The following is a 61,172-nucleotide window of genomic DNA, read 5'->3' on the forward strand; positions in this document are numbered from 1 at the left end:
AGATGGTGGCTGGAGGAGACGCTGGGCAGGAGCAGGCCCTGCAGCGGGCTGGGGGACTGGTGAGGTGCAGGCAGGCCTGCGAGGTAACTAGGGAGCAGGGATGTTATGGGGCTTTGAGGGGAGGCGATGGAGTTAGCTGGGCTTTGGGGGGGGGGTTGTCCGTATCATGAAAAACTTAAACAAATGGCCTTCTCAATAGTTGTGCCTGTGGAACACCCTCCCATCTGATATCAATGAAGTAAACAACTATCTGACTTTTATAGGGCATCTGAAGGCAGCCTTGTACAGAGAATGTTTGATGTTTTAATTTGCTGGAAGCTGCCCATAGAGGCTGGGGCAACCTAGCCAGATGGGTGATGTTATGTATTGGTTTAATATGCATACATGAGTTTCACTGCTAGTTGTGTAACTACCTTTCCCGCTCCAGGGTGATTCAAACGGGTGCGGTGACAGTTGCTATTGGTTAACTTGCTGGCACAATTTGGATCCTTACTCTGATTGGGTCCCGCCAACATCTAAATGTATCCTTTCACCAGCTCCTGTTCCTGAGAGTATAAAAGGAGCTCGCCCTTTCCCTCCTACTGCAAGTCAAGTTCCTACTGCAATAAAGGAGATTGTTCTTGTTAGACTTGACTCCTAGCATATTTTTGCTAGCATGCTGAATCACTACCCAGACCTGATTACATGAAGAGCTGAAATCATATAGACACTGCACCCACGATTTAACTGGTGGCATACAAATTAATGATAATTATGATAATGGCAAGTTGGCAAGAGTATGTCTTTACTTCTTAGTAACATATCATAAAGGTAAAGGGGCCCCTGACCATCAGGTCCAGTCGTGTCCGACTCTGGGGTTGCGGCGCTCATCTCGCTCTATAGGCTGAGGGAGCCAGCGTTTGTCTGCAGACAGCTTCCGGGTCATGTGGCCAGCATGACAAAGCCGCTTCTGGCGAACCAGAGCAGCGCACAGAAACGCCGTTTACCTTCCCGCTGGAGCGGTACCTATTTATCTACTTGCACTTTGACGTGCTTTTGAACTGCTAGGTGGGCAGGAGCTGGGACCGAGCAACGGGAGCTCACCCCATGGCAGGGATTCGAACCACCGACCTTCTGATCGGCAAGCCCTAGACTTTAACCCACAGCGCCACCTGGGTCCCCCGTAACATATCATAATAGGACACTAATTGTCTATTGCCTTTCTGCACTTCTGTACTACAATAAATAATAAAACAATATTGGGGGTCCGGGGGAAAAAAGAACTTGAAAATTTGTTCTGTGAAGAAGCAGAAATAAATGAACAATAACTTAATAGCTCTCTCCCTGCAGGACTGAGTTGGTGCACATACTCCATGAACCCTCCACGCCCGGTGTGTGTGTGTGTGTGCCTGGTGGTGTTGGCCAGGGCTGGCCTGGCACATTGGTTCTGTTGACCCTCCATGCCCCGCCGTTGCCTGACGCGACCCAGACGCCCAAAAAAAGGACGCAGCGTCACCATGGTGTTTCTTCTCTCAGCCCTCCTTCCAGTTGATGTTGCCAGCCTTCATGTCATGTTTGCAGACATCTTTGTAGCACAGAGTTGGTCTGCCAACGCTCTTGGTGCCTGAAGCCATCTCCCCGTGTAGCACATCCTGCCAACTTCTGTGGACACGGCGACCAAGTCAGTGTAGATGTCACCGAGACAGAAGCAGGGGTGAAGTGTGTGGGGTACAGGGGGGCCATGGTGCCGGGCACACAATTTTTGTGGGGGTGTGACCCCACGCAGGCAACCTCAGTGCAGTCCAGCCTGGTACTTATCTCTTGTCGGCCAGCCAGGCTCCCCCTGCTTTGTTCCGGTAGGGGTGGGGTCACTCTGGTGGCAAGGAATGGGCTGGCGCACCAGCGCATGTGCACCCTCCCCACCCACCCGGGGTGCCGAAAACCGACTCTGCGCCGCTGGACAGAAATGCGAGCAATGAAAATCAAATCAACAACCACCGCTTTGACCCATGATAACTGGATCCCGGTATAATTCCTCTCCAGGCCGTGCAGTGATACCGAGTTGGGCAAAACAGCATTACGTAATGGCACCGTCAGGGCCTCAGCAGGCCGCTGCTGGTGGCGCCTCCGCCTGTGCATTGCTTGAACTCTCCCCCGCCGTCCAAAATACAAACCTCTGAGGCTGTTCTTTGCCGTCTCCCCACCACCCAACCCCTAAAAAAAAACTTTAAAAAAATAAAAATTATTTTGGTTAGCAACTGGCGCTCAGGGCCAGGCCGCTGGCTGGCATGTGGTCATGAATGACCCCTGCTGTGGCAGCCTGGCTTGCTGGAGCAGAGCAAACTAGCAGATCTGATAGCTGCCCCGAGCACTTGGCGCAAGCTGGGGAACTGCGCTAAATATAGGCTTCTTGGGAACAGGCTGCTATGTTTGTGTGTGTGTGTGTGTGTGTGAGAGAGAGAGAGAGAGTAAAAAAAAAATGCTGTTTCAGTTTGTGTCATCATTATTACGAGCGATGATGACGGTTTTATTTCATTAAATGGAGCTTCCGCTGCCTCTTCGTTGCTCGCCTTGGAAAACGACCTTTCTGAGCAGGTTTTGAGGAGGTTTTGTGGCATAAAGAAAGGTGCTTAAAAGGAGATGGGCAGTTTAAATAAAGGCGGGGGGGGGGGAATTTGAGAGCATCAACTCCTCATCTGGATAGGTCATTTGCCGATTCACACCGAGGCCACATCCGAACTATTTGTTTGAAGCACTAATTATACCATTCTAACAGTCATGGAATCCTGGGAACTATAGTTTGGTGAGGGTGCAGAGAGTTGTTCGGAGACCCCTATTCCCCTCACGGGGCTATAGTTCCATAGAATCATAGATTTGGAAGAGAACACAAGGGCCATCCAGTCCAACCCCCTGCCAAGCAGGAAACACCATCAAAGCATTCCTGACAGATGGCTGTCAAGCCTCTGCTTAAAGACCTCCAAAGAAGGAGACTCCACCACACTCCTTGGTAGCAAATTCCACTGCCGAACAGCTCTTACTGTCAGGAAGTTCTTCCTAATGTTTAGGTGGAATCTTCTTTCTTGTAGTTTGAATCCATTGCTCCGTGTCCGCTTCTCTGGAGCAGCAGAAAACAACCTTTCAATAGCAGTTTAGGTAACTCTGTTGTAGTCTCAGGTAACTCTGGAAATTGTAGGTCTGTGAGGGGAATAGGGGTTCTCCCTAGCACTCTTAAACTACATTTCCAGGATTTTTGGGGTGTGGGGGTGGGGTTAGAATTGTCTGTTGAAATTTGTATGATACTGCCTCAAAAATGTATAGTGAAGATGTGGCCTGATAAGCTATTTTTAATTGTTGTCAGGGATGGAAATGAGAGCTGCTCATAGAAACCAACGGAGAAATCCAAGATTTTAATGTATCTGGTATTGGACCCCAGAATGTCCACACACCTCCAATGGCCACACCCTCCTCCCACCACAGGCAGAAAACTGTTTCTGGCCCCTGGTTCTTCTCGGGAAGAATAACCTAGTGATTCATTCATAAGGCAATGTTATATACCACCCCCCATTTACTTTTCAGCATGCAAATCTGTCAGCATCCATACCTCCATTATAAACCTCCCATGTGTACCCGTTGTATTATTTAATATATATATTTATAAAATAAATGTACTTTTTCATAAAGTTAAGAGATGCCACAAGTGCCCACCAATATAACTTTTAAAAGGCAAGCATCTTGGCTTCCTTATTACAAAACAAAGCTGTAGAATAGACATTGCATTCTACACATTTATTCTCAAAATGAAAATGTTTCAAAACAGGGTTTATTTTTTTTTTTCTTTTCTTCCCCAGGGCTAAATTTAATGGAAATTGGTGGTGTAAATATGTTTTTCTCCTTTGGGGTCAATTGGTCAAGGTATATATATATATATATATATATATATATATATATATATATATATACCGGTATATATAGTGCTGCATATGACCACTGAAATAATGAAATTGCTGCAGTTGTGTTTCATAACCTTATAAATAATTTGGACTTCCTAAAGTTCTGCTTCGTGTTCATTACAAATACTCCTGTCAATGCTGTTTGTTTTATTTATTTATTAGGAAGTCTTTTAATTTGTAACTTTAACTTTTATTTCTAATTTACTTCTATTATTTGTAATTCTTCGTAATTGGATGTGAGTTGTGTGTGTAACTTACCTTTGCTTTTTGCTTTTTGCTTTTTTTGTAACTCTTTAATTTCAAATGTAATATTGTAACAACGTTTGTATGACTATTGGATTATACTTTTAAGGATATTTCAATAAAATTGTTTTTATAGAGAAAAAAATAATAATTTGGGGCATAAATGCGGGTTTTGTTTTTCAGGAACATAATCTTGTTTAAGTTTTTCACACGATCAGCAGCAACCCGTGACTTGCAGAAGCAGATAATGGTGTAAACCAAGCCGTGCTTTGTGATCCAAGGGTCGCAACTTTCAACCCAAAATCTATGCAGTTGCAGCCTTAAAAGGATCCAGAAGGGAATGGACCTCTCAGACTGTTGTGATCTTACTTGGAAGACCCCGGGGGGGGGGAACTGCCATTGGTTAGGTTGCTTGTACAATCTGGCAAATCATAATTCTTCACCTTGTAGGACTTTTTAAAGATTCTGACCATCCTTGCTGTTTGGTTTTGACCTTTAACTGATAAGACAAGGATAGCTAACCCACAGCCCAGGAGTTTGATCCACGCAGTTAAGTGTGCAAAGGCTGGGATAGGGCGCTGAGCTAGGATTTGCTGAGGAGAGTGTTTTCAGAGCTTGAACAGAGTAACATGTGATCGGTTTGGGCTTTGAGTGCTTCATTAACAAAACGACATTGACAAACTGGAGGGAAGAGTGCAGGACGGCGCGACTGATCTCGGAGCCGCAGGGATTGATGTTATGAGAAAAGATTAAAAGAGCTAAAAATGTCCAGTGTGGCAAACTGGTGAATAGCAGGAAGGAACTTCACGTGGCTATAGGGATATGGATATAGGGCGGGGGGGAATAATTATTTGTTGAAAGATTTGACTTCACGGCTGAATTTGAGTCCTACCTTAGCCCAGGAGACAGTTTTGAAAGCTGTCTGTTGATGTCAGTCGCCTGGCAAAGGGGACAGGGAGCAGAGAAAGGCTATGCCCTATGGTGGCCCAGGGCCGATGGGAATTATACTTCATTCAAAACATCTGGAGGGCACCAGGCTGGCAAAGGCTGCTATGAAGAGAGTCTTATTGAATGCAAAGGATGTTTTCCTCCTGCCTCTCACATGCCCCAGTACTACTGGATTTGGAGAAAGGGGTTTGGCAGCAGAGCGTGTGATTCCCAAGCCAGTGTGGACCCCAACACTAACCCATGTTACAAAATAATCACAGTTCAGAGATGTGTGGGAAAAGAGGACAAAATTAAGATGTGATGAAGCATCCAAAAAGAGGGGGCAAAAGGAACAAGGGATTTAAACAGGACACGGGTTTCTGATAAGCTACGGTTTTTCTAAATGCTATGGAATAGAATTCTGCTGTTTTAAATGCCAGCCACCTGGGATCATCGGTTGCAAATCCAAATCGGAGGACGCGAGTGTGCAAAATTCCCCTATGCTGAAATCTACTGGTGGAGTATCTGAGCATGCAAATTGCATGCCCTGGGGCCTGGGTATGGTTATGCAAAATATAATGGGCTTTTTGCAGAGAAATGCTGGCATTTTAACTATGTAATATGCATTGAGCATAAAGCAGGCATAGGCAACTCCCATGATCCCTAGCTAACAGGACCAGTGGTCAGGGATGATGGGAATTGTAGTCCCAAAACACCTGGAGGGCCGAGTTTGCCTATGCCTGGCATAAAGGCTGTACAATCGGCATTCAGGGTATGCAAAATTCCACACATTGCACAGTTGCTTTTTAGGATGCAAAACAGAGTTGTACACCTTAGTGTGCAAATTCCAGGCAATTGGCATTCTGCCTGCACATAATGAGGATTAGACACTTACTGAGTAGTTATTTCTATTTTTGAGGTTGAAGCTCCAGATGAGACACGGTGCTTGCATTTTGGGTTTGTAGAGTGCGCAGTGGCTGTAAACCAGCAACAACAAAAGTGTGCTTTGAATTTCGTGCTTGTAACTGTATACTGGACTGAATGTTTAAATTTCTGTGTATGGGACAGCTGTGCTTCCTCAGAAAGCACCAGGCATGCACAAGCAGTAGGTGAAAATTTCATGTTTGTTTTGCGTTGGCATTCTAGATGCATTTTGCTAGTCTTGTCCTGCTGCTGCAGATGTTGTTCAGCAACACTTTCCTCCTCCAAAAGTATGTAGCAGATCCAGTGTGAGCGAGCGATGCATTATAGTGCTTGTCTTTGGCTGTGGTGGGGTATCAGTGGTGCAGGACATACTGATTGCATTGCGTCTCTATTTGCGTTGTCTGGTCGGAAGCCATTCAAATAAACTCGTTTTGCAGTTCCAATAATATGGGGCGGGGGCTCAGCACAGGAGGTGGAGCTTCCAGTTTGCAACTTTCACCGCGCGTCTCTTTTTTGCCATCCAAAACCTACCTAACAATGATATCAATAATCGTTTGCAATTCTAAAAGGCGTCCTTTTTCTTCTTCTTCTGTAATTGCACGAGCAAATAAGTCGGCCGTGATGATGGGACAATGTTTGCACCTGTGCGTCTTTGCGTGCTGGCCAAACCCTTACAGAACACAGCTGCTGCAAATAAGGGTAGACCAATTGACTTTTCAAGTTTGCAAAACTAAAAGAAGCGTCGATAGTTGTAGTAGCTTGCAATTCGCACCGCGCGTGCTAGGCAATTGCACGGCGTTTTGCAAAAACCACGCTGGTCGCGAGTCGCGCCGCTCTGTGCGCGCGCGAGGGAGGGGAAAGGAGAAGAAGAAGAAGAGCGAAGCCAACCATTTATTCGGGTTTTGCAAATGTTTAACGTTTCATTCTTTTGCAAAGAGGCTCCATAAATGACGCTGTTGCAAGGGGGGCGGAGGGAGGGAGGGAGGGGGGACGGGATGCTTTTGCTACCCTCCCCCTTTGCTCCTTCTCCTGGGAGGTGGAGGGAGAGGGAGAGGGAGAAGGGGAGGGGGAAATCCCGACGGTCGTATCCGGCTCGCCGTCTCCTGAACAGCCACGAGAGGCTGCCAAGAGCGGGGCTGGGGTTCGCCCCCTCAGGACCCAGAGCGGTCCCGTCATCCTCCTCACGAGGGGAAATGGCCTGAAGAAGGCGGGTGAGTCCAGCGGGGCGGCGAGTTATGGGGCAGCGTGCGCAAATAGGTAAGAAGCGAGAGGAGAGATTTTTTGGGGGGCGGCGGGGGGTTTCCATTTGTGGGGAGTCCCGGGGTGGCAGCGGGGGTTGAAATTTGGACGTGGGGGGCTGAATCTTCTCCTCATGGAGGTGAGCTCTCGGGGGGGGGGGGCTTCGTGGTGAGCATTTTTTTTGTAAGCGCCCAAACGAGGCGGCGAGGCGGGAAGGGACCGTCGGGCGCACGGGAGAAACGCTGAGGGGGGACACTTCGGGAATGGCCGCTTGGGCAGGCCTCGTCGGCGCTTGGCTTCTTTCCTTGAGGGGGGAGGCAGGGGCAGTGGGGGTGGTCGAGGGCAAAGGTCCCGGAGTGACGGAAGGGCAGAGAAAGAGGGGCTGTGGTGGCGGCTGTAGGTCGCCCACCTTTTGGCCTGCGCGCTCACAGCACGCTCCTCAAACTACCCGTACCATCGGCTGCTGCGAGAAAATCAGACGGAAAACAGAATATGGCTTAAAAGATATTATTATTATTATTATTATTATTATTATTATTATTATTATTATTATTATTATTATTATTATTACTATTATTATTATTATTTTAATTAATTGAACGAGGGCTTCAGTTGGTAGGAGGGCGGGCGGGCGAAGAGGTTGGGTCCACAGGTGAGTGAGGACGCAGCACAGGTGATGTGATTACAGTAGCTGGCCCCCCAAGCTGTGCCTAGTGGATGGCAGTGGTTCTCAGACTTTCTCCTCTGGGCCACACTTTCAGAGATAATGCTCGCGCCAAACTGATTATTAACATTGTTAAGAAATGCATTGAAAAACAAAAAGAAGCGACTCTTAGCAGGGCTTTATATATATGTATGTATGTATGTATGTATGTATAAAGAGAGAGAATACAGGCATGGCCAAACTTGGCCCGCCAGTTGTTTTGGGACTACAATTCCCACAATCCCTGACCACTGGTCGTGTTAGCTAGGGATGATGGGAGTTGTAGTCCCAAAACAGCTGGAAGCCCAAGTTTGGCCATGCCTGGCATAGAGCATAACAACTTTATAATAGGACCATGGGACATATAGTAGTAGTAGTAGTAGTAGTAGTAATAATAATAATAACAATAATTTATTATTTATACCCCGCCCATCTGGCTGGGTTTCCCCAGCCACTCTGGGCGGCTTCCAACAGAATGTTAAAATACAATAATATAGAAAGCGTAAAACAAGGTAGCGACATTCCAATTGGGTGCTCTCCCCAGAGCATCTTGCCTGGCACCATCACAAGTCTTTAGGCCCAGGCAGGAACTAGGCTGTTGGTCGTTATGTTTTTATCATTGATGTTCTGCATTGTTTTTATTGTTGCACATCACCCTGGGATCTTCTGATAAAGGGCAATCTATAAATTGAATGAAGAATAATAATGCATAAGAACATGAATCATTCCCAAAGTATGATTATAAACAACCCTTTTTCATATGTACCTTAAGTACATATACAAACTCAATGAGAGGTATCAGCTTGTTTTTGCCAGGTAATCTCATTTATATTAGTTCTAATTTGAGACAAACCAACTCTAATCTCCTCATCAACACAAAGAAGCCTTTCTTTTCTGATCTTCCATATTTGTTGGGAAAGATACCAATCCATACTGTGCATATATGCTTTACTGTAGTGAACTGAAATGTTTAAATGTTTCTTTGATTGTCCTTGAATATTCCCACCACACTTGCCATACTCTCCTGCCATACCAATTTAGCACACCACACCCTTCGAGAACCACTAGTGTATGGGGACATAATAGGAAGAGTTGGATGGACAGCCTTGCTGAGAGAGAGAGAGAGCGGGTTTCCAAATTGGGGCCCACCTGGATGCCTCTGGGAAGGAAGGCCACAAGCAGAGCAGGAAAGCGACAGGCCTCTCTTCCACAGTTGACCCCACCCAACTGGGCACCACCATTGAAGACGGATCTTGACAAACTGGAACAAGTGCAGAGGAGGGTGACTGAGATGATTGAGGGTCTGGAAACCAAGCCTTATGAGGAATGGTTGAAGGAATTGGGTGTGTTTAACCTGCTAAAGAAGAGACTGAGAGGTGATAGGATAGCTGTCTTCAAATATATAAAGGGCATGGAGGATGAAGCAAGCTTGTTTTCTCCTGTTCTGGAGGCTAGGGCCTGATCCTATAGCTTCAAGTTACCAAAAAAAAAGAGATTACAGCTAAACATCGGGAAGAACTTTCTGATAGTAAAAGCTGTTTGACAGTGGAACAGACTCCTTGGGAGGTTGTGTTAGGGTTGCCATGCGTCCAGAATTTTCCGGATATTGTGGGGTTTGGCTGCTGGAAACATTTTTCGGGTGGAAATCACTGAAATGTCCGGGAAAATCTGGATGTATGGCAGCCCATGTCGGAAGTGGTGGATTTCCTTAAAAATAGCTCAAAAACTTCATTTTTGTTTGAGATCTTGCAAAACTTTGGGCAAAACTTTTAAAAGCCCCCCCTCAAAAGTTTTTGCCCCCCCCAAAACAAACAAACAAACAAAACTCAACAACTTTTGTGTCCGGATTTTCACTTTTTTTTTAAAAAAAAAATGGCAACCCTAGGTTATGAGCTTTCATTGGAGGTTTTTAAGCAAAGGTTGGATGACAATCTGTCATGGATGATCTAGTTAAGATTCTGCCTTGCGGGTGGTTGAACTAGATGACCCTTGGTGTCCCTTCCATCTCTATAGTTCGACCATTTAGAGATCACGGTAAATAGCAGCTAACAATCGTACCTTCTGATCTTCCCTTGAAGCTTTCTAAACTGGCAACCATCAGTTACCCTTATCTCATGGCAACTAATCCCACAAGCTGAACAGTTTGAAGATGTGTAATGCCCTGCCCCCATTAATTCCAGTTTTAGTGCATAAAAGGAAACCAAAATGCATGGACTCAGTCTCTCACTGCGCTTGCTTGTGCTTTGTTTGTGTGCAGGTCTGAAAGTTTGAGTCTAGTGCAAAGATACCCTCAATGGAGGAGGGAACTGTGCTTGCTCAACCCTGCTGCCACGGGTGAGCAGAGCTGGAGGTGGAGACATTCTGAACAGTGGACTAAATTAATGAATGGGAAAACGTGTGTTTTCAGGGGTCTTTCCCCAAGTAAAACCTGAGGCAGAAACTCAAGTGGGAGTGACCAGTCCCAGACCGAACTGAAAACTGAACAGCTAGGTCTACACTTGATGGAAAGTGTGGATTTCATGAAGGGTAGATTGTGCACTAGTCATAAGGGTTATTTCCAGTCAGTTATCCTCTTCTCTAATAACTTTGGGAGTCTTAAGTTCGACACTCACAAAGTCAGTCTGGCATCCATGTGCCACTCTTGAGTTGGCTTTCAGGTAAAGTTCGTATATTGTCTGTGCAACTGTTGAATTTGAAGGCTCTATGCCAGCACAATCTGGCTTGGCAACCAAGGTCATCTATACAGTGGTACCTCTGGTTACAAACTTAATTCGTTCTGGAAGTCCGTTCTTAACCCGAGGCGTGCGTTCCCTACATAGGCCTCCCACGGAAGTGGATTGCATTCATATCCTGCAACCCGGGACACCTACTTCCGGGTTTGTGGAGTTTGTAACCCAAAGTGTTCGTAAGCAGGACTGTCCGTAACCCGAGGTACCACTGTGGTGCCGCCCTTATTGTGTGTTCATATAAACCATAGGATCAGTAACTTTTCCCTTTCATGTGCAGAGCCATTAAGAATAACACTTTTTGGTCAATACTAAATAGTTTATTTTTTATTCTTCTTAGTGCAGCATTCTGTAAACCGCCCTGAGACCCTGGGTATAGGGTGGTATATAAATCCAATTAATAATAATAATAATAATAATATTATAATAATAATAATAATTAATAACTAGTACCACAAAAAAGGGAAACAGCCAGGATTTATTTTCTATAAACAGATGTTGTGTACCCCAAAATAAATCAGGCATTATATGGCTCCTTGTGCTTAGTATGATGGTCAACGTGTATTTTAGGAAGTGAATCTCTCCCGAGTTTAGTGAGACTTAACTTCCTAGTAAAATAAGCTTAGGATTGCAGCCTTTGTCTCGCCGGAATTTCTGTCTTAATGTTTTCTGTTGTGGTTCTTGGCTGTGATAGCTGTGTGTGGACTGAGCAAATGAGGGGTGTTTCCTTTAATTGCAGGGGAGGGGGAAAGATGAAGGAGATGTTTTACTACCCCAAACTCTTTTCGTGACACAATCATCTCACCCGGTAGGGTGGGGGAAGATTGCAAGGCTATGAATGCAAAGGGTTGGTACGAGAGACACGTTTCAGGTTGTTGTTACTCTATAATCTGCCTCCGTGAAAGACAGCCGCGCGTCACCCCCCGCCGAGTGGTCGAGATGCAAATAATGTTCATGCCCTGTAATAGGGGGGAGGAGAAAAGGGCTGTGCCGGGTTGCCTCAAACAATAGCAAGCCTGGAACGTCTTTCTTCTGCTGTCAAAACTTGTTTTCTCATGAGCACGGAAAGCTTTCGGCTTCTGTGGGAATGCCTGTTGTCCTGATGATGTTTTTGCCACATATAGACGCGTTCCGATGTTTGTCTTGCTTCATTGTCCTTTTACGTCCCATATCTCTCGATGCCTCCGTGGGTTGAGTTGGTTTCCCCCCCTCCTGGAAACGGCTGGAGACGGTAAGTATTTGCACCAGATGCATGCAGACACAGACAACAAAAGAAGCATCCATTCATGGGGGGGAAACTTTAAATCTTTCGAGTGAGCTTGGCTTTCAAGAACAGATACTGGAGTTTTTAAAAAAGGAAAAAAAAATTATGCAGTTCAAGTTCTAGGTGTGAAGAGGATATTGATTTGTAGGGTTTTTTTCCTAGGGGGTTTCGACAGAGGGAAGATTGCAGCTGTGAACTTTGTCGGTTTGAACCCACTGATATAAAATCTTTAATTGAATTAAAGTGTTTTGGGAGGCATATGGAGAGTAGAAGGGATGGAGATTAACAGCATTGCAACTGGCATTGCATTATTCCTTCCTGATTTATGATGAATCTTCACCTTTTGAAACTGTTGTTGCTATTTTTTCAGCTTAGCATAGGCAAGAGGGTTTCACTTTTTAAAAAAGATTAAACTATAAATACCCATTAAATTGTCAAGTACACGTGTATTTGGTTAGCCTGATAGTTTTTTTTGGCGGGGGGGGGGGGAGAGCCAAACAAATAATAGAAGGTCAACCGAGTAAAAGCTGCAGAACTGCATTTCGCTCGCCAATTTTCCTGTACTTCTAAGGATTTGAAATAGCAAACGACTGGCTACATATTCCATATGACTTTATGGTGCCATGAAATTGTTTAATGTTTGGTATGCAGCCTAGCCCTTTGGCTTATGTATTGTGTAGTCTATATCTTGGGTTGTGTTTTTTTTTGATGCATGCATTGTATGTTGTAGCCATGCCAAGTATTCTTGTATTTTGCATTCCTGCTACCTTTGGCACACAGCTGAACTTCCGCTGTTGCTCAGGAGTACTCGCCACTTCCTAAGGCTGCTCTGCACATCTGGACAAGTATTTCCTGTCCACAAAGGTTAATGGTTCAGTAAATCAGTGGCTCTTTTCCAGTCCTACCATACTTGCCCTTTTGCTGCTACTTTTCTAAGATTTTAAAATGTGGAATATTTCACATTTGGACTTTGTTGAATTTCTTTTTTTCCATTACCGTCCCAGCTCTCCCATTTTTCAACATCATCCGGTTACTTTGGGGTTTCGATGGGTCACCTCTAAGCATGACTGTGTCTGGAACCAAATCTTAGCCTCTAAAATGTTTTCAGCCCCACCCACCCCAGTCCATGAGGTGCTGCGTTCATTTTTGTCCCCTCTTGGATGTTAATTGTGCTGCATATTATTAAATAATGTTTTGGGCAAACTTTTTGTTCTGAGTGAGCTCGGCGTAAGATTTGGTAGTGCCACCGCAGTTCCTTTTCAGTGGGGCTTAGTTAAGATTGCTGAACAAAACTTACTGTGACATACACACTTTGTTATACCTAAGGCACGAGTTTGGCGCACAGACCTAGAGAATAGATGCCTAGCTAGCTATGAAGCAGATTTGATGTGTACACCTTGGGAGACGCAGTAACTTGAGTGTTTTGCCCAATAAGGAATGAAGCTGCCACCTGTTGTTCTCCTTGGACTACGTGGGTTCAGGACCATCAGTGCGGGGGGGGGGGGTCCAAACTTGGGATCTTGGTTAGGGGAACTGTGTGGCATCCAGGTTGTGGGAGATCCTTCCTCTTTCTCCATATGATGAACAGCATTTGCAATTGGGATTTGGGGTGGGTGGGATGGAGTGAGTTCAGACTGTGTTTTGTGGATGCACCTACTGGGAGCAGCCACTTGAATGAACCATTCCAAAGTCGGAGCTTTCACAGGTACTAATGTTTTTAGAAGCATAGAGTCGGACAGAGCATGTTGGACTGTCTCGTAGTCCAGTCCCCTGCTCGGAACAAGGGTGCCTCCAACAGATTTCTTTCCAACCTCTGTTTGAAGATCTCCAGCAAACAAGCGCGCCCACCCACTCCCCCAGCTGAGTTCTTTTCTTGAACTGCTCTTAAACATTAAAATGTTTATTCTAGTGTCCATTGAAGTCCATTAGATCTAGTCTTGCTCTCAGGGGCGGTAAGAGAATTTTAAGTCTTTCACCTATTCATAATTTTTTTGGGGTAAACTTTATGGTTGTTACTTCATTTAAAAACGTATATAAAATAGAGATAACCAATTGCGACAACATACAAAAACCAAAAACAAAGCTATAAAATAGGCATATACAGGTGAAACTCGAAAAATTAGAATATAGTGGAAAAGTCCATTTATGTAAGCAATTGTTTTCATTAGCTACTGGAGTTTAATATATGAGATAGACTCATGACATGCAAAGTGAGATATGTCAAGCCTTTATTTGTTATAATCGTGATGGTTATGGCGTACACCTGATGAAAACCCCAAAGTTGAAATTGTTAATTTGGGGTTCTCATCAGCTGTACGCCATAATCATCACAATTATAACAAATAAAGGCTGGACATATCTCGCTTTGCATGTCACGAGTCTATCTCATATATTAGTTTCACCTTTTAAGTTGAATTACTGAAAGAAACGAACCTTTCCACGATATTCTAATTTTTCGAGTTTCACCTATAGTACCAGAGAGTTGGAAGGGACCCTGAGCTGTCCTATACGGGGATTGAACCTGCAACCTTGGCATTATCAGCATCGCACTCCAAACAACTGAGCTATCCAGGCTGACAGACATAGAATTAAGTAGTTGCACATGGGTTAAAAACAAAACAAAAGCCAAAGTATCATCAAGCATAGTTCCAGATTTGCCAGGCTTGAGGTGAGGACTGTCTCGAAAATCATGGTTCCGCTGTATACGTTGTAATGGAATGCCAACGCCTGTTGGTTCTAGTCCTTGTTGAAATCTCAAACCGAGCATAGTTTTTACAGCTATATTGCAGTGCGAGCGGTACCAAGCGTCCAGTTTCATTCATTCCTTCATTCATTCATTCATTTAAAATGCTCCTACCCCACTTTTCAAAAAAGTTCAAAGCAGTTAACAAATAAAATACTGTCGGGTATTTTAAAGCTATAAAAATTGAAATCAGGGTTGAATAAAGCAGTAAAACAAAAACCAGAACACCAGTCAAAACCGGTGGATCAAAGTTCGCTAGAATCACACCAGGCTATATTGGTAATCTATAGCTAAACTATTACCAGGAACTCTTGCTTCTTTCCATAGTGCTTGTGTGTGTCACAAGGGCTCAATGGTCTCTTGTCAGAGGATGAGTGGCTGGATTCAGTGCTGACCACTTGAGTAGGACGGCCGTTGCATCATCTTTGCATGAAGCCACTCTGTCCGTTGCCCTTTCCTTATGAATGGCTCATTATCTCAGGCTGCCCCCTTCCTCTCTCTTTGACCTTCCTCTTCTTCCCACAGTCTTCCTCATCAAAAAGAACGACATTTCGAACTCCCGTCATGATGATTCCGCTGTATGGAATGCTGGTTTGTGATGTTATGTGAAGTTTTTTTTAAACCAAGGGGTGACTAAAGTACTGCTAAGCAGTGCTTTCTTCAAGTGACTGGAAATGTTGTTTTCTGTAGAAATTATAATAATAATTTTATTGTTTATATTATTATTTTATTATTTATACCACACCCATCTGTCTGGGTTGCCCCAGACACCTTTGCGCGGCTTCCAACAAATATAAATGCACAATAAAACATCAAACATTAAAAAAAAAAAACTTTCCCTATACAGGGCTGCCTTTAATTGGCTAGATTTTGAAAATCCAGGTGCTGAATTTCAAAGTAATGCATTTGAAGAACTGATTAAATAATAGGACCGGATTCCTAAGAGAGGATTCCTAAACACTCTTGGCAATAGTAATTGCTTGAGGCTCATTTGTCCCTCACAGAGGGCTTAAATGCACCTTTGGAAAGAGTGGCTACTGCTGACCTGAAACCATTCCCACATGTCCCTCCTTAGAGCATGTGGTTGGAGGAAATGTCTGGTGTGTTGCTATTGAAATCCAGCATTTCCATCAGCAAAGATAAGTGGTTTTCCCTTGCCGTGCACACGGTATTAGATTATTTGCGAGAACATTCAATGCTGGGGTTGACTGTTCACCTGTTTACAACAATTTCTGGAGAGATACATCCTTGTTGTATTCCTCAGTGTATACTCCATAGGGTAGGAAATGGCACCAGGATCTCCCGAATTCTGCTCCACGAAAAGCTTAATTCTGTGACTTGTATAAAGGACATGTAGTTAGCAAATTTGCCAGATCTACTTAGTCGGGTGTTAGAGCTGTGCTGAAGACCCACCCTGCCCCACCATCCACCCCCAGGACTACTTTTGGGATATTACCTGGCATTGCTCACATACATTGGTTTGAAATCGTGCCTTCAGAGCGTTTTGGGCTAGCGGCTGAGTTCCTTAAACCAAGGCAGAGAAAAGGAAACTGGTTAGTCTTGGGGTGCTGAATGCTGCGCCCAGTTCCGATTTGCGAAATCAGAAATGCTCACATCCCTGCCTGCTAGACTGTTAACTTTACTGTGCAGTTAATTAAGTGTGTGCGGACCCTGTGAGTCTGTGAGATTAATTGGGGCTTCCTTCCCAAGCTATAAATAAATAGGAAGAGGGGGGGTGTAGCGCTTATGTATGTATGTAAGTTGAAATGCAATGGAAAATTTGAATCGGATGAGTTGATGCAAGAGGCATTTCCCTATGGAGTCACTGGGCTGCAAAATGTTTTATTTGCTTAAACTCAAACAGATGCTTCAAAATACTCTCAGAATGAGTGTTCTTGTGCCAGTTTAACTCACCTCCCCAGTTTGGCTTGTGAACATTGGTTTGCTGCTTGTAACCAAACCAAAACAGTGGACAGACCATCTTTGTGGCACTGCCACCTGCTCCCCTCGAACTGACTATTGTGCTGCAGGTAGAGAGGTGCGTTTAAACCTTCTGAAAACGAGTACATCCTCTGAGATGAAAAATAATTCGGAAGTCATAGGTAAGTTGGGGGGAAGACCCACGAATCTTTAAAGCCAACAATGGTGTGTGTCTCTTCAAAGATTGTAAATTGCATATTTGAGGACATAGGAGGCAAAAAAAAGTTCAAATTTGGGGGGTTTTAGTTGGAGGGGAGACCGCAAAATGAGGATATGATAGAGATCACACATAACATGAAAGAAAACAGTGCATAATATGAAAATACATAGAGACAAAACATTGTTCTTATCATAGTATGGAACATAGAAACCCAGTGAGATTGGCAGTAAATTGAAAAGGACCGTGCATCTTCCCACAAGACATAATTTATGGAATTCCCTGCCACAAGGTGTTGTTGTCGTTTAGTCATGTCCGACTCCTCGTGACCCCATGGACCAGAGCACGCCAGGCACTCCTGTCTTCCACTGCCTCCCACAGTTTGGTCAGACTCATGTTGGTAGCTTCGAGTCCAACCATCTTGTCCTCTGTCGTCCCCTTCTTCTTGTGCCCTCCATCTTTCCCAACCTCAGGGTCTTTTCCAGGGAGTCTTCTCTTCTCATGAGGTGGCCAAAGTATTGGAGCCTCAGCTTCAGGATCAGTTCTTCCAGTGAGCACTCAGGGCTGATTTCCTTCAGAATGGATACTGGTAGGTTTGATCTTCTTGCAGTCCATGGGACTCTCAAGAGTCTCCTCTAGCACCATAATTCAAAAGCATCAATTCTTTGGCGATCAGCCTTCTTTATGGTTCAGCTCTCACTTCCATACATCACTACTGGGAAAACCATAGCTTTAACTATACGGACCTTTGTCAGCAGGGTGATGTCTCTGCTTTTTAAGAGGCTGTCTAGGTTTGTCATTGCTTTTCTCCCAAGAAGCAGGCATCTTCTAATTTCATAACTGCTGTCACCATCTGCAGTGATCATGGAACCCAAGAAAGTAAAATCTCTCACTGCCTCCATTTCTTCCCCTTCTATTTGCCAGGAGGTGATGGGACCAGTGGCCAAAAGGCCATGATCTTAGTTTTTTTGATGTTGAGCTTCAGACCGTATTTTGCGCTCTCAAAGCCACGAGGTGTAGTGGTGGCCATAGACTTAGATGGATTTAAAAGGGGATCGGACAAATGCATGGAGAATGGGTTTCCTCCGCCAGCAGTTTGCCATGATAGGCAAATGGAGCCTGTATGAGTCAACTTACCTTTGGTGCTGGGGCAGACAATAGGGAATGAATATTGCCTGGATACTTGAGAGCCTCTTGGAAGTATTTGGCTAGCCGCTGCCAGAAGAAAGATGCTGGATTAGGCCATCTCTTGGTCTGATCTAGCAGGGCTCTTACAAATTTAAATATTTGCCCCAACAGCTCTATATACCCAAGTCCTGTTGAGTGCGCTAGTTTGCTTTCTGTGTGTGATACCATTGAGTTTCTGAGATCCCCATAGGCACCGTGGTTTTTCAGACTACTACTTGTTCAGTAGCTCTCTGATAAACCACACAAGCTGTCTCAAAGCTTACTGTAACATGCTAGGAGTATCTCTTGTGTATACGCAAAAACATCTGGTCGGTTGTGCTGCTACTTGCCCTGATTCAAATAGGGCATATAAATGCAATGCAGTGCCACACGGGCATCGGGCCACACCTGTGGATGCACAAGGCTTGTTGAGCATGCTTTTTCCACGCCTCCACTAGGGATGTGAATGGGTTATGGCATTGGGAGTTTGTGTGTGTTCTCAGATTCAGGATACAATATTCTCCGTCTCTCTCTCGTGCATGTAGAAACCAGTTTGTGATTTTGTGGATTGTGCATTTGTGGATTGTGTGGGTATGCGCATAATTTATGTAGCCCGGATTAATGCTCATAGCATTAAAAACTCGTTCCAAAAAGGACCAATCATGGGTTAGAGCTCAACGTAAAACCTACCATGTGGTGATAGCGATCCTCTGTTGCATCTGTGGAAAACAGTTCCAGGAGATACTTTCAGGTGGTTCATAGTCTTAACAGAACCACCTTCGGCATCAGGGTTAGTGGGGATCTCCTGTAATTATTTTGCAAAGGTTTTTTTGCAGATAAAATTGCTCAGATTTGGAAGAATGAATAGTCTCCACCGTAGTAGCATGGTTGAGGTGCCAGAGCTCTGTCTAGTCAGGTTGTATGGGATAAATTTCAACCTGTTACCTCTGAGGACATATTGGACAGGCTGTTTGGGCGACTGAAACTGACCACCTGTCTCCTTGATCCCTGCCCATCCTGCCTCATAAAAGTGAGCCGGGAAGGGCTGGGCGATGGACTCTGTGAGGTGGTGAATGCTTCCCTCTGCAAGGGAGTTTTCCCTGAACCTGTAAAGAGGCAGTTATTAAACCGCTTCTTTAAAAAAACAAAAAACAATTTTTGGTCCTGGCCCCTATGGCCAATTAACGCCCAGCCTCAAATCTTCCCGTCCTGGGCAAGGTGATTGAGCGGGTGGTTGCTGAACAACTCCAGGCATGTCTGGAGGATGCGAACCCTTTGGATCCCTTCCGATCGGGACTCGGGCCCCATCATGGGACTGAATCCATCTTGGTCGCGCAGGTCATTGATCTTTTTATAAAATAAATATTTTTTATTAAATTTTGCATAAATTTTCCATACATCATTTAACGTTTCTTCAAATTTATACAACATTTTTGGACTTTCCTCTACCACATCTAGAGATTTCCATTTTCCAGTTCTAATCATGTATTTTCATTATTCCACTGTTACTTATACAATCATAACTAATTATCCTATTCCAAGATTTTCTTCATAACATTTCATATCACCCACCTTACAAAACTTCCTGCAAACCTACTAGCGTAATTTGTTGTTTACAATTGTTTTTCAAATAATTTTCAATTTTTCGCCAGTCCTCTAAGAATCTCTGGTCCCGTCGGTTTCGGATTCTCCTTGTCATCTTACCCAATTCTGCGTAGTCCATCACCTTCATTTGCCATTCATCTATCGTCGGTAATTCTTCTTGCTTCCATTTCTGTGTCAATAATACTCTTGAGTATTATTGGTCATTGATCTCTTGCAGACTAAGGACAAGAGGTGAAAGCTGTTTCTGGACCTGCTGCATCTCGCATTGGCTTTTGATACAATTGACCATGGTATCCTTCTGGACTTTTCTAGTGGGGCTGGGAGCTGGGGGCACTGTTATGCAGTGGTTCCGCTCCTTCCTCCTGGGCCGTGTCCAGAAAGTGGAGAGTTGGGGAGGGGGCAGTGTTCGAAACGTCCCATTCCTCTAGGCACATTTTGCGACGGAATTTCATTAGCTTGAGCAGTTTCTGAGCTCTGGGCACGGTGTTCTGCGCCTAAGATTTCAGATTAAAACTGCAGAGTGGAAGGAAAGGAGGGCCCCTTTCAGCCTCCCCACTTCCAGCTACTCTCTGAAGAATGGAGAAGAGACCCTCTTAAGAATATTAGGAGGGTGGGCAGAGGAAGGACTAGGCCATGTGGAAAATGAACATAATATTTTAGCTGCAGTTCATTCATTTTCAGCTTTGTACAGTATTCTTGTTATAAAAAAAGCACGCCTTGGCATTCCGTTGTTGCGCTCATAACCTAGGTTTAAGGTGCCATTTAGCTCCTAGCTTTCATACCTCAGTTTCTAACACTGTTGGGGGGGGGGTAAGTTTTTGGACCAACGGGCACTCATTTGTGGGGTGCCTCAGGGCTCCATCTTCTCCCCCGTGCTTTTTGACATCTATATGAAGCCGCAGGATAAGATCATCAGGGGTTTAGGCTGGATGTTCATCATTATAAGGATGATAACCGAGCTCTACCTCTCCTTTAAATCGGAAGAAGTGAGGGCACTGAATGTCCTTTTTGGATGTCAGGAGGTGGTTGTGGGAGATGGATTGTGGCTAACTGAGATTGAATCCTGACAATACAGAAATCTTGTTTCTGGGGGGCAGGGGGTGGGCAAGTGTGGGAGGCTTAGTTCGGTCAGAATTGAGTATATGATTCCAGAGTTAGTGCTAAATACATTACTTCTAGTAGATGAGCCACCATAGCTATTAGAAGGCCATGAACATAGGGCTTGCCAATCAGAAGGTCGGTGGTTTGAATCCCCACGACGGGGTGAGCTGCTGCTGTTCAGTCCCAGCTCCTGCCAACCTAGCAGTTCGAAAGCACGTCAGAGTGCAATCAGATAAATAGGTACCACTCCAGCGGGAAGGTGAAGGCGTTTCCGTGTGCTGCTCTGGTTCACCGGAAGCAGCTTAGTTATGCTGGCCACATGACCCGGAAGCTGTCTGTGGACAAACGCCGGCTCCCTCGGCCAGTAAAGCGAGATGAGCGCCGTAACCCCAGAGTCTTCCGCGACTGGACTTAATGGTCAGGGCTCCCTTTACCATTTTAGCTATGTATTAGGTAAAAAAAGGTAAAGGACCCCTGGACAGTTAAGTCTAGTCAAAGGCGACTATGGGGTTGTGGCACTCATCTCACTTCAAGTCGAGGGAGCTGTTGTTTGTTCACAGGCAGTTTTCTGGGACTAAACTGCTTCTGGTGCAACAGAGCACTGTGACGGAAACCATAGTGCACAGAAACGCTGTTTACCTTCCCGCTGGAGCGGTACCTATTAATCTACTTGCACCGTCTTGCTTTCAAACTGCTAGGTTGGCAGGAGCAGGGACCGAGTAACAGGAGCTCACCCCGTCGCGGGGATTTGAAGCACCAACCTTCTGATTGGCAAGCCCAAGAGGCTCAGTGGTTAAACCACAGCGCCACCCGCATCCCACAACCTGTGTACTATCTGAAACCAAAGGGGCACATTGGTTGCCAGGTGTGAAATATGTTTGCATTATTTTCTGGTCTCCTACCCCACTATAGTTGCTGTGATCTAAGCTATAGATTGGCTTACCATCATACCAGAAGCTGGGTTTGCAATTTATCTCACTCTAAACAAAACCACAAGCTGTATAGCTAAGATTTGTTCTATGGTTAACCACTTGTGGTTTCCCTGCAGGAGATAAACGTATTGGGTTCATACACAACACTAACCCGACAGCAGTGTAGTGGTGGCAGCAGGACGGAGGAGGCACTTAAGTGGCCACAGTCTTATCTCAGTCAGTAAAGCATGAGACTCTTAATCTCAGGGTCATGAGTTCGGGCAAAAGATTCCTGCAGTGGGTTGGGCTAGATGACCCTCAGAGTACTTCCCATCTCTACAATTTGATGGTACAGTTTGATGGTTTGGGACGCGGGTAGCGCTGTGGTCTAAACCACGGAGCCTAGGGCTTGTTGATCAGAAGGTTGGTGGTTTGAATCCCCATGACAGGGTGAGTTCCTGTTCTTCGGTCTCTGCTCCTGCCAACCTAGCAGTTCAAAAGCACATCAAAGTGCAAGTAGATAAATAGGTACCACTTCGGCGGGAAGGTAAATGGCGTTTCCGTGTGCTGCTCTGGTTCACCAGAAGCGGCTTTGTCATGCTGGCCACATGACCCGGAAGCTGTACGCCGGCTCCCTCAGCCAGTAACGCGAGATGAGCGCTGCAACCCCAGAGTTGTCCGCGACTGGACCTAATAGTCAGGGGTCCCTTTACCCTCTACCTTACAATTTCAGCAACCTACCAGTAGCTCTGGCTCAGGCCTGACATCTAACAGTGAAGAGAAGTGCATTTGCTCTTCCAAAGGCTGAAAAGTGTTGCCCATCTTAAGCCTGGTTATACCCCCTTCCCAAAGTGGCTTGCCTCTCACGCCAAGACAAGTGTTCAGTTTGTAATAGAGACTTCACTTTACTCCTGCCACACATAAGATGCTTTTCCGTGGATAAGCGGCTGGTTGCATGGAGCCTGCTACCAGTGATGCGGGTTCAATTCCTCAGTCCTTCCCCCTTGTGTCCAAATGTTCGCAGCTTGCTCCCCTCTGCCTGGGTTTAGAAGGCAGAGTGCCCAAGTTAGAGGGTGCTGCTTTTGAGGTGTGCCTGATTCCCCCAGCACCTTTCTTTTTAGAAATTCACCACTGCGTTGATTGAGACACACACACACACACACACACACACACACCCATGGCTGTGTGGCAGATTACTGTGTCTGCCGAAAACAGCAGTAATGTGCCATGGTGGAAATGGATTGTCTTTCCTGGACGTATATTTATTTAAAGCAAATTACACTTCTTTTACTAGCCCTGAAAGAGTTCTCAAGGAAGCTTAAACCATAAAACGGAGTTAAATACCATGTTGTTAAAATCCATTTGTTCCACAGTAAGATAGTGAAGCTTCTGAGAGCCAGTGTGGTGTAGTGGTTAAGGGCAGTGGATTCGTAATCTGGTGAACCGGGTTCAATTCCCCGCTCCTCCACATGCAGCTGCTGGGTGACCTTGGGCTAGTCACACTTCTCTGCAGTCTCTCAGCCCCACTCACCTCACAGAGTGTTTGTTGTGGGGGAGGAAGAGAAAGGAGAATGTTAGCTGCTTTGAGACTCCTTCAGGTAGTGATAAAGTGGGATATCAAATCCAAAACTCTTCTCTTCTCTTCTGCAGAAACGCTTGTTCCAGACGTTTCGTGGCATGGGTACTTGATGCGAAGTGATGCTGCCTTTTTACACTAGAGATACTGAATTGATCAGGGGCCTGTGATTTGTTCTTTTATTACAATGCACATCTGGGCTGCTGATTTAAGACACACCTGGACCCTCTCGTGTAGACTATTCCGATTCCATTATTTATTTCCATTATTTATTCTATCTTTCCTCTGGTGACACGCACAACTTGTGGTTTTTTTTTTAAATAGTCGGTGTCTTTTTGGATTGAAAGTTTTAAAAATTATTATTGAAAATGTTGCTGGTAGGTTGGTAACCAGAAAAACAGCAGGGTTTTCTTTTCTTTTTGTTTTTTTACAGTATTTCTTAATTAGCGCTATCAATGTTGTTTTGCTTAAGTACTACTAAGCAGAATATCTTAATGTCCAGAAGCAAAAAAAATATTTTAGGAGTAATTCAAGGATTGATAGAAAATATAAATGTGATGCTAAGATAGTGCTCGCCAAAAATATATATATAGTGAAGTTATATGAAATGGCAGTAGCTTCACAAGTTCGCCTGTCGGATAGATCCCAGCACAACTTGAAACCATGGGAAGATAAAAGAGTATGTTAGGAAACAACCAAGTATGGAAACTGCCACCACTATTCCATTTCCTTCTCCCTCAGTCAAAATTTTTACCGTCTGAGGGTGGTTACAATTGGGAGTTTATTAGGGAATCGGTGGTGTCCATACTTGCAAGGTTTTACCAAGCCCACCCATCGCCATCCAAATGCCAGCCTGTAATTTTTGATAAGGTATTTAATCCAGATTTCATCTTTCTTTTGGGCCGTTTTAGTGGCTAGTTTGTCATTCTTGGTTGGAGGTCCCTCTGCACCTCTTTGATCCCCAGTGGAGTGCAACAATAGGTCTTACTCTGTTTCCTAGATAGCAGCTGAAAGGCACCTATTTCCACCAGTTGCTAAAGAATGTCTGAATATAAAACAACCTGGTTCAGATGACCCATCCTTACAAGATCTGGATGCTGTCAGTGCAGGGGATTACCTTGGGGGGGGGCAGTTATTGCAGTACATACACCAGGCTTTTAAAAGAAAGCAGAGGTTGAGATCTTGTACAGTGCCTTTTTGTCAACAGTTTGCTGTTTCCTTTCTGCCCCGTGTGTTTTTAGTTGGGGATGTGGTTGTGCGGTTAACGGTTACGGGGGGCCTAGGGGCCTTTGTATGTTTTTCAGTATTGCCACCCCACCAGATCAAACAGCTGATCAATATATCACTCTTGGGACTTATCCACACTGGAGTTTGCTGTACTTTTTGCAGCTGTTGCATTTCTGTTAAATTTGATTAGTCCACATGATGTTACCCTTAAATGCAGGCTTCCTCATACTCGACACTCCAGATGTTTTTGGCCTACAACTCCTATGATCCCTGGGATGATGGGGATTGTAGTCTCAAAACATCTGGAGAGCCGAGTTTGAGGAAGCCTGCTTAAACGACACCAGTCTCAATGCTTCCCCCCCCCCTGTAAATTTGGGTTTATCCGATCCAAGGATGATAAGAGTGTGCTGAGAATTTACAGTTGCCTGGCCTGAGTCTGTGCTTTTGTGCGCTTCAGGGCATGGAAAATATTTGAAAAACAAAGTGTGTGCACATTTGTGTACATCAGGGGTCAGCAAACTTTTTCAGCAGGGGGCCGGTCCACTGTCCCTCAGACCTTGTGGGGGGCCGGACTATATATATATATTTTTAAAAATGCCCCACAAATAACCCAGAGATGCATTTTAAATAAAAGGACACATTCTACTCATGTAAAAACATGCTGATTCCCGGACCGTGCGTGGGCCGGATTTAGAAGGCGATTGGGCTGCGTCCGGCCCCCAGACCTTAGTTTGGGGACCCCTGGTGTACATGCACGGTTGATACTTAATTAACACAATGGGGGGGGGAAATCAGATGATAAGGCAGTGCCTGCTGGCTGGTTCTCTTTTTCCTTTTGGAACATTGGTGTGTTTCGAATGACGTAACACAGGTGTGTGCCAAAGGCACACTAGTAAGAAGATGAATAAATTTTGTGGGTTTGTGTGCCAGTCTGTCACAGTGGTCCTTGTCACAGCTCATGGTTTCCACTCCTTGAGCCCAGGCATTGGAGCTGTCTGCATGCGTGCTCCAAGCCCTTGGTGCATGACCTCTCCAAAAAGGCTGCAGGGTGTGTTTGCGTGCCTTGTCTCTGCTACTGTCATGCCCATTCACACTTCACATTTAATCATAGGTGAAACGTGCTCTTTTTCGTGAGGTTATTGCCCCCCCCCCCAGGAGTGGGCTTCGAGCGTAACTGTTTCCGAAAGCAGTTTCACATGAACAAAGGGAAGCAGGTTTAGCCCCCCAAAAGTCCTGAACCAGCCCAGACCCTGCTGTTTGTTTGTTGTTTGTTCTTAAACTGTGTTTCTCTCTTCCTCGTCTTTTTAAGAGTGAAGACAGATGTACCAGTCTGAGAGCAGTGGAGCCACTTCCATATAAACATACCTTATTTTGCCCCAGGATAAACTGACAAAAGGATTTGGGCACGTTTTCAGTGTGGTTTAGCTTAAACTGGAGGAAAGCTGGCTGTGGAGGGCACCTGTTACCTAAAACCTACCAACACCTTTGCAACCATTCCTGGAGCAGTTTTTGCAGCTCCTTTTGCAAATTTAATTTGATAAGATAAAGGGAGAGTGCAGTGATACTCTGCAACGTTTTACGTTTTTGGGAAAGCAGCCCGACCTATTGCATGGCTGAGTCAGCATCCTAGTGTAGGGGAGAGCAACCAAGATGATCAGGGGTCTGGAAACTACACCTTATAAGGAATGGTTGAGGGAATTTGGGTATGTTAAGCATGGTAAAGGGGAGACTGAGAGGAGATATGATAGCCATCTTCAGAAATCTAAAGGACTGTCCCAGGGAGGGTGGAGCAAGCTTGTTTTCTCCTGCTCCAGAGGGTAGGACCCAACCCAATGGAACCAGAAAGGAGATTCTGACTAAACAGAAGAACTGTCTGACTATAAAAGCTGTTTGAACAGACTCCCCTGGGAGGTCGTGAGCTCTCCTTCTTTGAAGGTTTTTAAGCAGAGGTTGGCTGGCCATCTGTCATGGGCGATCTAGTTGAGATTCCTGCCTTGCAGGGGATTCGACTAGATGACCCTCAGGATCCCTTCCAAATCTACAATTCTGTGATTCTTAAGTTGCAAAGCTGGGATGGCACTGTCCCAGCTCCTGCCAACCTAGCAGTTTGAAAGCAAACCAGTGCAAGTAGATAAAAGGGTACTGCTGTGGCGGGAAGGTAAACGGCGTTTCCGTGCGCTCTGGCTTCCATCACGGTGTTCTGTTGCGCCAGAAGTGGTTTAGGTCCAGTGCCGAGGGCCTTCTGGTGGTTCCCTCGTTGCGAGAAGCCAAGTTACAGGGAACCAGGCAGAGGGCTTTCTCGGTAGCGGCACCCGCCCTGTGGAATACCCTCCCACCAGATGTAAAAGAGAAAAACAGCTACAGTGCTACCTCTAGATGTGAACGGGATCCGTTCTGGAGCCCCGTTCGCATCCTGAGCAGTCCGCAACCCACAGCGCTGCTTCTGTGCATGCGCGGGTTGCGATTCGGCGCATCTGCGTGACGTCATTTGATGTGTCTGCCCATGCGCAACCTGCTGAACCCGGAAGTAACCCTTTCTGGTACTTCCGGGTTCGGTGCGTTCATAACCCGCAGCGAACGCAACACGAGGTATTGACTGTACCAGAAGACATCTGAAGGCAGCCCTGTTTAGGGAAGCTTTTAATGTTTAATACATTATTGTATTTTAATATTCTGTTGGAAGCTGCCCAGAGTGGCTGGGGAAGCCCAGCCAGATGGGTGTGTGTGTGTGTGTGTGTGTGTGTGTGTATATAATTATTATTATTATTATTATTAGTCATGCTGGCCACATGACTCGGAAAGCTGTCTGTGGACAAAGGCCGGTTCCCTCGGCCTGAAAGCGAGATGAGCGCTACAACCCCATAGTCACCTGTGACTGGACTTAACCATCCAGGAGTCCTTCACCTTTACAGGTGATTTATCCTCAGTTACCACTGTCCAGAGGTTAGCTTTTAGGTCAGAGAACGTATTTTATCTGTGTGAAAAGCCTAACACACGAGCCTTGTTTAAGTCACAATTGCCGTCGATAGCAATGTAGCTCTTGCAACGTAACTAAAAAAAGTTCCCAAACTACTATTACTACGACTGCTACTAATAACAATTTTATTATTTATGTGCCACCCATTTGACTGGATTGCCCCAGCCACCCTGGGCGGCTCCCAGCAAAATGTTAAAAACACAATAAAACACCAAACGTTTAAAACTTCCCTATACAGGGTTGCCTTCAGATGTCTTCTAAAAGTCAGATAGTTGTTTATTTCCTTGACATCTGATGGGATGTGCTAAATGTTATTTGGGCTGCTTTTCCAGCTTCCTTGGGTACCTTTCTGCTCTCCATGCTAGAGAGAGCATGCTAAAGAGCATGGAAAGCTTCTTTTGAATTTTTATCACAGGACATGCAATTTTCTGTGTCTTCCAACAATCTATGTGCCTGGATTTGTTGAAAGGGCAAAGGCAGCTAAGTTGACATCTCAAATTTTTTTGACTGCAGAAAAACATCCCGTGGATCTATAGCTGTGCTCCTCCCCCCAGATTTCTTCCCCCAGATATTTTGACATCTTGGTTTTTATGCATAGAACAAAGATCTAAGGTCTAATAATTTCACAAGTGTTTTTAGTTTCTTCGGAAAAGGATGCGAGGGGGGGGGGGGTCAGCCATGCCTTGTTAAAATGCCCAGACTAGGCAAGCAGAGCAAAAGCTTCTTGTCAAACAAAACGTCTCTTGAGAAGACATTTTCAAATCAACATTGACATTAGTGGCTTTTTTTGAACTCATCTTCTGTTTTCAACATGTCACATGAGATGGGCAAGGCATGCTTTGAATAACCCCAGTTATTTGGAAAACATTTGCAAAAGAGGGGAGGGGATGTATCAGAATTCTCACTCAGCTGTTATATAAGAACCATAGAATCACACAAGTTTTACAGAGTTGGGAAGGGACCCCAAGAGTCATCTAGCCCAACCCCCCCCCTGCAACACACAGAGATGAGAGATTTAGTTTTTTAAAAGTTGCATAGAATTTTTGAATTAGGATTCAGGCACACAGACCTGGAGGCACGGATTTGTGGTGTGAACTGGCTATTACTTGGGCTTTCCCAGGGCACCTCCAGACTGTTGCTATTTTGGGTTGTGACTCAGTCACATACCGGCAAACCCAGGTTGCTTAATTACAGTTCATTTGGAGCTCTCGTGCAAGAAATCTGCTTGTGGGCCCCCTCCCCCCATGAGACTTTTGCTATAAGGAAAATGTACTAGAAAGCTCAGGATTTATTTGATAGAGAGCCTTCTAACATCCTGCAAGCAAATCGGAATGAACGGCCAGTAAATAAGAGCTTTGAGAACTTAAAAGATGAAAAGTCACTTGATCCAGGGACAGTCCACATATATATTGGCTTATTCCAATCTCATTTTCTTAACGGTGACTGCTCCTGCTGAGACTGCACAGAAAAAGCAGTTTGGTTCCAGAAATTCATTCTGATTGTGCAGATAAAATATAACTGATAGAATTCTACAAGGGTGGGGTTTTAGTGTGTGAAAACAGTCCCGATCCAATGTCCCCCAGATAGTGGAGACGTCAGGCGCCATCCTGGGCATCTTCACTTGGTCGCAAGTGGTCGAAAGCCAGGTGCAAAATGAGCCTGGCCCCTGGCTAATTTCAAACACCGAACACACACAAACACACACACAAATGTGGTCACAGTGATGACGTCATGTTCCCCCCCCCCAAAGCCTCCCACTGCTAGCAGCAGCTTTGTGGTGATTTGAAGTGGGACAATGATTCAAATTGCCACCCTCCAGCAGATGGTGTGTGGAGGGTGCTGCCAGTGTTGGTTCTTGTTCTGTCTACCGATAATTCAGTAGTTCCTTTGCAGCCTCAGTTGTGAATCTTTAGATGCACTTAGGAAATGATGTTTGTTAGAAAACTCATTCGTAGATACTTGTGAGGAATTACCTGTTTTTCAATCTACACCTAAGTAGGGCTGGGTAATAATCAGCTTTTCAGCATCGCGGTCCCGCATCCCCCGACCCCATCCCTGGCAGAGACATCCCTGGTGTTCCCCTCACTTATGGGGGAGCCAGTGCCAGGCTGGGGGGGTCCTTTACCTGCTCGGAAGGGAGCAGCAACTGCATGCTCCTCAGCCGAGCAGATAAAAGATGCAGAGGGAGGAACAAGCTATATCAGCGCCTCGCAGGTGCAATTTTTCTCCCTCTGCGCTGTATGATATATTGCTGGCGAAACCGCCACCGCTCCTGAGTCCCTCTTCTCGCAAAGCTGGCTGGAAGAAGTCTCCCACGTAATGTCTAGTTTTACCCTAATTGTCCATGTTCTACACCCTAAAAAAACCTAAACAAAATAAAATAAAAAATTCCTTCCAGTAGCAATTTGAGACCAACTAAGTTTGTTCTTGGTATGAGCTTTCGTGTGCATGCACACTTCTTCAGATGCACACGAAAGCTCAAACCAAGAACAAACTTACCGGTAGTTGGTCTCTAAGGTGCTACTGGAAGGAATTTTTTTATTTTATTTTGTTTTGACTATGGCAGACCAACACGGCTACCTACCTGTAACTGAACCTAAAAAACCTAGTTAGGGGTCATTTTGTGTGTATGTTTCTCTGGTCAGATGATAGCCGAATGAACTGTTCAGTGTTACGGGTTCTCGGGGAAAAGGAATCGTAACGAGTTCTGGAAAACCTAGGTTGCTAATTAAATCTACCAAAATTTGGCCCCATATCTCTGCCCCCAAAACCAGACCAGTTTTGCAGGGCATGGAAATAGATGGCGGTGTAGTTGGCATCCGTATGCAGCCTGAAAGATGAATGACTCTAATTGAATTTAGGAGACATAATCAGATGTGGCCGCTGCTGGAATTTCTCCCTTGAGTGCATCCATCCTTAGTAATTGCTCGTTTATTAGCTCTGCAAAATGCACATACCCGCTTCTCCACTGTCTTTCTACCCCTTCCCTAACAAGGAATGTGTTCGTTTTCGGTTTATAACCTGCCTTTACCTAAAGGCTCGTTTTCAGCAGGTGAGAACGGGGGTTGAGCTGGGGAGGGGGTTAGCCTCCACCTGGACCTTTCCTGTTGCATCCCCCTTGTCTTGCCGCTGGTATCACATGCTGCAGACAAAATGCTGGGAGGACAATAGCCCAGTCCCTAGAACATGAGACTCTTAATCTCAGGGTTGTGGGTTCAAGCCCCATGTTGGGCAAAATATTCCTGCATTGCAGGGTGTTGGACCAGATAGATTGCTGTCATGGGCCTTTCCAACTCTACAATTCTATAATTCAAAGGCTGGCTCTTATCAGACTGACTATAGCTCTTTATGGGAGCAACAGTGGTCATACCCTCTACTGATCTTGCCCTGCAGGTTAACTGGTGACTTGTCTACCCTGGTGATGCTATTACTGAATGCCAAGTCAGTACCTAGTAGGACCACCCTCAGCCATTATTTAGTTATGCTTGAGCCGGGAGCTGGCCTGAATGGAAGAGTTCAAACCTGGGTGGGAGAAATAGGTTGGAGTGGATTGGACTCTGCACCGCCCAAGATTGGAGGGGGTGTCACTGTAGGCTGAATCTCTTGGCAGCTTTTGCTACCACTGACTGCGTTGTCCTCCTGGGGTGTCTCTGCAAATTGGGTGGTCTCTGGGAATAGCATGCAGCTCTATGGGGCAATGTTATATCCCCAGTGCTACTTGACTTCTTTATGAAGCCATAGGGAGCAGTCTGGAGATTGGAGGCCTCAAAACTTAACCTGGTATGGATTGGACGCCTTCCAATATTGGGAGGGAAGCGGCTGTCTCTCCTAGGAGTGAGTCTCATACTTAGGTAAATTTTGTGACAGTTTGTTTGTCATCTGTTTGAGATACTCCCTTGCTCTTTTCTTGCCTTTTACCATAGGCATACGGTTTTGCTGCTACTGTAATGGAGCTTCCCGTTTCACTGCTGTGGTTTGTGGTGGAATGTTAAACACAATCCTGGCAATGTCATTGCATTTCTTGCACACAGTCCGTGCCTTTGGACAGCCGTACCCAGACCTAAGACATGGAGCGTGTGTGTGTTCTGCACGTCCGTGGCTGAACATGGAGCCAGAACTAGAAAGATAGTTTGTCAGGAGAAGGAGACCAGGCTGGGCTGTTCTCCCTGACATGCTAGCTTTTTGGATCCAGGGACTTCTTAAGAAATGATTCCTCCTCCCCACCCCCACCCCCCATCCCTTATAACCATTTGAAATTATGCTGCTCGGGAGAAGCTTCACCCTTGTTTCTGATAATTGTATAAATTGGCAGCCTTCATTTTTCTCTGGGGACAGGTGACCTCTGAACAGCAAGGCTGCAGAACGTTGCTTTTTTAAAAAAACAACAACCACGCAGCTGAGCCAGAAAACAGATAAAAATGGAAGAATAATACTTTTTGCTCTGACTTCCCCCTTGTCCTCAGAAAAGCCTTTGCCATTCTCAGCGGTAATGCAAAATTATGACAACTACAGGGAGTGAAGTTCCGTCCTGTAGCTTCCCTTTAGTGTACAATACCTGGCTGAGTTACAAATCGGGAAATCCCTGATTTGAATCAACAATGAACTCGCTATCCAGGCTGGCAACTTCTAGCACTGTGCAATCACCGCTTTTTCCACTCCGTTGTTGTTGTTGTTGTTCAGTTTCTGAGTTGCTTCTTTCAAAGAAGTATTGAAAGCTGTTTATGGGCGGAATAAAATACATATTGGTACATCTGTTTATAAATGTTTATTCACAATACAAACATGTAAAATGAAAAAAAAATGGCAATGCCCCAGAACCCAGGAGAATAGGAACATCTTTACTTGGTGTTGCAAGATTATAGCGTTGGTGCCTGGCAAACGTCCCTGGGGAGACTGTTATGTGTTCCACAGGTTGGGGGCCCCCTTTCACCATTGTCACATCCTTCCACCTTCCTTCTCTTGGAGTGGCACAGAGGAAATTACTGCTGACTTTCCACACTTTTGGGTGTACATACATCTTTGTGTTCCATTCAGACTATTGGGCGTGACAAAGCTTCATGAGTGTGCCATTTTTTGCAGTGTGTTTATTTTTCTAATCGATTTCTACATTTGCACTGAGGCACGTTTCTAAAAACTTTAAGCGCTGCTGCATGAATATACGTGCTTTTAATATGGGCCCTACTTGTTTGATCACAACTTTAAAAAGTGAATGCGGCTGCAGGGGAATTAACATACTGCTAAAATGGCGGTGATCATTCCGATGTGTAGACTCAGTTGCCTGAAATACCACTGCACATGTCGAAACCATGAGAAAGCAGCCTTAAGGTGATCTTGCACCTAATATGATCCATGGGAATTGCAGCGCTGTTCTGCTCCTTCCCTGCAAGCAATTCTAACTGTCATGTAACTGCCCTGTAAACAAATCAGAATAAATGGTATGTACGGTTACGAATTGTGGGGTGGGCAGACTCCCCATAATCTCCACATTCAGTGAAGGTTCAGAATTTGAGCAAACTCATGCATTCCTGAATTTACCGAGGGCTGGGAATAACACCAGCTACTTTCCCCAGGGGTCGAACCTGGTGATGGTGGGTCGTTGAAGAAACATTGGTTTCCATTAGCCCCTCAGTGGATGTAATCAACCCAGCAGAAGGCTCTGCCAGACCTATAGGAAGGTTGCCATGGTAACAGGGGTGTGCGATGTCACCACAGGAAGAGAGGGCGTCCTTGTACAACAGGTTTGGGGAGTAGGGGTTTCTGGGAAGAAGGAACAGGAAGTGGGCAGAACTCCATGCGGGGACTAAAGGGCAGCAGACAGGCTGGCTGGTTGGAGCAGGCTGTTGCAAAGAGAGAGGTGGATGGTGCTTAGGATGCCTCCAAATCCATTGCTGGGCTTCTGCGAAGGAAAATACCTTCTTGGGATGTAAACGTGGTGTTCTCTGTCTCCATAAAACTGTGCAAATGAACCATATTTCTTAAAGCCACTAGTCTTTGCTACATCTCAATTTTCCACGAGGAAAGACAAACTCTGGTCGAGTGCCAAGACCCCTGGAATCTTCTGCTACCACTTGGCAGAAATTGGGTTGGCCTGAAACAGTATGGAAACCAGACGTAGTTTTAACTGTTGTGCAAGGTTTGTGTGAATCAGGATGCATGCTGAATAAATGGCTCGTTCGTTTCTCCGAGAGACGAAAAACAAAACATGAGAGTAGAGCCATTTGATGAAGGGATTGGAGGTGACCCTCTCCCATAGAGGGTCCAGTCGTGGACGACTCTGGGGTTGCGGCGCTCATCTCGCTCTATAGGCCGAGGGAGCCGGCGTTTGTCCGCAGACAGCTTCTGGGTCATGTGGCCAGCATGACTAAGCTGCTTCTGGCGAACCAGAGCAGCACACGGAAACGCCATTTACCTTCCCGCCAGAGCGGTACCTATTTATCTACTTGCACTTTGACTTGCTTTCGAACCCTCTCCCATAGGTCTATCTAAATAGCTAGGATTGCAGTTCTAGCCCCCTCCTCTTCCTTTCCCTGCTGCTTTTGGGGGTGGCCAGGATGGTGGGCAATTCGCCTCTGCACCAGCTTCTGCTGGCAAATTAGAGGAATGCTGGCTCTCTGTGCCCCCATTACGACTGCTCTGCCTGGCACCTTTCACATGAGATACGCATGCACACACAATATTTTGTTTTTTTTAGCGGCACATGTGAGCATAGCTCATTTGGGATAAAATACAGAACGAAAACTCAACCCTGGTTGTAGATTTTACAGCCTCCCATTACGGAAAAAAGACAGTTTTAATCTCCATGTATGTGGATACCTTAAAATGGTAACGGGAGCATGAGGCCTTGAGGGTTGGTGGAAATGCCAGAGGAAGGAGACTGACTCTGCAGTCTCACTGGGCAGCTTCTTCCTCTGCTGAAATAGCCTTGGAAGTGGGAACGGTTTCTCCCATAAATATGATCTTTTCCCTAATAAGGCATGTTGGCCTGTCTCCTGAAAGATATTTCTGTCTCTGTTTTTTTTTAAAAAAAGAGTCATTGGACTTTCTCTGAGCTCTGAAGCAGTAATATTCTATGGGAGATAAGGGCCTAGGATTGGAGAAGGTTAACTTGCCCATGTCCTTGTTTGGATTGCCTCTAATGTAATGTTTTCCCTACATGGTACATACATGTTAAGCCTCCCCCTTTTTTTCTTTTAAAGAAAAGGGTTGGGTAAATTAACAGCTCTTATTTATTATTTTTGGCTCATCCTTAACTTCGCAGAGTTCAAGGTGGAAGACATACAGTTTTCTCAGGCCTGTTTTATCTTAACAAGTCCGTGAGGGGAGCATTGGGTTCAATCTGAAGTTATCCAATAGACTTCATGGCTGAATGGGTGCTTGAAACCAAGTCTCCCTAGATTAAGAATATGCATACTTACACCAGACTGACTTTTGACCCACTTGGCTGTGCTGCCTAGGTGGAATTTCCATGAAGAGCACAAAATACGCTTCCTGTATTTTTTGGCTGCGCTTCTGTGCTGATAAACAGCACTTAGGGCTGGGCGATAATCTGGTTTTCAACATTGCAATTATATCACCAGACAAACTTCGCGATGCGCCAATATATCACAACGTCTGAAATAAGGATGGAGGAGACATTGGCTTGCTTCACGGTTTCCCCCACATTGTGATTTTTGCATAGCACCCCCCCACACACACACCATGATTCGCAATACATATATATAGTGCTAGGTCACAAACTATGAAACTGATATCATAAGGACTTCAAATCAGTTTTGGACAATATCTCGCCTAACGGCACTCTGAGCTACCAATGCCGCCTTTGCCTCATGCAACCGTGCAGGGTCCAAACTGTGAACCCGATTCTTTAGGGGCCGTGTAACGGCCTTCAAACCATGTTGAACGCTGCCCAGCTGTGCAGATGCTTGAAAACCAGAGGATGGGATACAACAGTAGGACATCCTATTCCAGGGTGGGTTAAAAAAACAACAACAACCCAATGATTGTAAAAGTTGCATTTTTAAAACCAGACTTTTAAAATTTTAAATAGGATCTTTTTTTAAAAAATGGCTCTGTTGATTGTAAGAACAATGGGGCAGTTGCTGTACACACCTTCCCAAGCACATGACTATGCAGAGTTACCACTGCAGACCACCTGAATGAAGCCTGTGGAACACTGGTGTGCCCTGCGCTTTGGGAACTCCTACAATAGGCTATATTCTAGCCGTGCAAAATAAATTTTCTTTGCACACACCCACCCCATTCTTTGCATTTTCCATCTAAGCATGCAAGGGGCATCACCGCTCAAGGATGCTTTCCAACCAAGAAGAACTACCTGAGAAGGGTGCAGAGCAGGATGTGGGGCGCATGGCCTGGGGGAAGAGTTTTCAGGGCCAGATAGAAGCACATTAGGCTCCCTGGACCTGCATTTCCCCACTCCTGCTTTAAACCGAGTTATCAGATGTTAAATAACATGTATTTTGGGGTTATAAATGATTACTTGACACCCAGGCAGTATTTGGTTTAGGGCCAGTTCAGATATAGACTGCATTGTTCACTTATAACCCTAAGCCCAAGGAGTACGGTTTGTTAAGCCGTTTGGATCCAGTGGACGCAAAGCCCCATGGATCCCCTTGAGATCTGGCCCTCAGCTGCATGAGCCTGGAGCCCAGGAAGTACAAATGCTTTAATAAGCAGATACGTTTTAATGGTTACAACTACCCATTAGTTATACATGCTTGCTTAGGAAATATGTTAATTGGAATGTTGGAGGCTTCAGCCGCCTTCTTGGTGATTTAAATAATAATTTAAATCAGTCTGTGATTTATATTCATGCCCTGCTTGTGAGTAAAATACACACACTCAAATCCACATTTGTACATATTTTAAAAACACAAAGTGAAATATGATAAAGCACAGCAGCAGCAGCTAATTTCAAAATACCACTTGGCAGTAATTTTCCTTTCCATTGTGTGAACCGGGCTTTTCCTTAGTTGGGGTGTAATGTGGGTTGTTGTTTTTTTTAATGCTGGCCTTTGAAAATGTAGAGAATGGTTAAATTATTCAAGTACCGTATTTTCCGGCGTATAAGACGACTGGGCGTATAAGACGACCCCCAACTTTCCCAGTTAAAATATAGAGTTTCAGATATACTCGACCACAGATTCTCCACCCGGCGTATAAGACGACCCCTGACTTTTGAGAAGATTTTCCTGGATTAAAAAGTAGTCTTATACGCCAGAATAAACAGTATATAAGTACAGGATAACGTGCAACGGTAGAAACAGGTAGATGTAAAATGTTGGTAGACAAAAGTTTGGCGGAGCTGGAAATTTATTCTTAGGTGCGTTTTCGTAGTTTTATTTCATGGCGCAACAGGGACAAACCTCATTTCCTTGCACTGTTTGCACGTTAACCAGTCTTGCAGTATTTCTGCTTCAGATTCCTTGCACTCTTGCAAAGTGGCTTGGGGATTAAGGCGGCTTTTGCTTTGTTTATATCGAGATATTAATAGCCACGTTCTCTTCTCCCCCAACCCTCCTTTTTTCTTGTTCTTAGCTAACAGCCTTTGACCACCATGAGTTGGAGTTTCCTGACACGTCTACTAGAAGAGATCCACAACCACTCCACGTTCGTTGGGAAGATCTGGTTGACGCTGCTGATCGTCTTCCGCATCGTCCTCACCGCCGTGGGAGGGGAGTCCATCTACTACGATGAGCAGAGCAAGTTCGTGTGCAACACGGAACAGCCGGGCTGCGAGAACGTTTGCTACGACGCTTTCGCCCCGCTCTCCCACGTGCGCTTCTGGGTTTTCCAGATCATCCTCGTCTCCACTCCCTCGGTGATGTACCTGGCCTACGCCGTCCACAAAATCGCCCGGATGGTGGAGCACGGCGAGACGGAGAGGAAGTTCCGGAGCAAGCCTTTCCCCATGCGCTGGAAACAACACCGAGGCTTGGAAGAAGCCGAGGACGACCACGAGGAGGACCCGATGATGTACCCGGAGATCGAGCTGGAGAGCGAGAACAAGGAAAACCCACCTCCTACCAAAGTGAAGCACGACGGCAGGAGGCGCATCCGAGAGGACGGCCTCATGAAGATTTATATACTGCAACTCCTGAGCAGGACTGTTTTTGAAATCGGCTTCCTCGTCGGCCAGTATTTCCTCTACGGGTTCGAAGTGAGCCCGAGGTTCCTCTGCAGCCGGAAGCCGTGCCCGCACACGATAGACTGCTTCATTTCGAGGCCTACGGAAAAAACCATCTTCCTGCTCATCATGTACGGCGTGAGCTGCCTGTGTTTACTTCTGAACGTATGGGAAATGCTCCACTTGGGATTCGGCACCATCCGGGACACGCTGAACAATAAGCAGAAAGAGCTGGAGGACTCGGGGACTTACAACTACCCGTTCACTTGGAACACGCCGTCCGCACCTCCGGGCTACAACATCGCGGTGAAGCCCGAACAGATCCAGTACACGGAACTGTCCAATGCCAAAATGGCCTACAAGCAGAACAAGGCGAACATCGCCCAAGAGCAGCAATACGGGAGCAACGAGGAGAACATCCCCACCGAGTTGGAGACCCTCCAGCGGGAAATCAAAGTCGCCCAGGAACGCTTAGACCTCGCCATCCAGGCCTACAACAACCAGAACAACCCGACCTGCTCCAAGGAGAAGAAGCCAAAGGGCAGCTCAAATAAAAGCAGCAGCAGCAGCAAGTCAGGGGATGGGAAAACCTCAGTCTGGATTTGACGCTGCCCTCTCTGGGAATTAATGCTGTGCTACTTAACGCTGACCGGCAGACTTGCTGCCTAAGGAATTCCAATAAATAAAATGTTTGGCTTTGTTTAAGTTCAGGGGTGTTTGGGGCCGCCAAAGGACACACTCCAAAGGGTTGGGGTGGGGGTGGGGGAGAGGGGAAAAGAAAGCATTTGTGCTCACATTCCAGTGTTTCCAGAACATTTATTTCTTGTTTCTTCCAGGTCAGGAGAAGACCCGGGTTTATTTTTTATTTTTTTTAAAAAACCCAATCATTCTCATTGGAACGGTTTACACTGTGTGTACAGCATTATGGTACATTTTATTATGCACAATTTTTGGTATTTGTACATTGGATATCTCAGTTATACTTTTTATATTAAAAGGAAACAAAGTTGGTAATTCTGGGTGTTTCTGTAAGGTGTTTGTTTTCTCCCCTTAGGCCTGCAGATCTTAAAAAAAAAAATCACCCTAGATTTTCCTGAATTTTGACAATAAGGTGCTTCCCCCCCCCCCCAGCCAAAAAAGGTTAGAGAAGCTCATGAACAGGGATGTCAAAAGTGTGATGCCTAGCACAATTCTTCAGCGACTGCTTTACTAAGAGAGAGGGAGGGATTGTGATTTGGCATCAGTAAGAAAGCTTTTTATCAGCCGTGTATTTAGCGCTTGCCTGGAGTGTCACAATCTGGATATTTAGCTTATCATTTCTTTAACTTGTTATGTGTGCTTTTTTTCTACACTAGTTTTTCAAACATGGGAGGAACTGAAATTGTCGAGAAGTGACAGCTTTTCAGAGAATTAAAGGTGGTGGGCAATGAAGCTTTCCTAATATTAGTGCATCACAGAATTGTGGGTTTGGAAGGGACTCCGGGACCCTTGCAATGCAGGAATAATGTAGCTGTCCCATTATGGGAATCAAACCTGCAACCTTGGCATTATCAGCACCACTCACTAACCAACTCCAGGCTGTACTGCCTTCATCACTAGACGGAACAGATTTTTGTGAGCTTATGGAAGCACTGTGAGAACTTGGAATAGCTGCTTAAACCAGAGAACTCTAGTCATTGTGGGGTGGGTGCGGAATGCATGCGCATGGGTATTTGGGAGGCAAGTATAGCAAAACCATTTCGCCTGCAAATCTCTGAAAAAAGGATCCTTTGCACACAGCCTTGTTTGAAGGGTTCTTAATTGTTGCTAAATGACAGGGCTGTTCTGATTAAATGGCCTCCCGTTTTTCTCATTGCTCAGAGCAATACGAATTCTAGGGGCGGTGGGGCGGTGGAGAGAAATGTGTTCAGAGTTTGTTTTGCTCAAGAGACCAGTCGGATTTTGGCATTCGCCTTAGGTTTATAATTAGACAACAGAGAAGGCAATGTTTAGTGCCTTCGGTGATGCCTTTTTGGCAAGGGCAAGGGAGAACAGAGATGAGAGGTTGATGTGCCGTGTACACTACTTTCAACTAATAATGTACTACGAATCCAGGGCTGTGCTGTGCTGTTCTGTTCTCCCTGTCTTCTGGTGGTATGGGGCTATTCTTCGAGGAACTGGTGTATGATTTCTTCCCAAGGTATGGAAGCTAGGGTGGCCAGGCTGAAAAACCTACTTGGATGTATTCCAAAACATCCGGCTTTCCATCTCTCTCAACCCACCCACCCCCAACTTTTTTTGGGGGGGGTGGGGGAATAGGACTGGCTCCAGAGTTAGTCATGCTTAGGGTATATCCTTTGAAATCATGAAACTTAGTCATCATGACTACTCTTAAGCATTGTATCCAACCCATATAAACTACATTTTGGAAGTTCGGATCCATTCATTCACAGCTTCCTTGGAAAGACATGCCTGCGCTGCCTTTTAAAGGCTTCTAAAGGATAGGGCTTGGGTGCTCCCTCTTTGTAGCATCTCAACCATATATGCATAACAGAGGAGAATAATTTGAGTATGTGGATCAGTGACTTCTCTGAAGATCTTAGTAAAGTAGCAGACTCAAATGCAAAAGAGACTGTCCTGAAAGTTTTAAGAAGATAGTCATAATCTTTACCAACCTTTCTGGACCAGCTTTAGATAAATACACGGTTCTGATTTTTAAAAGGCAGCACCTATCCGTTTGTTGTTGTTGTTGTTGTTGTTACAACCTTGAAGAGGGCTGGAAAAACACGCTGGATTTTTAAGTTCCCTTGAGGATGGTTTCTGTCCGTGATTGCATTTGCCGGGAAGTTTGAAAAATGTTATCTGTGGATATCTTCATTAACCTTGGAATGAGGTTTGATGATTAACCCATCTGAGCTGAAGTAAATTGGCTTATCCGAATACTCCTTGACTCCTCGATTGGAAATGGCTCTTGAGATGTAGGGTTATTAGATGCCTTAAAAGCAGCAATTGGGATGGGGTAGGTGAAAGGGGGGGCTGCGGGTGGCGCTGTGGGTTAAACAAGCCTAGGGCTTGCTGATCAGAAGGTTGGCAGTTCGAATCCCCGCGATGGGGTGAGCTCCTGTTGCTCGGTCCCTGCTCCTGCCAACCTAGCAGTTCGAAAGCACAAGTAGATAAATAGGTACCACTCCGGCAGGAAGGTAAACGGCGTTTCCGTGCGCTGCTCTAGTTTTGCCAGAAGCGGCTTAGTCATGCTGGGCACATGACCCGGAAGCTGTACGCTGGCTCCCTCGGCTGGTAAAGCGAGAAGAGCACTGCAACCCCAGAGTTGTCCGTGACTGGACCTAATGGTCAGAGGTCCCTTTACCTAGGTGAAAGAGGAGCAGGAGGAAGGAGTCTATAAACTGTCCATCTCCCTTTCGTGACCCTTCTGTAGACGTTGGTACACAATGAGACCTGACCAGCACTGCAGATGGGAAGCCTGCCAACAGTGGCACCAGGAAGAGTATACATGGGTGCATCTTTCTATTTGCCTTGAAAAATGTGTGGCAACTATACAGCCAGATCCATCTATCTTGTTTGGAGGTGCCAAGAATTATCTTTCCTGAGGTGGATGCTGATATGTCCAGTGCTTGCCTTCAGGGTCTTGGAATCTACCTTTTTGCCCAGATGTATTGGCACCCAGCGCAAGATAGGGGTGTGTGTGTGTGTAACAGCTGTTGTGTGTGCACAGCCCATTTGCACAGGCAAAGTGATGGGTGGAATGGGGCGCATCCCTTGACAAGCTGAAAACAGCAGCATTCAAAACGTTGCTCTGAACAACCCAGAAGGACCAGTAAAGCAAAGAGTCGGAAAGGCAATTTGCCCATTATTCCCAGTACACATCTGTGGGGCAGTTGGGGTGTGGGTGTTTGCATGCTAGAATGTGCCCGCAGGTCCCCCTGAAGCCATGTAAAGGCCAGAAGGCCTGGCCTATGCCCTGCTTGGTTCATTGTAGGACAAGCCGCAGAATCTTCTGCGACGCACTCTGGTTGCTGGTATCCAATGGTAGGGTGGACGCCTGGGAGGCTAACAGTAGGGGGAGCCAGAGCGAATGGCAGGCAGGTCCCACCCCCTGACCCATTTGTAAGAAGGCAGGGGCAGCCTAGCTGAGGGCAGGGAGGTTGGTGGGTCAGTGCCTCCCTCGCCTCCACCGATGATGCACAGAAGTTCCTTGGCAGGATGGGAATCCCTAAAGGCAGGAAGTTCGAAAACCACCGTTGCATGGGAGGGCAACGTGTCCATGTAGTTGCTTGGGCCTACTTCTGCTTGCTTCTTTCTGTGACGACCATTTGCATTCCTTTGCACTTTGCGCAGGAAAAGACACAAACTTTTGCTGCCAGCCGTTACACTTCTCCCCCCCCCCCCAAAATGCAAAGTGACTTGAGCTCCAAATCCTTGTTTCCATAGCTGTTTCATATTCATTTTAGCTGCAAGAAGGGAGAGTTCATCTTACTTTGAAATGGAGCATGTGTGGCTTCCAGTGAAGTGGATGTTTCTTTTATGCCGAGGAGCCGTCACATGGCAAGTTCTCAAAATCTCTTCGTTGGGGAGGAAGAGGACTAGATGCATTTTTCTATTGAAGCTGGGTTTTACCCTGGAGCTCCTTGTCATTGTCAGCTTAGGAAAACGTCAAGCGACAGCGCTCGAGTGTGTCCCTAAGCATGTGCAGAATACATTTCCCCTCGCTGCTGAATAACTATAGCTTATCCTCAAGTTTAATATTATGGGACAGGCTATCCTCTCATAGGGTAGTATGTGGCTTCCAGAAAAGGCATGGGAATAAAGTATACTTAATACTTGCTTTTCTTTTATTGGCAGGCTGTGAGTTTTTGAAGTGCATTCAGTTCCGGGTATCGAACACAGATGCAATAACTCCTGCGACATAGTAGGCCGCTTGCTATCGGCTAGAGGTACAAGATGCACAGGAATCTGATAGATTTGCATGCTTCTGTTTCATGATGAATTTTTCAGAAGCCACTCTTGTGGTTGCGGAGCTGGAGAGGCTGCTCTGAGGACAATGAGAGAGCCACATCCTCAGGCAGAAGTGGGTGCTAGGGCTTCCTGTCAACTTGCAAATAAATCCAGAAAAGTTGCTAGTCCTCAGCATTTATTTATTTTTAAATACAACCATTGGCTATATATACTAGTATCGGTGATTGATGCCCTACAGGGGAAAAAGGAGTCAGATTTGGATTTTTTAAAATAATAATAATAATAATAAATGGTAATAAATTTTTATTTATACTCTGGCCAAAACCGCGCTCAGGGCGGCTAATGCCAATAAAATTACAATAAAATGTAAAAGAAAAAGAAAGTTAATTAAAATACGGGTTAAAATGCAATTTAAAATGCAGCCTCATTTTAGTAGTAGCCCATAAATCAAAACCATAAGGGGACGGAACCTTAAGGGTCAGACTGAGTCCAAACCAAAGGCCAGGCGGAGCAGCTCCGTCTTGCAGGCCCTGCGTAAATATGTCAAATCCTGCAGGGCCCTGGTCTCTTGTGACAGAGTGTTCCACCAAGTTGGGGCCAGTACTGAAAAGGCCCTGGCCCTAGTTGAGACCAATCTAACCACTTTGCAGCTTGGGACCTCCAAAGTGTTATTTGTGGAGCTTAAGGTCCTCCACGGGGCATACCAGGAGAGGCGGTCCTGTAGGTACAAGGGTCCTAGGCCGCATAGGGCTTTAAAGGTCGAAACCAGCACCTTAAACCTGATCCTGTACTCCACCAGGAGCCAGTGCAGCTGGTAAAGCACTGGATGAATGTGGTCCCATGGCAAGGACCCCGTAAGGAGCCTCGCAGCGGCATTCTGCACCCACTGGAGTTTCTGGGTCAGCTTCAAGGGCAGCCCCATGTAGAGCGAGTTACAATAATCAAGCCTGGAGGTGACCGCCGCATGGATCACTGTGGCAAGATCATGGCAAGAAAGGTAAGGGACCAACTGCTTGATAACGGTGGAGATGGAAAAATGCCACCTTTGCTGTGGCTGCAACCTGTACCTCCAAGCTCTTGACAGAAGGTGCTGGCACTAATTGAGCCCCCGCAAGAGATGGGAGTTGGCCCCCCAACCCCATGTCCTCCCGACCCAGCCAGAGGACCTCTGTCTTCGAAGTATTTAACTTCAACTGGCTCCCACGCAGCCACCCAGAAGCCTCCCTGCCTTGTCACAAGCAAGTTTAAAAACTTGTGTTTAATACAGTTTTTATACGGCATAGCACCTGTAAACATTTCTAGTGTTCTGTGTGTTTCATGTGCAGTATCTGGATGTTGTAATGTTTGCAACAGCCTTGAAAGGTTAAGTTGGTATTCTCCCCTATTTTGCAGATGGAAGGGGTGGGATGGAGCATGAGAGAAAGTAGCTTTGCCCGAGGCCACACTAGTGAGTTCCTGGCAGAGGCAAGATTCGAACCTGGAACTCCCTGATTTGCAACTTCCTCTTCCAGCCACTACACTACTCCAGGTCATTTTACTTTTATGTCATGTGATGCAGACTTGCACTATCTTTCCCAAGGCCTTCTGCGTGTTCTCTAAGAAAACGCTCTTTTATCAATACTTCGGTTCCTTCCAGGGCTGAGTGGGCATTCCACAAACCAGACTCCAAAGCTTAGGGAGCCCTGGGCTCACATCTAAGCCCTGGAAATACACAGATGCATTATGCTTTTACGACACAGAAGCGGAAGGTCAACGTGATGCTAACAGAAAGGCATTTGAGATGGAAGGCAGGAAATTTGCTGGTCGGAAGCCAAAACTTGCAGGCGTCGGAGACGGTAAGTAATGCAGGCCGGCATGGTTGGAGAACAGTTTGTGGTACTCTTAGGCTCGCAACAGCTCCCAGCATCAGAAGCACATAGTAGTAAGGGACAAATGCAGAACAGAAAGGGATTTTGGTAGCTTGGCTTTAAAAAAAATAAAAATACCAAACTTCAGCGTAACCAAAAGCCCCCTTAAAAGGTTTTACAGCAGCACAAGACTGTGTGGTACAGAAACATCAGCACCGGGTTTTTATAATGAAGCCACACAGGGCTAGGATTGCCCTCTGTGTATTAATTTCAAAGGAATTTTGCAAATTGCAATGAAGGTAAGGAAGACCACTTTGTCTTCCATTCAGACTCTTGAGACCAAAACCCTGGGTTTGTTTCCCATCCCCTTCTCAATCTGTTGGCGTTGCCACACGAGTCCAAAAGTAAGCAGAAACCTTTTTGTTCCGTCAGCTGACTGGGAACACTCACTTTCTGAGGCTTAGGAGTTAAATCCTTCCACTTCCTGCATAAGGAACTTTTGCCACTTCCTGATCCCTTATCCACTCTGCAGAAGACTTCCAACATTTTCTGCCATTTTAGAAGAGTAATTTGGTGGTTCCTTATTGGTAATACCAGGAACAGGCAAGAGAAATTAGGGAGAACCGCCATCTTTACAATGGTCCTTACATCTAGCCAGCAAATATTTAAATTCCAGGAACATGACTCAACACCCAGAATTCCTTCAGGGAACTTGTAAACCTAAAAATTCAAACGTATTTATTTTCAATTTGAAACATCTTCTGAAGGTGCCTTTGCTGATCATGGGGGATATTGAGGCACTTTATCTCAGATTTAATGTCATCAGTTCCTAGATTTGCAATGTTTTCAAACTCTGCTAGTATAGTCTTCAACTCAAGGTTGCTTGTGCCAGGTTGGAAAGAATTGGTAAGATGTCATCCACTAATAAATTTATTGTTTGTTTGTTAATTGGTCTAAAGTATACTGAAAATCAAATGTATTCTTGTTCAGAATTCAGAAGGAATTAAAGTTTGTGTGAAGTAGATCTGTTCCTGACAAAAGGATGGGACAAGGGAATTAGATTGGTTCACTGCTTGTTATAGTTTCTGTGGTTTTAAAGGTGTATGGTTTTCAGCTGTTTCCAGGGCACTTTTTTAAACAGCAAGTGGCAGATTCTGAAATTAAAACATAGCACGATAACAGGGTTGTACAGATCTCTGTAGCATGTAATCGGGTAATCCAGATCTTTTCCCTGCCATCTTCAATTGTCTGACAATCGGTGTCTCATCTTCTAAACTGCAAGCATCGTATTGTACGTGGGAAATTTTCTTTCTCTTAACAGCAGCTTCAGAAAGGCCGGTCTCTGTGTCCCTCATCACCCCTTATCTTCAGAACCGATTTGCAAAGTCAGCTCAGTCCCTGGGCCAAAGATGAAGGGCTGAAGGGGACAGAGAAAACAGATGAAGATCATTGTGTTAATAAGGAAGAACGATGGACCCTTTGGAAGATCAGGAGGACACATTGATTGACAGCGTGGGGAACTCCATTCAGGAGCAGGGCTTGTTTGGTCGAGGTAAAGACGGGGCGAAACATTTTAAGTGTAGCAGGAGAGATTCCAAAGGCTTCTTGCTGCCTTTAAGACATCTGTGCTTTCTTACATTGAGCAGCAGAGCGGGATGGCAGGAAGGGGTGGAGTCCTGAAACTTTCCTGCACAGCAAGGACCAGCCAGGTGTGGTGGGGCACCTGAGATTCACCCAACGTATCTCAAAACACTGCAGCCGGTCAGTTTTGCGACTGTTTTTCCAGTGTTCAGATTCCTCTCTCCACCACCCACCACCCACCTCAAAATACAGCGATGGAGGAATGTAACAAAGTGACCTGCGCTTGCTTTTCAGGAGACAAAACGGGAAAGCCCAAGCTAAAAGCAGATGCAGATGGCCATGACCAAGAGGTAAGCCAGAAAACCTTGCATTTGAGAACTTGCCTGGGCCTCCTAGGCAACAAAGAATTCGGTGGCTGCCAGGGAGCAGCTAGCCAACTGCATATCCAGAAAGATGTATGTGTGCATAGGTGGGGCGGGTTCCCAGGAGTAGCGAAGAACTCTCTTGTAACAGCAATGTGATTTTCCAGCTCAGGCTGGCTTCCTGTTTCTGGTCCTTAGTCTGAGATGCTCTATTGGGAAAAGGGACAATGCACACTATTATTTTTATTAGATGTGGGGGGGGGGGCCGCTGAACCAGTTTTAAGCAGGTTCCCCATTTGCATCCAGATGGCAGCTCACTACAGCTTGAAATTAAAAATAGTGTTGAAACTATTGGTTAATGAGCACTGACTCGGTGCACTAAGGCCACATAACAAATCAACTTGCTTTGGTACCAACCCATTGCTTTCTTTCTGTCATTCTATTTTAATTTACTGCTCTAAATCTCCAGGTAAGTTTTCCTCACTCTTTTTTTAGAAAGGGGGAAACCCTACGAAGAGGTGAGAAGTCCCGCCGGGGACATCAGATTACTGCCTCTTTAGAAATGCACAACCTTGTGACGGAATACAGACATGACCACATAATTTATTTTACTTGTCAGTTTTAAGTGTGTCTGATTCCCCCCCCCCCAATGGTAGTACCTTTAGCTCACCACAGGAGGGTAAACAAAAGCAAGCAACTGCTGGAGAATTTGAAGATTTCTCCTTGCAGGCTGATGTTTTCTGCAGCAATAGGAGCGGAATAAAGAACCTTAGTAAGAAGATAGGGTAGAAATGAAGATAGGGGGCAAGCTTTTGTCCTGTTCTGGAGAGGGAGGACTTGAACCAATGCCATCACATTATAGGAAAGGAGATTCCGACTAAACATCAGGGAAAACACTTTCTGTTCGACAAAGGATCGGTCTCCCTCTGGAGGTTGTGGACTCTCCTTCCTTGGAGGTTTTTAAGCAGAGGTTGGGTGGCCATCTGTCACAGATGCTTTGGCTGAGATTCCTGCATTGCAGGGGGTCAGACCAGATGACCCTTGGGCTCCCTTCCAACTCTACAAGGCTAGGATGATTCACATGTTTGGATGCACTTAAAAATGAGGTGTTCAGAATTCTGCTAGTGCACTGCTCCTGCCTAAGCTGATGGAGAGAGGCAGTCAGTACTGGGTGTGGTGCTAGTCTTGCAAGCTAATGCTTTTTGGGGTCTTCGCATCCATCTTCAAGAGGCCTAGGTCTGGCCTTCATGGCCATCTTCTGCATCGCTACCGGACGCCTCCCCATCTCACCTAATAGATCATGGGTAGGCAAACTAAGGCACGGGGGCCGGATCTGGCCCAATCTCTTTCTAAATCCGGGAATCAGCATGTTTTTACACGAGTATAATGTGTGCTTTTATTTAAAATGCATCTCTGGGTTATTTGTGGGGCATAGGAATTCAGTTCAGTTTTTCTTTCCCCGAAAAATAGTCCAGCCCCCCACAAGGTCTTGAGGAACAGTGGACCAGCCCCCTGCTGAAAAAGTTTGCTGACCCCTGTAATAGGTCATAATGTCTGGGAGGCGAGCTGTGCACCGGGGGGGGGGGGGAATTGTGCCCATTCAGATGCCATTGTACTCCCAGTTCCCACTGGCTCCAAGCTTATTGGCATTCTTATGGGCCAAGCTTATTGGCATTCTTCCATCTTTTTTAACTTTTCCTTTCTCTTTTGACTTGTGCTTCTTTCAGAATTAAAGGATCTGAAAATTGTAGGTGGGCTTACCCTCAATGGGAGTAAATTACCTTGCGCAAGAATGGTAAGTTGTAACTCTTCTTTTACCTACCTAAATATCCGACTAAGATGCCTAAACTCCCAATCCTACCCCTAGCTGTCTTAATGAAACAGGAAACATGAAGGTATAAAGCTACAAGATAAATAGTAAATAGTAAAAAAATATAGGTAAAAAAAATATAAGTAACAGAGCAAACCAAAACACAAAACCTCCACCCCTGCATGTACAAGCTCGTTCTCCCATAATCAGATTTACTCTCTCCTTGTTCCCACCCTGGACGCCTCTGGTTGGTGACTTTTAAAGCGGCTGCAAAAGATGTCATAAAGGTGGGCAGGTCACTGTTACCTTGACAACCTACCTGCTTTGGCACTCTTCTTGAGCTGTGTTTGCTGAAGCATCCCTTTTCACTTCCGTAGCTCCATTTCTCACGAATCAAGATTCCTTCAACACCATTCCCAAGTTCCTCCTAAATACAGTAGGTAACTCACACCTCACGGGTTTAGAGACGGCTAGAGCGCAGGATTAAAACAGCCCAATTTGCAATATGGAAGGCTCCAGGTTCAATCCCTGGCGTCGTAGCTACGGAAACCTCCCCAACTTTAAAATTAATTGAATTTTAATATTGATGCACAGTGATAAAACAAAGACAAAATATGGATACAAAAGGATTAGGAAAATATATATTGTGAGGTGTCTGCTCTTTGTCACTCCAGAAACATAGAACCATGGACCATCTTTCGATAAATAATGTGTTGCCGATTATCGTAACTTGTTTTTTTCTGTTATACATTGCCTTTATCTGCAAGACTGTTTCCCAAGTTTTTCTTTGGTCGTTCTGCAAATGTTTTTACATTTCCAAGACTGAAGAATATCAAAGTTTGTCAGTGTTTCTGTCAGCTGAAAATCGGCGTTTGTAACCTCAAACTGGAACATTGCAAAGTTTTAGGGTTTTTCAGTAATCCCTAGAAGAAGGGAGGTTTCTTATAGGCAGATGATGGGAAACGGGGTTGGTGAACACACATTTTCCACAGAACTCTTCTTGCTCAGTGCGCTGACTTAAAATTGTCTGGGGTAGGAGAGCTGAAAATAATGCCAATATATGCAACCAATGCGCCCCTTTGGTTTCAGATAATACATGGGTAAACAGGTAAAGGGACCCCTCACCGTTGGGTCCAGTAGCGGACGACTCTGGGGTTGCGGCGCTCATCTCGCTTTACTGGCTGAGGGAGCCGGCGTACAGTTTCCGGGTCGTGGGGCCAGCATGACTAAGCTGCTTCTGGTGAACCAGAGCAGTGCAAGGAAATGCCATTTAGCGCCACCCGCATCCCTTAGTACATGGGTAGAAAAATCTAAAAAGCCAGAGACAAAAAAAATAAATTATGGCCCTCTAGTGGCCACCATGGCTCACTTAGCAGAAGTAATGTTTTTAGTGTTAACTCTGGCAGGGTAGACTCTATTCTGACCAAACTAAGCCGCCTAGAGTAAAATATACAATCACTGCAAAGAGGAAGGGATGCTTTTACAATCACAGAGTTATAAGGCACCCTGAGGGTCATCTAGTCCAGCCCCCTGCAGTGAAGGAATAATGTATGGGGTTTTGTGCATCACAGAACTCTTGCAACAGTCGGCCAGAAAAGGCCACTCACCCCAGCTATATAGAACGCAGTGCAGTGGTTTTTTAACCACTTTTGAGAACCTTGCCTAGCAACCAGCCCTAACTTGACCAGCAGCTCAGAGTAGTTGATGCCATTATTTAGGAAAAGAAACATCCTCTGGCTTTTAAAGCCATTGTTCCGGCTGACGACGCAGGACTCCCATTATTGACAGCACTTTGCACCGAAGCTAGATCTCTGGGTCTAATCCTGGCTGTGTTTATTATTATTTATTTCATTTTTATACAGGATACAGAAGGAGAGAAGGGGCAAAAAGGCAACACACACACACCGGCTGCAAAGAAACCCAAAATGAGACAGTAGACACCCATGGTGGGTAAGCACAGCAGCTGCCAATCTAGTGTCAAGATTTATTCTCTTTTTTTAAGAAACAGCACAAAAGTAATCAAAAACAATTGGGAGGACTGCAGGGACAGAGCAAGACCACCAAGCTTGCATAAATCTTGGCCCAGGAGAAGAAGCCAAAGATGGCAACCCTTCCAGGCTGCAGCTACGACTGGGGCATGGCATTGAAGCCAGGGGTCCCTGGTGGGCATTGGAGGATGGGTGAGAGAGAGAGAGAGGAGTTATTCTCTCCAGCAATGCCTCCAAAGAAGAGAGTCTTCCATCCAGTAGGGGGCAAGCGTAAGGCAGCGGGAATCCCCTTCATGATCAGAACAGCAAACTGGCAGAAGTCGCCCAGCTCTCCTGCACACTCTTACAAATGTCCCTCCCTGAAAAAAGCAGAGCTCGCTGCAGCGCCCAAGTATCGAGAGAGCCCAGCCACGAAAAGGCACTTCAGAGCAACGCATGTGCTTGGGTATAGCGAGGGGTGAAGGCACCCGTGTCCCAGCGGAGTGGCTTCTGTTTAAAGCATTCAGTGCCCCTCGAGGAGCAACGGTAGCCAGGCGGACAGCAGTGGCGTCTGTCAGAGCAGCAGGAGCCCTGCAGGGGGAGACAGAGAGGCAAAAATGATGTGGGGATATACAACTTCCTGTTTAAAAGGTTGCAAGACACTGAAAAGGCGGTACTAGGATGTTTATTGAGAAGTGGGTTTTCTTTATTCATGCTTCTTCTCTGTCTCAGAGACCTTACACGGACCCTCAAGGAGGCTGATGATTTTGAAAAACCCATCAATATTATTGAACGTGAACTGGTGGAAAGCAGAGCGCCAACAAGAGGAATAGTCCATGGATTCTCGTTCTAGTCCCTAGAAGGGCAAAACTGAGACTGACATTTAGAAAATACCTGAAGGCAGCCCTGTTTAGGGAAGTTTTTAATCTGTGATATTCTAATGTATTTTAGTATTTGTTGGATGCTGCCCAGAGTGGCTGGGGAGACCCAGCCAGATGGGCAGGGTACAAATAATAAATTATTATTATGGGGAGGAGGAAGCAGGTACAGAGCCACCCAGTGGCAGAGCTTCATGCTCTGGCACTGGGGGATGGAGAGCAGGCAGCAGCCACAATGGCACCCTGCTGGGATTGTGCTGCCAGGGGCGGGGCGCTTCCTCCGCCAGTGGAGCCACTCCCTGGGTTAGCTGTAAGGAGGGATAAGGGACTCGAGGTTGGTGGGGCAGCCCCATTTACCCTCATGGGCCAGCCTCCAAGTAATACCGTATTTTTCGGTCCATAGGGCGCTCCGGACCACAAGACGCACCTGTTTTTTAAAGGGGGAAAAAACCAGGAAAAAAATATTTTCCTGGTTTTCCTCCTCTAAAAGGCAAGGAGGGGAGCCCCTTCACAGCGGCTCATCCCCTCTTGCTTTAAAGGGACATGGGGGCGAGGGGAGAACGCTCAGTTTCTCCCTCCTCCCCATGTCCCTTTAAAACAAGCGGGGATGAGCCTGCTTTTGGCATCGGCGTGTGGGGCGCAGGATGGTGGAGAAAGCAGCAGTATCCCCGCTGTTTTCTCCACCACCCTGCACCGATCCCAAAAGCCTGCTTTTGAGATTGGCGGGCAGCGTGGGATGGGGGGAGGCCGCAGGAGTGAAGCCTTCGCTACATAAGGCGCACAGGGATTTTCCCTTTTCAGGAGGGAAAAAGTGCATCTTATGGAGCGTAAAATACAGTAACTCTAGTAACCCATGCACAGATAGCCTTGGACAAAGAGATTAATGATGCTTGATATGTATTTGTCAAAACCATAGTAACACATGGATTAACATATATGCTATAGTTTTGTAGTCTTAATTATATTTTATTGCTGTTTTCAACCACTTTTTAAAAGGGTTTTTTAATGTAGCGTCGTACCTTGGTTTTCAAACAGCTTAATTCTCAAACGTTTTGGCTCCCAAACGTTGAAAACCCGGAAGTGACTGTTCTGGTTTGCAAACTATTTTTGGAAGCTGAACGTCCAACGGGGCTTCTGATTGGCTGCAGGAGGTTCCTGCAGCCGATCAGAAGCCACACTTTGGTTTTCAAACATTTTGGAGATCGAAGGGATTCCGTTCAACTGTATTCTCTTCCCCTCTTTTATTATTTCTTCTTTCTCATTTGTTGAGATGGTTAATATTGATACTTTTATTTTAATTTACTATAATAAATTATAGTATGGGAGGGAGAAATGCCGCACAACAACAAGCAAAGCAAGAATTAAATTGCATCATCCATAAAAAAAAAACCATGAACGTCATTACCGGTGCTGCAAAGTGGAATTATCTACTAGTGGTAGATAACTTCACAGGTAACAGTGATTGGATGCCAATTGGAAATGTGATATTGGCTGTTGGTTTGGGTTTTTTGTAGCTTTGTTTAGTAAATACAAGTAAAATAAAAATAAATTTGCACAGGAATTTTTCTTTTGTTCAAAATTTCCCAGAAAACTCATGGCCGACAATGAGATACAATAAATCCCCAGGGATATAGACACGAGGGACTCCCATCAACCCCAACCTGCCTGGCCATCAGTCAAGGACACTTGAGAGTTGTAGTCCAGCGATGGCCCCAATCCCTGCCTGCTTTCTACCTTCATGTTTCACTCCCTTTAAACCATTGATCCCGCTTCTCAGGATCTTTCTAACTAAGATACCCACCCTCTCATGATCTCTGCTCAAAATCTTACCCAGTCATCACTCCACCAATCACACAAGTCCTCCCTGCTAACCAGTTCGAACCTGCAACCAACCCCCAGCACAGCCACTGACCTTGTTGTAAGGGCAACAGGCCCACCCGCCTGAGCTGGACTTGCAGCAGGTCTGGTTGTCGTGGCAGTAGTGCTGATCACCGCACGACACATCCCGGCCAGACGTGGGGGCGTGCGAGGAACTCAGCAGACCGCCAGCAGGTAGGAGCCTGGGCCAGAACTGCTTCTCGCACGTCTGAGCTGCCACGTTGCAGGTGTAGCCCGAGGGGCAGCAGTGTTGGTGATCCTCGCAGCAAACAGCCTGTAGAAGCAGAGAGAGAGAAACTAGGTCATTGAGTGTTGCAGCATCAGGACACACCCTGAGAACCAAAGAGCTGCCCGTATGTGAAAGGGTGTTTGCTTTTAACTGCTAAAAAGGATATAAGTTTCTGTTATTAACAAACGTCTTCCCAGTGGAGAAGACAGGGCCAAATGCAGTGCAATACACAAAAACAGACAAGGGGGTGAAAAAAAATGGAATGGCTGACAAGCTGAAATTTGCGCCTCTTTTTAAAGAATTACTTGCACCCTGAGAAATCTCCGCTTCCATTTTACAAGAACTCAAGTTTTTAGACCTTAAAGCTGTGGAGACACCGTTGGAAAACCTTGGGAGTGTTCTCAGGTTACTGGGAGGGGGCTGGGGCCATCTCCCTTGGCTAGTGAAACACACATTTATTTACTGCCAAAACTAGCTTTTCCCAGAACAGCATTTAGGTTAGTTTCGCATACCTCAGAGGGTGCCTGAAAGACACCCAACACCATGCAGAAACCAAGCTTCTGCTGCTCTGACCAGCACCCCTGCACCCTCTAGGCTCTGCCTCCTCCCACCTGCTCGATCTTTTTCTGTGCTTTGTCCTGGTCACTGCCTCTGTCCAAGCCGCTTGCCCCATTTCTTAATAGATCAGGGTCGACTCCAGCATCACACAGTGCAAGGCTGCCTGCCGCATGTCAGTCACCCAGTGTGCTGGCACCTAGATAGAGTTAAGTTTGTGCAAAACCCCGGCTGCACTCACGTTGGGCAACTGGCAGCAGCTCCACCCGCCTGAGACATCCCTGCAGCAGGTCTGCCCTTCCTCGCAGCTGGCTGTGTCATTGCATTGGACGCCACGGTTCTGAGTCACACTGGCAGGATGCTTGGGGGCCCAAGGTAGAGAGTGCTGCTGTGACTGGCAGGTGCTTCTGATTGGATCACAAGTGTAGCCTTTGGGGCAGCAGTGGACGTGGTCTGCACAACAGACAGCCTGCAGGGGGGGACAGAGGAGAGATATAAGAACAGGAGCTGGCAAGATTTAACATCAAAGATCGGAGACCAAAACGACAAATAAAGTTTGAGAACCACTTGCCGCAGGCATCCTTGTGAATTCACAACAGACAGGGAAAGAGCAGGATTTGAATCTGGGGCTTCCTGGGTCAGAGCTCAGTCCCTTATGCTGCACCAGCTCTTTAAAAAGGTAAAGGGACCCCTGACCATTAGGTCCAGTCACGGACGACTCTGGGGTTGCGGCGCTCATCTTGCTCTATAGGGAGCCAGCATACAGCTTCCGGGTTATGTGGCCAGCATGACTAAGCCGCCTCTGGCGAACCAGAGCAGCGCACGGAAATGCTGTTTACCTTCCCGCCAGAGCGGTACCTATTTATCTACTTGCACTTCAACGTGCTCCAGCAGGGACCGAGCAACGGGAGTTCACCCCGTCGCAGGGATTCAAACTGCCGACCTTCTGATTGGCAAGCCCTAGGCTCAGTGGTTTAACCCACAGCGCCACCCGCATCCCTCCGCACCAGCTCTTTAGGAGACGACAACTACAAGGGCTGAACCCCAGGAACCAATTTCCCAGCTAGAGGCATAATTGGGAAGCATCTTAAGAACACACAGGGATTGGCCAATGGGGATAAGGTGGGCCACACAGCAGGGTTCCCAAAGAGGTTCCTTTTTTTAAGAACCATTGCCTGCCACAAAGGCACATTACAGCAGGGGAAGGATTCCCCTTTGTTTAAAGAGAGTGTTAGGTTTTTCTTGAACTGCACAGAACAGCACCATCACTTTAGTCTCACACTCAATAGCAACTTGTTGGGGATCCTTCCGCCACACCAGCTCACCTGTGGGAAAGGGCAGCACCCCCACTTGCCCGAGGGCAGCCGGCAGCAGGTGTACTCGTCTGGGCAGCTCGTGTGGTCGTCACACCTGATGTCATTCACCTCCCTCAGCTGAACGAGAGCCGTCGAGACCTGCCGGGAAGGCCATCCGCTTTGGATGCAGGAGCTGCGTTCCGCGTCGCAGGTGTAGCCCCCAGGGCAGCAATGCACGTGGTCGGAGCAGCAGACAGCCTGCAGAGTAAAGGAAGGGTGAGGACATGCTCCTCAGCAGCCTATAGTCAGCTCCCCAAATCAACCACTCTTTACCTGTAAGGAAACCGCTGCCTCCATGACACACACACACACACACACACACACACACACACACATTTGGGGATAAACCCGCCCGCTCAACATACCTGTGGGAAAGGGCAGCACGCCCAGCCCTGCGCTCCGGTTGTGCAGCACGTCTGCCCATCTGCGCAGCTAAACTCCTCGTCGCATTTCACGTTCCTGCTTAAAGAGGCGAGACCAGCGACGGCCGGCTTCTTCTCCAGCCAAGGGATGCTGCCTCCGTTCTTTGTGCAAGTGCCTTTCGACAAGTCGCACTGGTAGTTGGCGGGGCAGCAGTGGGAGCCGTCCTTGCAGCAAATGGCCTGGGGGTGGGGGAAAGCAAGGGGGGCGGGCGGGAAGGAACTTGTGAGCCTGGAAGGAATCGGGGGACAGGATTTACAATCCCTGACTGTAAAACAGTGTCAGGGTCTCTGCTCTAACCCAGTCTTCAATGGGATTTTGATTGAGACCCAAGTCAATGATGCTTTGGGAATCAATGGAATAGCCTTTTCCTGTTCCATGTCTGCTTCAAATTATTATCCGGCCATTTTGCATTGGGGGGGGGGGGGACAACTGCATTTAAATGCTGGTGGAGGGGAAAACCTGACCAGATGAGATTCTCCTCCATTGTTAATGACACTTCACATTTTTCTTCCAACTGCAGTTGTTCTTGGTGCCCCAGGGACAGAGCAGTTGTGCAGAGGAAGTCCTAGATGGCATGTAAGGGCAGAGGAAACCCTTCCCGATCCATCAGGATAGAGTCACGAAATTACTAATCTGGCTAATCACTGGGCATCACCAGCTGCCAAATGTAAACCAGAGCCAGAAGCAAATTAGATGGGATTGCATCAGATTAGGGGGAACTGCTGCCATCCTGTAAAAAGTGGGAGAACCAATTTAAATGGGAAACATGGGAGAGAGCCGGGCTGAAAACTTGCCAACCCATGTTTTACTTCCCCACATATCCCTCTTTCTCCAGGCACTTTGGGTTTCGACACTGAAAAGGCTTAGGGAAAGCAGAGAGGGAAAGGAGCCCAGGAAAAGGAAAGAAAGGGGCCTAGAAATCTCACTGACTGCGACACAACCCATAGGGCAAGTTTCTCACCAAGCAAAAGCCAGAGCTGTTGGCCACTGGTTTCTAGTTGTCAAGATACACCTCCTTGCTGGGTAACAACATTATGCAACCTGCTGTTCACCCCACAAATGGGCTCCGCTTGTTCCCATTTTACAGACAGCAAAACTCCGGCTGTGAGCAGACTCCCAGCGCAGCCAGGCATGAACCCACTTCCCCCATCCCCTTCCGTTCCACAGCCAAGACACTTTGAGCGCACAGGCCAGAGAGGCATTTGACAGTGAGTGTTGATGTGGCTGGCCCAGGCATAATCCCCAATTTTCGGGGCAGGGAGGAAGAGATGGGACCTGCCCCACCCTCCTCTCACCTCTGGCAAGGGGCAGCAGCCCCACGCGCCCGATGACAGACGGCAGCAGGTGTGTCCTTCTGGGCATTCTGTGTGGGCATCGCATGGCACTGCCATGCCCGCAGAGCTCGCAGGCAGGGAGCGTGGCTCTGCTTTTGCCAGCCACGGGATGCTTCTGCTGCCTTCGTCGCAGGTCCCCGCGGCCATGTTGCATGTGTAGCCCTTTGGGCAGCAGTGGATGTGGTCTGAGCAGCAGACAGCCTGGAAAAGGACACAGAAAGCTCTCAGGTTCATTTGTGGAGCAGTCGACACAAGAGTGGGCACAAGGAGGCTGCCATCTAGCCCTGGTAGAAAGACCCTCCCCACCAGCCCAACTAGCAGAGATCCTTTTCGACATTGCGGTTCCTGAACATTTTCAGGCCACCATCCTCTGGGTCCCATGGAGACTCGGAAACTACAACTAAACCAGAATGCGGGATCATATAACTAGTCCTAAAGGATCTTCAGTGGCTCCCAGTATGTTTCTGAGCACAATTCAAAGTGTTGGTGATGACCTTTAAAGCCCTAAACAGCTTCTGCCCAGTATACCCGAAGGAGCATCTCCACCCCCATTTTACAGTCAACACACTAAGATCTAGCTCGGAGGGTCTTCGGCAGTTCCCTAACTGTGAGAAGTGAGGTTACAGGGAACCAGGAGGAGGGCCTTCTTGGTAGTGGCACCCGCCCTGTGGAACGCCCTCCCATCAAATGTTAAGGAGATAAAACAAATATCTGACTTTTAGAAGACATCTGAAGACAAGTCCTATACAGTCATACCTCGGGTTACGTTCGCTTCGGGTTGCGAACGTGGCAACCCCGGAAGTGTTTACGCATGTGTAGACGTGTTCTGTGCAGAAGCGCTGCTCAGGTTACCAACTTTTTGGGGTGCAAACGGCACCCCGTAAACGGTACCCTGTAACCCAAGGTGCTACTGTATAGGGAAATTTTAAATGTCTAATGTTTCACAATTTTTTAAGTGCTGTAAGCTGCCCAGAGTGGCTGGGGAAACCCTGCCAGATTGGCGGGGTATAAAATTATTTGTTTGTTTGTTGTTATTCCCCGTTATCCCTGCCATATAAAAACATTCAGAGGGGATTTTGGTGGTGGGATAAAGAAAGAAATTTGTGTAAGGTAGAATTACAATGTGATGTAATTTACTGTACGATTCTGATGTATGAAAAGTATTGTAATAATTATAAGATCGTAAATAAAATTATATATTTTTTTAAAAAACCATTCAGAATAGTGGTTACTCACTAAGGAACATAGTAAATAACATGGTAAGATTTAAAGCAGTAACCACCTGCTACACATTTGTTTAAAATCCAATGAAAACTACTTCGTTCAATTAGTTCAGGCATCCCCAACCTGCGCCCCTCCAGAAGTTTTTGGACTACAATTCCCATCATCCCTGACTAGTGTTCCTGTTAGCTAGGGATCATGGGAGTTGTAGGCCAAAACATCTGGAGGGCTGAAGGTTGGGGATGCCTGAATTAGTTCAACAAAAATAGATGAACCTGATACCCAATGACACCAGCTTCTCCAACTCTGATGGTCATTTACACTTCCAGTGCTCCCTGCCACCCCCTTGCCTATTAGCGCCCCCTAACACCAGGGGGCAGTAATGCCTACTTTGGAAACCACGGTTTTAACAGCAGGTATCGGGGACAAGGCTTAGTATCCTCCACCGGCAAAACTATAGGATTCGTGTGTCTCTCCCCCCCCCCATGGCCACTTCCTGACTTGAATGAGTCAAAACCCTTGCCCCACAGCAGGAACACAGGAAGAGGTCTTGGTCCACCTAGTTCAGGACTGACTGGTGGGATTTCAGAAGACGGAGACTGGGACCATCTGCGCACCCGTCCTCTCATCCATCGCTCTTACCTCCTCCAATGGGCAGCACCCCCATTCGCCTGGGCTTCGCAGGCAGCAGGTGTTCCCATCTGGGCAGGCGTGCTCATCGTCGCACTGGACAACACCGACTACAGGAAGGGGAGGGAGGCACATTGGAATGGGAACCAAGAACGCCCTACCTCAAGGCTGTTTTTTGGTGGCCCTTGGCAACATTTGACTCCCCCCTGAAAGCCCCTCCACCCATTGTCTTGCCAAGGCCGGGTAAGTGAGGTGCTGGGCTTTGGGAAGGAGGTGTGGTGTTCTGGCAGAGTCCTAGCATCCTCCTGCCTCCTTTCCAAAGCCTAGTAGCGCTTTCCTAGTTTTAGGAAGGAGGTGGGAGGGCTCTGCCAGAGCTTTGCGTTTCCTTCCCAAAGCCCTGTGTGTTGCTTAGCCGGTTTGGGGAAGGCAGCATGAGGGGTGAGGAGTATCAAGTTTTGGTCTCGCTCCCTTAGGAGCAGAGGAAGCTACATTATACCGTGTTAGAGCACTGGCCCATCTAGCTGAGGACTGTCTACACTGACTGGGAGTGGCTTGCCACTGTTTTCAGACACAGGTCTCTCCCAGCCCTAACCTGGAGATGCCAGAAATTGAACCTGGAACCTTCTGCTTGCAAGGCAGATGCTCCTCCAATAAGCAGCAGCCCCTCTCCCAAAGTCGACATCATAGGCAGACAACCTGGTGCCTTCCTGAAGCAGCTGGCCCACACCTCCCAACCACTTGGCACCACGACGCCAGCTATCCCCGTTCAACGTTACGCGCGCAGGCACCAATTCTCATCTCCCTCTCGGCGCACCTCCCTTGCTGCTCTGCGGAACCCGCCACCCCGAGTCCTGCCTCACCTGTTTGGTGGAGGTCCGCAGTGAGGTGCGAGATGGGCCATGACCTCAGCGGGGTCATAGTGCATCGCGAGTGCTCCAGGTCACACTTGGTGCCCTGCGGGCAGCAGTGAAGGCGGTCTCTGCAGCAGACAGCCTGGCAGGAGGCGAGGAAAGGTTGAGGGCATCAGATCCAGAACAGCACTGCCTCCATCTGCCTAGCTTGGGACGTAGGGTTGGCTGGAGGGCACCAGTTCATGCCAAACATTGCAACCCATGCTTCTGGTTTGAGGGCTGCATCTTTTCCATATCTTGCTGGTACGGGCAGCAAGCCCAGCGGACAAGAGCTAATTTGCAGCAAGGCTTCACGGAAAAGAGGGCCAACAGGCACCCCAAAGCTCCCCCAAAATGAATCGAGTGGGGGGAAGAAGCTGCACTGGTGGATCCGTGTTGCTGGGAGTGGAGTAAGACTGGGCAATATATCGTCCAAAATCAGTTTGAAGTCCATATCATGATACTGGTTTCATAATTTTTGACCTAGAAATGTATCGCGGATCATGATGTGTCTGTGTGTATGCTCTGTGCAAAAGTCACAATGCGGGGGAAACCGTGAAGCCAGACAATGCCTCTACAATGCTCCGTCCTTATTTCAGACATTGTGATATGCAGTATATCGCAAAGTTCAGCTTGTGATAAATTGCGATGTCGAAAACCAGGTTTCGTCCAGCGCTAGAGTGGCATACAAGCCTCAGGGAAGTGGGCAAGTGAAAGAGGGTGGTGATTTCTTGCTTCACCCCCACGGCCAAAATCTAATGTACAGTGGAACTTTGGTTCTCGAACGGCTTAGCTGACGAACAAATCAACTCCGGAACACCAAAAACCCAGAAGTGTTCCGGTTTTCAAGCATTTTTCAGAAGCCGAACATCCGACGCACCTTCCGCTTGAGTGCAGGAAGCTCCTGCAGCCAATTGGAAGCAACGCCTTGGTTTTTGAACGGTTTCGGGATTGAGTTCAAGAACCAAGGTTCCGCTTTATGTTGGTGAAAAAAAGAGCTGCCACAATTTGAATTTAGCGAGAGCCAAAGGCCTAGCAACACTGGCCCCTTCCACGGAACCCACACAATCCCATCCAGTTGTCTTTCTGAATTCGATACTTACATTGGGTAGGTGGCAGCAGCCATATTGGCCCGTCGGGAGAATGCAGCAGGTGTCTGTGTCCGGGCAGCTGGACTGATTACCTGGGCAGAGGCTTTTCTGAGGTGAATCTGCAGAGGAGGTTCAGAGACAGGAATTTAAGGGGGTGGAATGCGCTGCCTTGTCAGAAGGGGAATGAAGAACTGCTGCACTGAACGGGCAGCAACTCCAGTTCCGCCCCATCATTCACTCCCCGTTCCGTACCCAACAGAACCGCTCGCCTGCTGGCTGGGAACTTCTTTCGAAGAGGCTGCTCCCCGGAGGCTGCAAAGCACCGCGCGTGTGGCAGGTCGCAAGTTGTGTTGTGTGGGCAGCAGTGGATCTTGTCTTCACAGCACAATGCCTTGGGAGAGAAAGAGGAGAGGAATGTGACAGCAAGCCCAAAATAAAATAAATAAATAATAATAATAATAATAATAATAATAATAATAATAATAATAATAATAATAATTTATTTTATACCCCACCCATCTGGCTGGGTTTCCCCAGCCACTCTGGGTGGCTTCCAACCGAACATTAAAATGCAATAATCTATTAAACATTAAAAGCCTCCCTAAACAGGGCTTTTTTCAACTGG

General features: G+C 46.4%; 2 protein-coding genes across 4 annotated transcripts in view; one reads left to right on the forward strand and one right to left on the reverse strand.

Moving 5' to 3' along the window:
- Positions 1 to 7,077: 7,077 nt before the first annotated feature.
- On the forward strand, positions 7,078 to 38,285 carry GJC1 (gap junction protein gamma 1). Of its 3 annotated transcripts, none has more exons than XM_033170020.1 (2): positions 7,078 to 7,234; positions 36,955 to 38,285. In XM_033170020.1, the coding sequence occupies exon 2, from the start codon at positions 36,974 to 36,976 to the stop codon at positions 38,147 to 38,149; it is 1,176 nt and encodes a 391-aa protein (XP_033025911.1). In that variant the 5' UTR covers positions 7,078 to 7,234; positions 36,955 to 36,973; the 3' UTR covers positions 38,150 to 38,285. The 3 variants fall into 3 exon arrangements, with proteins under 3 accessions (XP_033025911.1, XP_033025910.1, XP_033025912.1); XM_033170019.1 differs by lacking the exon at positions 7,078 to 7,234 and adding an exon at positions 7,260 to 7,280; XM_033170021.1 differs by lacking the exon at positions 7,078 to 7,234 and adding an exon at positions 11,822 to 11,922.
- An 11,806-nt stretch (positions 38,286 to 50,091) lies between these two features.
- The window catches only part of GRN (granulin precursor), a 23,203-nt gene continuing 12,122 nt past the window's right edge, over positions 50,092 to 61,172 (reverse strand). The window contains exons 6-15 of the mRNA XM_033169991.1: positions 60,800 to 60,938; positions 60,560 to 60,666; positions 59,427 to 59,559; positions 58,579 to 58,676; positions 56,677 to 56,916; positions 55,324 to 55,560; positions 54,929 to 55,156; positions 53,845 to 54,072; positions 52,854 to 53,093; positions 50,092 to 50,654 (exon numbers count right to left, since the gene is read on the reverse strand). Of these exons, the coding sequence (XP_033025882.1) occupies positions 50,508 to 50,654; positions 52,854 to 53,093; positions 53,845 to 54,072; positions 54,929 to 55,156; positions 55,324 to 55,560; positions 56,677 to 56,916; positions 58,579 to 58,676; positions 59,427 to 59,559; positions 60,560 to 60,666; positions 60,800 to 60,938 (1,797 nt within the window). The 3' untranslated portion in view covers positions 50,092 to 50,507. The remainder of the gene's footprint in view (positions 50,655 to 52,853; positions 53,094 to 53,844; positions 54,073 to 54,928; positions 55,157 to 55,323; positions 55,561 to 56,676; positions 56,917 to 58,578; positions 58,677 to 59,426; positions 59,560 to 60,559; positions 60,667 to 60,799; positions 60,939 to 61,172) is intronic.

This window comes from Lacerta agilis, chromosome 14 (assembly GCF_009819535.1).
Source record: "Lacerta agilis isolate rLacAgi1 chromosome 14, rLacAgi1.pri, whole genome shotgun sequence".
In the NCBI taxonomy this organism is placed as follows: domain Eukaryota; kingdom Metazoa; phylum Chordata; class Lepidosauria; order Squamata; family Lacertidae; genus Lacerta; species Lacerta agilis.

Coding starts and splice junctions, on each gene's coding strand:
- GJC1 (XM_033170020.1), top strand. CDS start 36,974: ATGAGTTGGAGTTTCCTGACACGTCTACTAGAAGAGATCCACAACCAC.